The sequence below is a fragment of the Haliotis cracherodii genome, unplaced genomic scaffold (genome assembly GCF_022045235.1).
Source record: "Haliotis cracherodii isolate W230 unplaced genomic scaffold, xgHalCrac1.p SCAF_12, whole genome shotgun sequence".
Lineage (NCBI taxonomy): Eukaryota > Metazoa > Mollusca > Gastropoda > Lepetellida > Haliotidae > Haliotis > Haliotis cracherodii.
Window position 1 is genome coordinate 17,274,676 of NW_027266267.1, and position 72,089 is coordinate 17,346,764.

The 72,089-nt window shown below is 40.3% G+C and overlaps 3 protein-coding genes and 1 pseudogene across 3 annotated transcripts in view; 3 read left to right on the forward strand and 1 right to left on the reverse strand.

Moving 5' to 3' along the window:
* The window catches only part of LOC139458210 (protein turtle homolog B-like), a 9,130-nt gene extending 7,048 nt beyond the window's left edge, over nt 1–2,082 (forward strand). Inside the window, exons 7-13 of the mRNA XM_071239555.1 lie at nt 1–264; nt 747–902; nt 1,178–1,196; nt 1,361–1,413; nt 1,521–1,610; nt 1,745–1,855; nt 2,060–2,082. The exon at nt 1–264 is cut by the window's left edge and continues 33 nt beyond it. Coding sequence (XP_071095656.1) covers nt 1–264; nt 747–902; nt 1,178–1,196; nt 1,361–1,413; nt 1,521–1,610; nt 1,745–1,855; nt 2,060–2,082 — 716 coding nt within the window. The remainder of the gene's footprint in view (nt 265–746; nt 903–1,177; nt 1,197–1,360; nt 1,414–1,520; nt 1,611–1,744; nt 1,856–2,059) is intronic.
* Nucleotides 2,083–20,168: 18,086 nt separating this feature from the next.
* Nucleotides 20,169–21,798, forward strand: LOC139457112 (integrase/recombinase xerD homolog; annotated as a pseudogene).
* Nucleotides 21,799–39,243: 17,445 nt separating this feature from the next.
* LOC139457113 (uncharacterized) lies at nt 39,244–55,716 on the reverse strand. Its single transcript, XM_071238546.1, has 5 exons — nt 55,708–55,716; nt 54,340–54,424; nt 53,669–53,914; nt 41,091–41,365; nt 39,244–40,908 (listed from the first exon to the last, which is right to left on the reverse strand). The coding sequence occupies exons 1-5, from the start codon at nt 55,714–55,716 to the stop codon at nt 39,244–39,246; spliced, it is 2,280 nt and encodes a 759-aa protein (XP_071094647.1).
* Nucleotides 55,717–69,500: 13,784 nt separating this feature from the next.
* The window catches only part of LOC139457114 (arp2/3 complex-activating protein rickA-like), a 5,639-nt gene continuing 3,050 nt past the window's right edge, over nt 69,501–72,089 (forward strand). Inside the window, exons 1-3 of the mRNA XM_071238547.1 lie at nt 69,501–69,679; nt 69,928–70,143; nt 70,260–70,439. Coding sequence (XP_071094648.1) covers nt 69,501–69,679; nt 69,928–70,143; nt 70,260–70,439 — 575 coding nt within the window. The remainder of the gene's footprint in view (nt 69,680–69,927; nt 70,144–70,259; nt 70,440–72,089) is intronic.

Below are 72,089 nucleotides of genomic sequence, written 5' to 3' on the forward strand. Positions count from 1 at the left end.
TGGGTCATGAAACAAAGTCGTCGGTATGGTTATCGTGGCTGCCTGGATTCAATGGTGGAAACCCTCAGACGTTTCTGCTTGAGTATCGTCAGTTTGCTTCAAGACTTTGGACTGTCTACAAGACCTATGCAGACACCGGCAAGATGATGGTGGTGGAAGTGACTGGGCTGACACAAGGAGATATTCACATATTCCGACTACATGCTAGAAATGACTATGTGGATTCTAACAGATATGTATTCGTAGAAACCAGGACTGCTGGAGGTATGTGTCACTCAAGTAGAATCACAATTAAATTAATCTGATTATCAGTTAAATGTAATTCACAACTCATCACCATAAACAACTTAATCGATCAGTATATGTTGTATTTGGAAGTTTCATTTTTTCCTCGTTTATGTTATCAAATATAACTCATCTTTTTTTATTTCTTATTTTGAAGTACTTGAAGTTATGTTCCTTATATGAAGTTTCCAAGGGTTCTGTTCATTCGGCATGAAAATGTGTATCTGTGTTCGAGCCAATGAGTTGTGATCTACATATCGTTTAGCAGTGTCAGTATCAATGATACCAGCCATCACATTTACACATATGTTCAGATTCGAACCTATGTAGTCTGTGTCATCAGCCACCAATCACCAATTAGTTTAACAGTAGGACACTGGACACGAATATCCTTTCACCCGACCCTTAACACTGACTTACGATTAGCACTCGTCTGTTATGATCTTTTGCTTATGTTGCAGATCCACCAAATCAGCATAAACTCGAAACTCCATGTTCGTGTACCAGGGTTACAGCAGGAACCACAGTAGGGGGCATTCTACTTACGTTGCTCATCGGGGGAATTGTTCTGATGGTACTGTACAGAAAGGGATACAAGTTCGGACATATTCCGAAAGGTATACAGTTACATTTCCGTTGTAAAATGATTGTCAATAGGAATAATTCCATAATTTGATGAATGGGTTTGAAATGTGCATGTATTCGACATTAATATTGATATAAAAGACACATTTGTCTCATAAAATGTATGTAGTTATTACTATATATATGGAGTCATTTACAGGTGACTTGATCCTTGTCGATGTAGGTTTCATTTATGAATGACTAGTTTTGTTGCCATGTGTAATGAGTGTTTTACATTATGTACCATGTGGCTATTTTTGTTTTCCAGAAACTGCATCAGGAAAAAGGTATTATGAATGTCAAAGTTAAATATAACAACGTACGGAACATGTGAAAATAGTAAATAAGGTAAAGAGGCATAACAAGACAACTAAACACGTATATTGCAGACTAAAGTTTATCGCTCCATTTCATTATGTTTTTTTAGAAACCGACCTTGTTAATGTTGCAGCACCAGGAATCCTGAAACTGTAGAAATGGACAACCGAGGGTATTCATCATTAGGTACGTACTGGCTATTGGTTGTTACCCTTTCACCGAATTTACTGATATATATATGGAACTGTTTAGCACTGAAATCATTACAATATGTCCACATTGTTTTGTTTCAGATCAGATAAATGGTCCAGCCCAGTATTCAAGTTTGGAGGAATCAGAAAAACAACAATACTCACAGTTGAAGATTTATGAAAATACAAAAGGTAGATAAAGGTTTTGTCATTTTGCTCAGTACTGATTTAAATTTCAGTATTCCAGTGAAGGTAATATTGAAGTGCTATTAAGAAGAGTTATGATGTGGCTTCCTTGTTAAATACTTAATGAATTACATCTTCAGCGGATGCTGCAGCAGATACAAGTACCTATGAGGGCACGGTAGATACTCCCCCTGTGACCTACGAGTCGGTCAGAGTATCACCATACCAGAACGCTGGGGCACATTCTCAAGGTAACCAAAACATGAAACACCCTGCTGAATAAAACTGTATGTCATTGCCATGGGCCAACTGTGTGCATGTACAGAAGCATTAAATAGAGGCATATGCCTTCTTTTCTATCCTAATTGTAATAGGTTTAGTTTTCCATGCTACTGTGAGTGATACGTACTTTGTCATATCCTATGTTTAATCACATGTAGTTCTATACTTTTCAGGTCCTGACCACGGCAATAAGTAACGAGGAAGGTAGACATCATCATATCAGATCAAGTAACAGGCCAAAGAACATGGGCAGCATATTAGAATCCTTTCCTTTGAGTCAAAACATCGTTAGACCCGTGAAGAACCGGGTTAGAATAGGTCTTCAGCAATCCATGATCGCTGTAAAAGGCGACGTTGCTTGTGGTAAGAGGCGGCTAACGGGATCGTTTGGTCAGGCATGAGGCATGTCATGCGTAGATCGATGTTCATTATGTCAATCTCTCGATTGTCTGGTCAAGACTCGATTATTAACAGACCGCCGTTATATATCTTGAAATTGGTGAGTGAGGCGTTAAACAACAATCCAACAACAAAATATGTTTATTACTTACTTCAATTTTTCATAACATTATTTTATGTTTGCTGATAAAAGCACACTTACAGAAACTGTACTAAGTTAAAGGAGATCAGACAAATGTTGGTTGTGCTCATGTCTATTTATGTATCGCCTTTATACTTGTAACTGAATATTTCACACAGCAAATAAATATATGTTCACAATAAATAAACAAAATGCTTTGATGATCACATAAACATAATGGAAACATCGCAGTTGAAATAATGTTATCAGCTTACGATTTCTGGGACTGTAACCTGTTTCAATTATTTGGTGCGAAGAAAATCTGATCAGTCAGTTTTGGTAAACAAACATATCGTATAAAGTAATGTATTGTCATCACTTAACATGCTTAACAAGATGCCAGGACTGCAATATTATGATAAATGTTTGTTCACAGATATGTTTCAATTGAGGAGTGTGTGCGCGTGTGTGTGTGTGTGTGTGATTGTGTATGTAAAAACTTGTTTGTATTGGTAATAATTGCAGTCCGGCATTGACAACCCACTGAGATACAATGCCTCATTTTAACATGGATACCCCACTCAGAAACAGTATTCTGACTCTGAGCCACCGACAGGTACTTGTTTTATCTTTAAATGCCGGGCACCACGCAGGGTAACAACAAATACCATTTTTTCGAACCACTGACCACCTACTCTTGGGCAGACATTCTAACCATTAGATCACAGAGGCGGTCGTCTTAACTGAACACAAAAACACAAGCATATCGCACAAGTGACAATGCATACCACAACTCTCTCTATAACGTCCACATGGATACAACGTTAACATGCCTCTTCACCAGTCAATATATATACAAGACACATTGCAAATACTGTGGAGTGTCTTTGGAAACATCAATTTCTTCGTCAATGTTATAACGTTAAATTCTGTATGTGGGATATAACATTTGGATAGATTTGTTCCGAAGTCAGACGAATGACATATTAACAGTCACATGCACAGTAGGGTCATTTGCTGGGTAAATGTAAGCAATTTGGAGGAACCTGAGTGAGACTTTATAAAGGTTTGTCCACTGCCAAATAACCATGGCTGTAGTTTTATGTTTGTGTTGACAGACATGTTGAAGAGGGGTAAAGCGAAGACAACGTCACAGATGTAAGAACTAAGATAATTATGATACAACAAACTGCTTTCATGCTGTTTCTAGATTAAGAATACTGAATAACTAATTTGTATTACGCTTACATGTGAACAATATTCCATCTATAGATACTTGCCGCATAGCCAGGCGATAATTCACGTCACGTCAGCTTAATCTGATTTGTGACTTGTTTCAAAATACGTTTCATTTCTTTTTCAAACAACGTTATTTGGTATCGAGACAGAAAATAATCCATTGAGTTTAAGAGGCAAAACATTGGTGAAATCAGTGAGCTACATATTTTTGAGCTACAATTGAACATTATCTTGACTGTACACATGAATACATGAAAACAGGGTCAACGTTTCCTTTATGTCGAGCATATGGTCCAGCTGCTCCATCTTTTGGTTTCTACATTTCACAACTTTTAAGGTACAATGAAGCATGCGCTTTCCACGAAGAGTAGCACATGTTCGCGAACACAGCAAAGTAATTCCTGAGTAGTTGATGGACCTTCATGCAATGGGCTTAACATTAAACCAAAGACTGGACTCCAATCAACGTTTACTCATCATTATTGTCGCTTGCAACAAGGACTGAACATAACAATAGGACCAAAACTTTAGCAGAGTTTAGATATCTCAAATGTAGCTATTGAGTACTTAATACTAGCCACGGTAAGCTATTTACCATCAGCTGCTTCATGCTTTACTGATGCTTTAGTACTGATGAGCGGCGTCAGGCAACAAGCAAATGCTTTGCCGTTATATGCGCTGTGTGAATGACAGGTGCTACCGGTAAGGCAGGACATGCTTGCAGTTTCCTCGAGCACCTGGTGTGATTACTGAATTGCAATGATCTATTGGTAGTCGACAACGACTGATATACTCACAGATGCAGTATACTTGAGGGCATCAACTGATATGTTTCCAGATGTAGTAGGTGGTGGACGACTGATACTAGTATGTTCATAGATGCAGTAGGTAGGGGATGACTGATATGTTCATAGATGCAGTAGGTAGGGGATGACTGATATGTTCCCAGATGCAGTAGGTGGGGGATGACTGATATGTTCATAGATGCAGTAGGTGGGGGATGAGTGATATGTTCCCCGATGCAGTAGGTGGGGGATGACTGATATGTTCATAGATGCAGTAGGTAGGCCGCGACTGATATGTTCATAGATGCAGTAGGTGGGGGATGACTGATATGTTCATAGATGCAGTAGGTGGTGGATGACTGATATGTTCATAGATGTAGTGGGTGGGGAATGACTGATATGTTCATAGATGCAGTAGGTGGGGAATGACTGATATGTTCATAGATGCAGTAGGTGGGGGGTGAGTGATATGTTCCCCGATGCAGTAGGTGGGGGATGACTGATATGTTCATAGATGCAGTAGGTAGGCTGCGACTGATATGTTCATAGATGCAGTAGGTGGGGGATGACTGATATGTTCATAGATGCAGTAGGTGGTGGATGACTGATATGTTCATAGATGTAGTAGGTGGGGAATGACTGATATGTTCATAGATGCAGTAGGTGGGGAATGACTGACATGTTCCCAGATGTAGTAGGTAGGCCGCGACTGATATGTTCATAGATGCAGTAGGTGGGGGATGAATGATATGTTCATAGATGCAGTAGGTGGTGGATGACTGATATGTTCATAGATGTAGTAGGTGGGGGATGACTGATATGTTCATAGATGCAGTAGGTGGGCGATGACTGATATGTTCATAGATGCAGTAGATGGGGTATCACTGATATGTTCCCAGATGTAGTAGGTGGGGGATGACTTATATGGTCTTAGATGCAGTAGGTTGGCCACGACTGATTTGTTCCCAGATATAGTAGGTGGGGAATGACTGATATGTTCATAGATGTAGTAGGTGGGCCACGACTGATATGTTCATAGATGCAATAGGTGGGGAATGACTGATATGTTCATAGATGCAGTTGGTGGGGGATGACGGATAGGCTCATAGATGTAGTAGGTGGGGAATGACTGATATTTTGATAGATGCAGTAGGTGTGGAATCACTGATATGTTCCGAGATGTAGTAGGTAGGCCACGACTGATATGTTCATAGATGCAGTAGGTGGGGGATGACTGATATGTTCATAGATGTAGTAGGTGGGGGGCGACTGATATGTTAATAGATGTAGTAGGTGGGGGCGACTGATATGTTCATAGATGAAGTAGGTCGGGGATGACTGACATGTTCATAGATGCAGTAGGTGGTGGATGACTGATCTGTTCATAGATGCAGTACGTGGGGAATAACTGATATGTTCATAGATGCAGTAGGTGGGGAATAACTGATATGTTCCCAAATGCAGTAGGTAGGCCACAAGTGATATGTTCATAGATGCAGTAGATGGGGGATGACTTATATGTTCATGGATGGAGTAGGTGGGCCACGACTGATATGTTCCCACATATAGTCGGTGGGGAATGACTGATATGTTCATAGATGCAATAGGTGGGGGATTACTGATATGTTCCCAGAGGTTGTAGGTGGGGGATGACTGATATGTTCATAGATACAGTAGGTGGGCCACGACTGATATGTTCCCAGATGTGGTAGGTGGGGGATGACTGATATGTTCATAGATGTAGTAGGTGGGGGATGACTGATATGTTCATAGATGCAGTAGGTGTGGGATGACTGATAGGTTCATAGATGCAGTAGGTGGGGGATGACTGATATTTACATAGATGCAGTAGGTGGGGGATGACTGATATGTTCATAGATGCAGTAGGTGGGGGATGACTGATATGTTCATAGATGGAGTAGGTGGGGGATAGCTGATATGTTCCCAGATGTAGTAGGTGGGGGATGACTTATATGTTCATAGATGCAGTAGGTGGTGGATGACTGATATGTTCATAGATGGAGTAGGTGGTGGATGACTGATATGTTCTCAGATGTTGTAGGTGGGGGATGACTTATATGTTCATAGATGCAGTAGGTGGGCCACGACTGATATGTTCCCAGATATAGTAGGTGGGGAATGACTGATATGTTCATAGATGCAGTAGGTGGGGTATGACTGATATTTTCATAGATATAGTAGGTAGGGGGCGACTGATATGTTCATAGATGTAGTAGGTTGGGGGCGACTGATATGTTCATAGATGTAGTAGGTGGGGGCGACTGATATGTTCATAGATGAAGTAGGTCGGGGATGACTGACATGTTCATTGATGCAGTAGGTGGGCGATGACTGATATGTTCATAGATGCAGTACGTGGGGGATGACTGATATGTTCGTAGATGCAGTAGTTTGGGGATGTCTGATATGTTCATAGATGCAGTAGGTAGTGGATGACTGATATGTTCATCAATGTAGTAGGTGGGGGATGAATGATATGTTCCCAGATATAGTAGGCGGGGGATGACTGATATGTTCATAGATGTAGCAGTTGGGGTATGACTGATATGTTCAAAGATGCAGTAGGTGGGGTATGACTGATATGTTAATAGATGGAGTAGGTGGGGGATAGCTGATATGTTCCCAGATGTAGTAGGTGGGGGATGACTGATTTCTTCATAGATGCAGTAGGTGGGGGATGACCGATATGTTCCCAGATGTAGTAGGTGGGGTATGACTGATATGTTCAAAGATGCAGTAGGTGGGGGATGACTGATATGTTCATAGATGCAGAAGGTGGGGGATGACTAATATGTTCATAGATGTAGTAGGTGGGGGGGCGACTGATATGTTCATAGATGCAGTAGGTGGGGAATAACTGATATGTTCCCAGATGTAGTAGGTGGGCCACGTTGATATGTTTATAGATGCAGTAGTTGGGGGATGACTGATATGTTCATAGATGCAGTAGGCGGGGGATGACTGATATGTTCATAGATGCAGTAGGTGGGGGAGGACTGATATGTTTATAGATGCATTAGGTGGGCCACGACTGATATGTTCATAGATGCATTAGGTGGGGGATGACTGATGTGTTCATAGATGTAGTAGGTGGGGGGTGACTGATATGTTCCCAGATGTAGTAGGTGGGGGATGACTTATATGTTCATAGATGCAGTAGATGGGGAATGACGGATATGTTCATAGATGCAGGAGATGGGGAATGACTGATATGTTCATAGATGCAGTAGGTGGGGGGCGACTGATATGTTCAGAAATGCAGTAGAAGGGGGATGACTGATATGTTCCCAGATGTAGTATGTGGGGGGCGACTGACATGTTCATAGATGCAGTAGGTGGGAATGACTGATATGTTCATAGATGCAGTTGGTGGGGGGCGACTGATATGTCGCAGATGTAGTAGGTGGGGGATGACTGATATGTTCATATATGTAATTGACGATGGTGGATATGAACTTATAGACTTAAAAACACAGAAACTTCAGTGTTGTCTTCTGTCTGAAAACAACCTATTTAAGTCCAGCTGTAGTATAGTACAGTTACCTATAGCTGCAGCTTTGTCTGGCTGTGTCACATCGGCCCGTTCTGTTTGATCCCCCGGCCGCGTCAGACTTCTCTCTGCATTCGTGACCAACTCGTGTTATTCCGGGACAAGCCGAGTAGCGACACGTGCCCCTCTCAAGGCCATGTTTGCGACAGGGCTCCTTCTAAGCGCAAACGGGCATAGGTAAAAGAATTGTCAACCCACTGCGTAATGATTCACGAATATGTTCTCCATATATCAAATATATTCCAAATGTAGTTGAACATCACATCGGGACTGACGGTCGTATACATTATGATGGAACAGATTTAGCTATATCTTTGGTATATTTTTGCAATACATATGTAGAATCAAATTATTTCTGAGGGATTCTTTGACCGAAGTTCTTGATGTCACATACGCATTCTGGTTGGTTTGTCGTATTTTCGCAGATAACATTTGGTTTTTCTGGTGCCATATAGACATGTTGGATAAGTTAAATCCAATTTTCATTTTTTTTCTGAGAAGCTACATATATATATATACAAAACATAAATCAAATGTTTTTTTTTAATTGTCTGCAGGTCCTACAACACCAAATCAGAATGAGTCGTTCAACAAGCAGATTTCATTGAGAGCCTTTTTGAATCGTCTGTCAGCTGTGATTGGATGATTGTGTGTAGGATTTCAAGGTTCTTTTGTAATGTACTTCCATCCAGCAATTACAACTGACAATGTTTTCTATATTCAGTGCTGTCCTTTTTAACATGATGACTTATGCTGAATGTAACCACAGATATTTTCAAGCAAGTGACATTTGGTGCGGAACTGTGGGTAGTGTGTTCAGCTTCCTGTACTCGGAAAAGGAGCTGGCTGAGATAGTCAATTCGTTTTGTTTATATTGCTTCTTTAAGGCCAAACTGTGCACACATGTGCATTTATTAAATGGCTTCTGAATGCTTAGTTATTTGAAAAAATATATAAGGTTACTCTAGAAACTTGCAAACCCCCTTCATTTTCTAACACTACACCTATCTGTTCTGATATAATGTTTACTGCATTTTCACACTTTGGCGTTGGTGTTTTCACAAAAATATATTTGCGAAGACTACCTTTTGGAATACTGAGGGAGTCTAATAGATGAGGAAAAGGCTAAGGAGTTGCTAGAGCAAAGGAAGGGTGCTACGTGTTCTATTTTACATTTTTTAAAAAGAAAACATGGTATTTGCACATTTTTGACATTTTTATTTGTCTCAAAGGGGAGGGGTAGGTGTCGTTTAGGGAGCACAACTTGAAAATTGTTAAAGACTTTTCATCCAAACCAGGTACATGTATTTGCCAAGGGCTGAAGTGGTGCCTTTTGTTTTTTAGGATTCTTTTTTTATTTGATTTTTTCCCTGTTTCCATGGAAACAAGTTAGACTTAGCTGAAACACTGGTAGGTGTCGTTTGGGAGCAGAACTGAAGGGTTGGGAGTGGGGGGTTGTCATCTTCTTCTTAATGCAGCAAGAGGCATGGGACTTTGTTCTTCACCTGCAGAGTATGTTCCTGACATGGGTACAATGTGTCCATTTCTTGTGTCCCCTGTCTGGTATTGCTGGTATATTGCTAAAATCACTCACCCAATGATAATATTATTTGAAAATGTTGCTTGAAAACAAACTACAACAGATGTTCCTGTAAAGCAAGTTGAGCATACATGTCACCTCTGTTTTTGGGGACATTCATAGTTTGGCCCCCACTCTATCAAGGTTCATACTCCAATGAACTCACACAACGTTAAAATCATTTCTTCATCATGTTTGTGGGTATTGTATGTATGTAGGTATACATGTATGATTTTATAGTAGAACCATAAAGAGTCTCAGCTGGGCTCCAGTTTATGCCTTGTATTATTAGGTCACCGGGTCCGAAGAAATAAGGTGAGTTTATGTCATACCGTGGCGTCCGTTGTCCGCCCGTCGTCCGTACGTCAACAATTTATTCAAACGACTTCTTCTTCTGAACCACTAATTGGAAATTAACGAAATTTGACTGGCAGCATCCCTAGGTGGTGGGGATTACAAAATGAGCAAATGGTGGGGCTGACCCGCCAAGGGGCAGAGGGGCGAGTCCAAATAGGGGTAATTTAACTTTATTGCTTTAAAAACCTTCTTCTCAGGAATTAAGAGACAGATATCAACCATATTTGGTTGGAAGCTTCCCTAGGTGGTGGAGATTCAAAATTGTACAAATGGTGGGGTTGACCCCCAAGAGGCTGAGGGGCGGGGCCGAATAGGGGTAACATGTAATAGGGGTACCCAGATTAACTTCTCTGGGCAAATCGCCAGACCTTGGAATAAACTCATCCCCCACGAAAAGGAAAATGGAAAAGTAAGATTCCGGAGAGAATATGGGAATGAGGACCAGAGCAGGGACAATTATCATGCGAGTTACGTGCCAGTTTACTTTCACCACCGGTGTCTGTGAATTATCTCGTTCTTTTGAGTTGCATGTAGCTGCTATTCAGAAGGGTTTCGGAGCAGTTTTGACCAAACCTGATGTGGAGAGAAGCGAGTCATCAGTTTTGCAAGTCGCGTACTGAACATCAAAACTGACTGTAACACTGTGACCAGCGTAGACTATATACTTACACTGAACATCAATACCGGCTGTAACACTGACACCAGTGTAGACTATATACTTACACTAAAGGTCAACACTGACTGTAACACTGTCACCAGTATATACTATATACTTACACTGAACATCAACACTGAATGTAGCACTGTCACTTGTGTAGACTATATACTTACACTGAACATCAACACTGTCTGTAACACTGTCACCAGTGTAGACTATATACTTACACTGAACATCAACACTGAATGTAGCACTGTCACTAGTGTAGACTATATACTTACACTGAATGTAGCACTGTCACTAGTGTAGACTATATACTTACACTGAACATCAACACTGACTGTAACACTGTCACCAGTGTAGACTATATACTTAGACTGAACATCAACACTGACTGTAACACTGTCACCAGTGTAGACTATATACTTACACTGAACATCAACACTGAATGTAGCACTGTCACTAGTGTAGACTATATACTTACACTGAACATCAATACCGACTTTAACACTGTCACCAGTGTAGACTATATACTTACACTGAACTTCAACACTGACAGTAACACTGTCACCAGTGTAGACTTTATACTTACACTGAACATCAACACTGAGTGTAACACTGTCACCAGTGTAGACTATATAGTTACACTGAACATCAACACTGACTGTAACACTGTCACCAGTGTAGACTATATACTTACACTGAACATCAACACTGACTGTAACACTATCACCAGTGTAGACTATATACTTACACTGAACATCAACACTGACTGTAACACTGTCACTAGTGTAGACTACATACTTACACTGAACATCAACACTGACTGTAACACTGTCACTAGTGTAGACTATATAGTTACGCTGAACATCAACACTGACTGTATCACTGTCACAAGTTAGATTATATACTTACACTGAACATCAACACTGACTGTAACACTGTCACCAGTGTAGACTATATACTTACACTGAACATCAACACTGACTGTAACACTGTCACTAGTGTAGACTATATACTTACACTGAACATCAACACTGACTGTATCACTGTCACAAGTTAGATTATATACTTCAACTGTAATCTGTGGGCTCTTTCTATGCTCACTGGTTTATCGAATTCGAAGTGAAGTACGCATAAAATCTCAAACACAACTTTCACTGTCAGCCCATGTTTCGCCACGCCTGACGGGAAGACCATGGAAAATAAGACACATGGAACTGGGTCGCCTGCCACGAGCAGAGAAACATCCAATTCCTGTCCTCCACAGTTGTAAATCAATGGTCATGATGATACATACGAAAGATTGAGCCCTTAGCAGCAGGTTATCGATCTTCTGCTGTTAGGCCTTAAACAGGAAAATCAACAGAGAGCAAAATCAAAACAGCCGTCATTGTGATCCATGTAACTTCAGTCTCACATTTAATTAACAAAGGAGACTAAACACCCACAGCAATTGAATTATGAAGTTGGAAAAGCGGTCATCCCAGGGAATGTTTAGCAATAAACTGGTTCACAGATACCTTCATTTCGTAGTTAATTCCAAGACAGTTTATTATATTTATATTTTCTTCATCAGTGTTCCCCAATCACTGAATCAATTCTTTCATCGTGCTCGTCCGGCTTCATGAGTAGAAAAGTCGTCGCCGGTGTAATTGACATGCTACAGGACCCGAATGGGCACTGCTACAACGATAAAACAGGCAGTTTAAGGTATCGCACTTTCGACTGACATCTCAATTCAAACCATACAAAATGCAGTCCATCCTGATCGACTGCAGCCCATATCCCAATCACATACTTGATAAGGGTGGTGTACGTGTGTAGTACTTGGAGTGCAGAAATCAAACAGGCGTACTCCTGCTTGAAGTATGACATTTATATGGTGACTGTTCAATCGTATATGTAACATTTGAAGCTTAAGTTTGTTTAACTAACATCTGCATTTATGCAGTAAATTGGATTTACATATATAGCCAGAAAGGGAATAAAAAATATTGATTTATGAGAACATTTACCAACTTAGGATTATCATGTCTTCAAACCATGTCTTGACTTTAACCAATTGGACTGATTCATGCTTTGAGTCAAGATGCGAGTACTACTTAAGACGTGGCGACTTATATGTTGCACACCACCCAGTGATTACTCGTGTCACATGCGTGAATCCTGAGTGTAACATGCGTTATCAACGTACAAAGTACACACTGTAGGAGCTGACCTGAACACTACGATCATACAATACAATCTATGTTTTTGTATGCAACCCTGCTTGAGAAAATTAAACCGCGAGCTCCCACAAGGGTAAATCAATCAACTGAACCAGAGGAGAATACATGTTTTCGTCAGACCAGTGAAGGGTGCGGATACTCACTATACAGACATGGAGCCTTTGCGTCCGGTGGATATAGCAGCTTGGATATTCTTCGCTGTGCTGTTGAAGGATTGTCAAGGTGAGTTACGTCTGTGTATAAACCTTAACTCAGCCGATTTATACTTAGACAGTGAGACACAACGATTTATACCATAATTAGGGGTAGACATGCAACACCCGCCTAATGTTATATTGACGGCCATCCAGACAAGGTAGTCTGTCACAACAGCAGAGTAACACCACCGGGTCTACGAGGACCTAGCCTAGCTGCAATCCAACTTACATTTAGTATAGCCAAACACCTTTTAAACGTCAAAATATATAAAACATTAAGTATGCTTCAACAGGACAACATGATCATCTCATTGACATTCAACAGTACATAACACACAAAACATCTTCTTATATATTCTACAATACATGACCCAGTCCTATTTATCATATCGTTGCACTACTGTTTAACACTAGCTGTTCACATTTACACCAGACTAGAGGCTGCTGTTGGCCTGCATGAATTATTAGGACTGTACTGGAATTAAAACGAGCTTTGGCTCAGGCTTCAACCCTGCTGTCTGACATTGTCCAAAGAGTCTCATCAGCTGGCGTGAGTGGCTTGGCTGGCCACAGCGGAAATATATCTCAAACCAACGACCATACACATTTCTGTACACTAATTTGGTAGCATATGCTATTTCTACATGTATTTAGTTAACTTTTTCAGCATCAAACACACAAAAGGTGTTGTGAACTTATAAGCACCTTTAACATGATAGTTGTATGGAAACATATCCCGACAATGAAATTGTTTTCGGATTTCGGATTGTGTTGATGATACAGACTAAGGTCTACTTCGATACATAATCAGTACTTTTTAGATTTTTAGAATTAATCCTTCTCTTTCACTGGTATTTTTTTCATTGGACGAAAAATGGTGTAAGGCAACCATGAACGTCAATGTATATTTACATTTCAGTTCCTCCGATGCGAAAACTGACATAATTCTTATTTCTCTGGCTTTGCAAAACTCACTCATGTCACACTCTTGTTGCTATGAACGCTCCTACACCTGTGTCTGTCGTCATTCGCTTGATTTTAAAACAGGTGTAAACAGTGGTAGCTAGCACGAGTCAGTCTCTTGAAGTACCCGACATATCATGTCATAAGTTTTATTTTTCCCCGAATTCTGCTGTGTTAATTCGGATTGCCGTATCTGGGATATATGGCAACCCACTCTTTCCCTCTTTTTAAAAAAAAAATATGTATGACAAATACATGATGTTTAAAAAGTGTTCAAAATTTTAACCGGCAATCTGTGTATTTTCAAAATAGTTCTCCCTTTAATTGACCAAGTTTATATATGTATCTTGCTGCAGATTATTTCGATATTGTAAGTTTTATTGTATATTATTAGATAGATTCCCCTGAAAATGACACTATTTGCGTATTTTCTCTTCATATGTTAGGGTAGTGAATAATACATTTTAGTTTCCATTTGGCAAGTCTTTTCATTGACATTTAGCAAACGCATTTTGGTTTACATTACCGCAGTTTGAAAACAACTAGCGATTAGGTGAAATCCTTAATTAGTCCAAATAGTCGCAATAGAACTTTCTACAATCGAAGACTGCTACGCAAATGGCTGATACAAAATCAGTCAACAGTACCGATGTGATCAAGTGAAAAGTCGACATGTAGTAAATATCAAAGAAAGAAAATGGTAATATTCGATCAGGTAATGATTGTTACAACATTTAAACCTCTTGGTTTCACGGGACCATGGTGCTTCACTTTTCACACCCTCTTAGTGCCACCGAGCTATATATGGTGCTTCACTTTTCACACCCTCTTAGTGCCACCGGGCTATATATGGTGCTTCACTTTTTCACACCCTCTTAGTGTCACGGGACCATATATAATCCCTCACTTTTCACACCCTCTTAGTGCCACGGGACAATATATGGTCCCTCACTTTTCACACCCTCTTGGTGCCACGGGACAATATATGGTCCCTCACTTTTCACACGCTCTTAGTGCCTACGGACCATATATGGTGCTTTACTTTTCACACCCTCTTAGTGCCACGGGACAATATAAGGATGATGTGATGTTGGACAGGAAATGTTTACACCTTTGTTACTAAGGTAGCATGTGGCACCAGGCATTCTGTTCAAACATGGCTTGCATTAGACATGAGTTTTGCCAAACCGGAAGTGATTTTGGTAAAGTGGAAGTGCTTATAACTTTGTTATTGATGTTTTAAGTGACTACGACCTTTGATTGAAAGTTGTGCCGGATTTGAACTCATTTTCCCCATTTTTAAGTAGTCATTATTCTTTGAAGTGCTTATAACTTTTGTGTTATTCTGAATAAAGGAACATTCATCATTAGGGATATAGGGATGAATCTGCGTTTGTCTGTAGTAGAAACTTTGTTCAAGTTCCAAAGCGTTGTTGTGAAAATTAGACGTATAAATATTAATATCATAGTGCGTTTGATTCAACGAATATGTTTTAGTTAAAGATGACATCACCACTGATTTTAATGTCATCAAAATTACTCATTGATATTTTCTTATTTTCAATGTTTCAGGGTACAGCTGGAGTGTTTCTGTACCACTCAACATCAGTGTATGCAGCAACAGCCTGAGTAACCCACTGACGCTGAACTGGACTTATACACCCACAAGTACAGAGCCACTCTATATAGAATGGTCAAAACAAGAAACAGGTTCAAATTTTACTACTATTGCAACATATAATGATGGTAGTTTAACACCAAGTGCTGCCTACGCAGGAAGAGTCAATAGAACGGGAAGCACAGCAGAGATTGCAATACTGGGTCCACTGACAGCAGCTGATGGAGGGGTGTACCAAGTAGCTGTAACTGACAGTCTTGGAAACACTTTATCCGGTTTTGCAAATGTCATCTTTCCAGGTAAGTAATTGAAGAACACTGTTGTTATTGCTTTGGTCATTAGCTGATTTGAATTAAAGTGACTTGAGCCTCTGTCGTTCCACATTGTCTGTCGTCCAACCGTCAGTTTTAAACGTCTATGTACAACTGACATGAACTCCAGCGAGTTAAAGTCGTGACACATTGTCCATCATTCGGTTGTCCGTCCGTCGTTAACTGTTACAAGTTCAACATTAACTGTTACAACTTCAAGGGCCATGAGGCTGATATAATGATTCCAGTAGTTGTGACTCAAAAGACCAGTCGAAATTGACAAGAAAAAACAACCTGGACAGTAAAACAACCAAGTTTCTTTAAAAATCAATTAGCTAGGTGCAATGAAGCCAGGGAAAAAAAACCCACCGTCAACCTTGGGGAAATGTGTTTTGGGGGGCAACATTTTGTCGAATGCTGCATTCAGCATAAGATCATGTGAGTAATTTGTCCAAATAGTTGTATATCCTGTCTTAGCAACATCCGAGTTGTAGGATGTTGTGTCAACAACAGAGGTTTTGCTGGCGGCAGTTATGAAGTACATGGTCAGTTCCTATTCACGCTTAATTTCTTATGAAACAGGTAGGACTATAGTTGATGAAATGTTACCAACTTAGAGCAAAAATCAAAGCTCTTTCAGTCAATCATCAGTCACTTTTTTAAGGGCTAACAAGCAGTGTGATCTGGCGTATATATTGCCTGAACTGATTCATTTTCTCTCAACTGTTCATAGTTAATACTATGCTCTTCAAAAAAAAAGAAACGCAAAACGGATATTTCTTGCCATAAAAGCAAAATTAACGGACCAAGAGGTGCAAAATGAAGAGGTTAAAAGTGTTATAGTGTCAGTGACAAATTTCCCGGAACAAAATGATCAAGGGGCATGCAAACCATTAGTCTTGAAACACGTACGATTCGGAAAAGACGCACACTGTGCATTAACTAAATGGTCATGAGCTGCACGTACTGCACGTGCAGCAGCACTATGAGCGGCATTAAAGTGAAGGATCTGCGTTAATCGAATAATGACAGTTCAACAACATGCCAATAATTAACAGCAGTGCAACGAAACAGCGTCATAGGCCGCTGCAGGCTTGGGGATCAGCTGTAGCCAGGATTTTTATTGTAGCACCCAGCCCCATCCCAAGGCTATGGGATTGGTTTCAATTGCATTGTCAACACGTGATCGGTCAAGGTCGGGTCGAGAAACCACCCCCGCCATACCCGACTGCGCCACTTTCGTGAAAGGACGACGACAGCCACCAGGCCGTACGAAACCGTTTAAGATCCGCACGTCTACGAGCAAGACGTCCTGTTCGACGTTTCATATTGAGTCAACAACAACGACTACAACAGGGTATGACTTCAACTGCGATGGAGAGATATCTAGTTCAGCGACGAATTAAGATTTTTCCTCCGTCCAAGGGATGGAAGAGCACGGGTCTACAGACGTCGGGGAGAACGTGACACAGGGCAGGTTTGGTCCATATCCAGGACAAAGCTCGCATACTGCATGGATCTCAAGAGCCTGTCTACACAACAACAACATTGATGTTCTCCCCCTGACCGGGCTTGATTTGAACCTCTGGGATGAATTGCATAGATGGCTACGCCGACGTCAGCCACAATCCACGTTGCAGCAGTTGCAGTGGGCTGAGTGTGCTACCATTCCCCAGGATGTGATTCGCATACTCGTCTCTTCCATGGGCAGGAGATGTCAGGCTGCCATCCAACAGGGGACATACGCGTTATTGATTAAAGCTGACCTTCACCTTGGACCTTTCCTATCTACCGATAGCTGAGATGACAACAATCACCAAGTGTTCTCATCACAACATTTTGGCTCAATACTTTGTACGGTCCCCCGTATAAATGTATTTTCCTACACCACACAAATCTGGCTTTGCGTTTCATTTTTTAAGAGTATATTTCCACAAAATGTGGAGTCAACGTGTCAAACTTTACCAACTAAAAAAACAATTACTACACAAATTGGCAGCCTTCATTTCCATCCAGTTCTGGTGAGATACTACTTTTTTGAAAACTAATTAGATTTCATATTATGTTCATGTCTGGCGATTAATGAAATTTCATTTGGTTGAACAGAGTGAATTAGACTGAAATTGATTTCTCTTGAAGGTAAAGCCAGATATAAAGGGAGGTTATTCCCGGTAGAGGGCGCAACCGTGAGGGGTATATATCGGAATTGTTAAGCCCGGGTAGTTCAATCTCACCTGTGGTGTCGCCATTACAGTGCGGTCTGTTTATATCGTTATTAACTTTGCCACGTGTTCTATCGCCATTTTGTTATGGAGTTATCTGAAGATATTAACAAGAAACTTGATAATATTCTACAGCAGTTATCTACATGTCGAGAAGAAGTTGACAGGTCTGTTGAAGACAAACTTGTTAATTTACAAGATAACGTGGCTCGAACAGCGGCTGATATTCAGAAACTCAAAACTGAAAAAGATTTCGTATGGAAACGGGAAGGGCACCGCATTCAGTATAATTTCCATTCAGAGACCCTTGAAAATCTGACTTACTCAAAATTGGACTATTTGCAAGATCTACTTTGCGCGGAGGTTTCGCGCATTGAGCGTAGGAATAAGCTGATTAAGCTTGCCGACTCATCAGATGGAGGTTGGGAGACTGTTCGCCAATATGACTGTAATGATCTTGCTGATGATTCTGGCGATGATCGGCGTATTTCCAGAGCGGAATCCAGAGCTATCAAGAAAATTGACAAAAAGAAATCAAAATCGTCAAGATATGCCCCATTTAAATTTTCTAGACCGACAGCGACTGTCACGCAGGCTACAGTTGGGGGCGGGGCTTATCCAGTGGGACCATCTCAAGGTCGTTCATTTCGCCCGAGACTTAGAAACGGCACGTGTTTTGCGTGCGGAGAACTCAGCCACTGGAGACGAGACAGTCCGTATGTCAACTCTAACACAGTCACGCCGAGTCGACCGGGAAGCAAGACCTCAGTCTCAGAGTAAACAAGGTAAAGTTTAACTTACAAACGATTATTATGAATATGAGCGTGGAAATGCTGAAATCTTAGTGAGGGGTCGTCTAAGACGCTGCATACAGTTTTGGCGTGACATTGGTTCTACTCAATTTGTGATTGATGTAATTGTAAGTGGATACAAGATACCATTTTATTCTACTCCGACACCTATGGAATTAAAAAACAACATGTCGGCGTTGCGGCATTCTGATTTTGTTTGTGAAGCTATTACAGATCTTGTGCGGAAAAATTTAGTGGAGGAATGTGAGGAGAGGCCTCGTGATTTTAATCCGTTGTCTGTGTCTATTGCTTCTTCTGGAAAGAAAAGATTAATTCTTGATTTATCTGTGGTGAACAAGCATGTGTTTAAACTTTCAGTCAAATATGAAGACTGGAAAACGGCTCTTATGTATATCAATGCTGGTGATTGGTTAAAATACGATATACATTCCGCATACCATCATATTGAAATGCATACTCCTCATACAACTTTTCTCGGCTTTTCATGGATTTGGCCATGGGGCAGGAGGTATTACAAGTTTGTGGTTTTACCATTTGGTTTGTCATCTGCGCCCTATGTCTGTACAAAGGTAACTCGACAATTGGTAAAATGGTGGCGTGATCTCGGTTACAAGAACGTTATGTTTCTTGATGATGGAATTATTGTTGAAAATTCTATGTCAACTTGTGCTGTTGTATCAGATAGGGTTAAGGATGACCTCATCAGTTCTGGATTTGTGCCTAAAGTTGAAAAGTCTTTATGGACGCCTTCACAAAGTTTGGAATGGCTAGGATTTCATGTGAACACTTTACATTTTACTTTAGCTATACCGGAAAGGAAGTTGGAGAAGCTTTTCATTTGCATCACATCTCTCTTAGTCCCTAACACTAGGTCTGTGTATGTTCGTGATGTATCTTCACTAGTTGGTCAAATTATTGCTATGTCACCAGTTGTTGGTTCACTTAGTCAACTTATGACGAGGTCACTCAGTATAGATTGTCTGACGGCTAACTCATGGAATGACTGGATTGTTTTATCAGGTCAAAGTAAGGATCAGTTAGTGTTCTGGCGGGACAATATTCAACATTTCAAGTCACGATCGTTGTGTTCAGACAGTTCCCCTACCATGGTTGTTTATAGCGATGCGAGTGGTGTAGGTTACGGTGGCTATTGTGTTCAGTTTGGTGGAAGGTTTGCACATGGTCAGTGGTCGGAAAGCGAAATGAATCAAAGTTCAACATGGCGGGAGTTGAAGGCTGTATCTATGGTACTGACAAGTTTTCTGTCTTTTCTTGGTTCTCACTCAGTCAAGTGGTTTACGGATAATACCAATGTATGTGCTATTATTAAAAAGGGTAGCATGAAGACACATTTACAAAATCTTGCATTGGTTATCTGGCAGTTGTGTTTGAGATCCTGTATACGTTTGGAAGTAGACTGGGTTCCCCGAGAACAAAATGATCAAGCCGATTTTCTGAGCAAGTTCACTGATAGAGATGACTGGGCAGTTGCAGACTATGTTTTTCATGTACTCGATGAAACATGGGGACCACATTCAATAGATCGTTTTGATTCTTACTACAACAAGAAGATAAACCGTTTCGATTCTAGGTACTGGAATCCTAATTCTGAGAATGTGGATACTTTTACTTCAGATTGGAGTAATGAGGTGAACTGGATAGTACCACCAGTGTATCTGGTCTCGCGTGTGTTGTGCCATATGCGCAAATACAGAGCAAAGGGTACGTTGGTTGTACCTCAGTGGTACTCGGCAAGTTTCTGGCCTTTGCTATGCAAACAAGGTACATTTTTCAAAGAAGTAAGAGACTTTGTTTATTTGCCGTTTTGCAAAGAAGCTTATGTTCCCAGTCGTATTGGGGGAGGTTTATTTGGTGAAACAGATTTAAACTTTTCAATGTTAGCGTTGAAAATCGATTTCGGTTATTGAAATGCTTTCTTCTGTTTCAGATGTGTTAGACAGTGTATATCATGATGTTATATCTACCCTCCCAGAAAGTTTAAAACCGAACGTACAAGGTTTGAGCATATTATTAAATGAGGCTAGATCTGCCTCTACAGTGAGATCATACAACTTGGGATTCAAGAGATTTTCTGATTGGGCAGATTCTCATGGTTTGCCGACTTTATTGCCAATTGCTCCTATGCACTGCGCACTTTATTTGTTATCTTTAATACAAAGTTGTGAAAGTATTTCCGCTGTCAATACAGCTTTTTACAGCATTCGATATGCTCATGTTCTTGTTGGGTTATGCAGTCCCACAGATAATACACTGGTACGAAATGTATTGGAGGCTGGTAAGCCGAGATTGGCTAAACCAGTACACAAAAAGGAACCGATAACAATATCGCAACTTAGTTGTATGGTATCGTCTCTCGAATGTGAGAAAGGTTTAAAAGACAGCAGAGTTGCTGCAATGATTTTAGTTGCTTTTGCAGGTTTTCTTCGATCAGTTGAATTATTGCACATTACACGTTCAGATATCATGTTTTTTTAACATTATATGTCTATATTTATTGAACAGTCCAAGACGGACGTGTACCGAGATGGTGCATGGGTAGTCATAGGTGTATCCGATATGTGCTGAGGAAAGATAACAAGCCACTGACTTATACAAGACTCCGTGAAATATTTCGTGTAACTTTGTCCCCTTTTGTCAGTGATGTGTCAAGATATGGCCTCCACATGTACAGTTTGAGGTCGGGTGGTGCTACAGCGGCAGCAAACAATGGTGTACCTGACCGTCTTTTTAAGAGACACGGGCGCTGGAAGAGCGAGAATGCCAAAGATGGGTATATCAAAGACAGTGTTAAAGCCAGATTAAGTGTGTCCAAATCATTGGGTTTGTAATATAAGATGTTTTCCTGTATTCCCTTTCTTTGTTTCTCATGCAGAGTAAATGCCTCGGCGTGTGCCACAGGGGAAGCTACGTTGTGTGTTTGTTGTTTATATCTGGCTTGACGAGGTTTTGGAAGAGAAATGAAATTTCATTCGGTTGAACAGAGTGAATTAGACTGAAATTGATTTCTCTTGAAGGTAAAGCCAGATATAAAGGGAGGTTATTCCCGGTAGAGGGCGCAACCGTGAGGGGTATATATAGGAATTGTAAAGCCCGGGTAGTTCAATCTCTCCTGTGGTGTCGCCGTTACAGTGCGGTCTGTTTATTTTATGTTTGTCCTGTGCGTTATGGTTATGAACATTTTCTGTTGTCAGGTGTTGGTGGTCTTGCTGCAAGACAAATGTCGTCACAGTGACGTGTATGGTTCTGAACCGCAAAGCATGGATGGTACCTGGTACATGCATGTATCTTACAGTAAGATGTTACAGTGTCGGTGACTGGCGTGGTTCTGAGATCATATGGATCAAGGCTAGTGACGCCACTGGTGTTTATAAAAGGAAATTTCATGCAGAGTAAATGCCTCGGCGTGTGCCACAGGGGGAGCCACATTGTGTGTTTGTTGTTTATATCTGGCTTGACGAGGTTTTGGAAGAGAATAAACATGCTATTAACCTATATAGTATTTGTTTCATTGCTGGTTACTTAATAATCTGTATTTGATTATTGATTTCATTTAGACATAAGGATGAGGTATGAACATTTTATATGAATTTTGAAAATTATATTTCGTATACCATTAATTTATTTATCAGTACATGTAGATATGTGTAATGAATTATATAGATATAATACATTAATTATTAATGTCATGTAAGTTTAATTCAATATAATTCATTAAATAAATGTCGAAATGTATTGATACATAATGAATGACATATTTATAACTTATTCAATATAACTAATTAAATATGTTTTACACAGAATGACAATCATTACTTACTCTTTTATTCAAAAGAGGAAATATATGTCCTTGCAATATAACTTACACAGCCAAAACGAATGTTGTGCAAAAGTGATCAATAGTGTATCACAGTATCACGTGTGCTTGGAAGAGTTGATTTAAACTTTTATTATGAGACGTGTTGTATCATGTGTGGCAAAACTATTGAACTATAGGCAGTTCAGAGACACCCAGACGTAGTAAGCCCAGACAAAAAAAGTTTATCTGTTCGAATATCTGCAATGGGCAGACTGATGAAGTTGCAACGAACGTTAGTTCCCGTATTTTATATGTAATTGATATCAGAGCTGTCGAAGCATGATACATAACCTGTACAAAGTGAACAATACGATTTTTGACAGTCCATGCACATGATTATCAGGAAATGGTGCAGTTCACTCTTCAGAGAACTGGGGCGGTCGGGTAGCCCAGTGGTTAAAGCGTTCGCTCGTCACGCAGAAGACCCGGGTTCGATTCCCGACATGGGTACAATGTGTAAAGCCCATTTCTGGTGTCCCCTGCCGTGATATTGCTGGAATATTGCTAAAAGTGGCGTAAAACCATACTCACTCACTCACTTCAGAGAACTTCTTACTTACCATCAGACCATTCTTTGCAACATCTCAAAAGACGCCAAATTGATACAAGCGTTTAAATTTGCAGAAATTTGCACGTTTCAATCAAAAGCATATACAATACTCAATGATTCCTATTGGCAACATGATAACGATGATGATAATGAGGAAATCAAACAAGTCAAGAAAGTTTGATCTCTTTTAAAAGATGCCACCAACAATTCCTACCAATGGCTATCCCTCGCCTAATGAAGTCAACACAGCTAAACGAGAAGAGCAAATACCACCTCTCCTATTCATCATGATATACAGAGTATTCTTGGCATGACCCAGAGTGAATAATCTCTTGCAAAACAGAGACTTCTGATTGTATCCCTGTAATCCTTCAAGCATCATTCTTATTCTTAGCATTGGTCTCTTCATTCCCCAGACACCTCGCTCACAGATCCCTCTGAATGTTCTTTCAGCATTTGGCCTCAGCATATATCGTTATCAAGTCTGAGATTTTGAAAAGGCTGGTGCTGTTAGTCAGACAGTCAATGATGTACCCTAGCCACAAAGTGATGGATTTTGACAATGGATTGTGGAAAACTTTGATCACAATGAAGATACAGTTTACTACGTTTTACAAACACGCCTTCAACAAACTATTTCATGGTCCTGTCCATTTACTGTATATATGCCTTACATATGGTTATAACATACTGGGGTTATAACGAATTATAATTAGTGGCCCTTTGAGTTCATTCACTATTCTCTCTGTGGTATGGGGATTATTGAATGCAAGACTCCTAAAGAAGAGCACAGTATATCCATTAGCAGAAGGAAAGTCTGAACAACCGAAATCCTTGAAGCGGGAATATTTTGGGACATCATCAAGCCTTACAAAAGAACTAGCTAGGAGTGTCTTCTGGGATGCCAAATATCTAGAGCTACAACCCATAGATCAGCACCATTCATAGTATGAAGGCATTGATATGCTTTGGCTTGTTTCTCGTCTATTCAACAACATCACTCCGAATTCGCAAGGTTTCAAGTCTGAAATAACAAAAGGAAGTATTGTGTGTTCCTCAGTGCTATACAACCCAATTATCCCACTCAGTCCACAGTCTAAAGAGCCTGATTACAACACTATGCTCTTTGTAGACAAACAGAGACAGAACATGGGGCAATGTTAATTGTGGTGTCCGATGCGACTATTGGTCTCTCAAGCATGCTCAATGCTTTCTTTGTTTGAAAAGAAAATAACGCTCACACAGTGTCTCATTTGTCATCACTCGGCCGTTCCATGGTGGAATTATCCTTCGTCATAATATACAATAATGCGCCACGACACTTCTGGTTAAATGCAAGGTATTTTCCCTAAGATAATTTCTGTGGGGCAGAAAAGTATTAACTGTCTATACGCATCATTAAACCAAATGTATGTATATACAAAATATATTTTTTTTATTGAGGTGATAAGAGGCATATAAAGTTCTGCCATATATGTGTTTCACAGGATGATGTGATGTTGGACAGGAAATGTTTACTACTTTGTTACTAAGGTAGCATGTGGCACCAGGCATTCTGTTCAAACATGGCTTGCATTAGACATGAGTTTTGCCAAACCGGAAGTGATTTTGGTAAAGTGGAAGTGCTTATAACTTTGTTATTGATGTTTTAAGTGACTAGGACCTTTGTTTGAAAGTTGTGCCGGATTTGAACTCATTTTCCCCATTTTTAAGTAATCTTTATTCTTTGAAGTGCTTATAACTTTTGTATTATTCTGAATAAAGGAACATTCATCATTAGGGATATAGGGATGCATCTGCGTTTGCCTGTAGTAGAAACATTGTTCAAGTTCCAAAGCGTTGTTGTGAAAATTAGACGTATAAATATTAATATCATAGTGCGTTTGATTCAACGAATATGTTTTAGTTAAAGATGACATCACCACTGATTTTAATGTCATCAACATTTCTCATTGATATTTTCTTATTTTCAATGTTTTAGGGTACAGCTGGAGTGTTTCTGTCCCACTCAACATCAGTGTATGCAGCAACAGCCTGAGTAACCCACTGACGCTGGACTGGACCTACACACTTGCAACTCCACCTCCACTCATTATAGAATGGTCAAAACAAGGAACAGGTTCAACTTTTACTACTATTGCAACATATGTTGCCGGCACATTCACACCAAATGTAAGAGTCAGTAGAACGGGAAGCACAGCAGAGATTGCAATACAAGGTCCACTGACAGCAGCTGATGGAGGGGTGTACCAAGTCGCTGTAACTGACAGTTGGGGAAACACTTTATCCGGTTTTGCAAATGTCATCTTTCCAGGTAAGTAATTGAAGAACACTGTTGTTATTGCTTTGGTCATTAGCTGATTTGAATAAAAGTGAATTGAGCCTCTGTCATTCCACAATGTCTGTCGTCCAACCGTCAGTTTTGAACGTTTATGTACAACTGACATGAACATGAACTCCAGCGAGTGATACATTGTCCATCATTCGGTTGTCCGTCCGTCGTTAACTTTTACAAGTTCAACATTTCTTATCTAACTGAGGCTATAATGATTCCAGTAGTTGTGGCTCCATAGACCAGTCGAAATTTACATGAAACATAATAAACCTGAACAGTAAAACAACAAAGTTTCTTTAACAAAAGATTAGCTAGGTGCAATGAAGCCAGGGAAAACAAACAACCAAAATCAACCTTGGGGAAATGTGTTTTGGGGGGCATTGAGAATTTTGTCAAATGCTGCATTCAGCATAAGATCATGTGATTAATTTGTCCAAATAGTTGTATATCTTGTCTTAGGAACATCCGAGTTGTAGGATGTTGTGTCAACAACAGAAGTTTTGCTGGAGGTAGTTATGAAGTACATGGTCAGTTCCTATTTACGCTTAATTTCTTATGAAACACGTAGGACTATAGTTAATAAAAAATGTTACCAACTTCGAGAAAAAATCAAAGCACTTTCGGTCAATCATCAGTCACTTTTTTAAGGGCTAACAAGCAGTGTGATCTGGCGTATATAGTGCCTGAACTGATTCATTTTCTCTCAACTGTTCATAGTTAATACTATGCTTTTAAAAAAGAAAGAAACGCAAAACGGATATTTCTTGCCATAAAATCAAAGTTAGCGGACCAAGAGGTGCAAAATGAAGAGGTTTAAAGTGTTAAAGAGTCAGTGACAAATTTCCCGGAACAAAATGATCAAGGGGCATGCAAACCATTAGTCTTGAAACACGTACGATTCGGAAAAGACGCACCCTGTGTATTAACTAAATGGTCATGAGCTGCACGCACTGCACGTGCAGCAGCACTATGAGCGGTATTAAAGTGAAGGATACGTTAATCGAATAATGACAGTTCAACAACATGCCAATAATTAACAACAGTGCAACGAAATAACGTCATAGGCCGCTGCAGGCTTGGGGATCAGCTGTAGCCAGGATTTTTATTGTAGCGGCCAGCCCCATCCCAAGGCTATGGGATTGGTTTCAATTGCATGGCCAACACGTGATCCGTCAAGGTCGGGTCGAGAAACCACCCCCGCCATACACGACTGCGCCACCTTCGTGAGATGACGACGACAGCCACCAGGCCGTACGAAACCGTTTAAGATCCGCAGGTCTACGAGCAAGACGTCCTGTTCGACGTTTCATATTGAGTCAACAACAACGACTACAACAGGGTATGACTTCAACTGCGATGGAGAGATATCTAGTTCAGCGACGAATTAAGATTTCTCCTCCGTCCAAGGGATGGAAGAGCACGGGTCTACAGTCGTCGGGGAGAACGTGACACAGGGCAGGTTTGGTCCATATCCAGGACAAAGCTCAGATACTGCACTGATCTCAAGAGCCTGTCTACACAACAACAACATTGATGTTCTCCCCTGACCGGGTTTGATTTGAACCTCTGGGATGAATTGGATAGATGGCTACACCGACGTCAACCACAACCCACATTGCAGCAGTTGCAGTGGGCTGAGTGTGCTACCATTCCCCAGGATGTGATTCTCATACTCGTCTCTACCATAGTTAATAATTTGCTCTTAAAAAAAGAAACGCAAAACGGATATTTCTTGCCATAAAAGCAAAATTAACGAACCAAGAGGTGCAAAATGAAGAGGTTAAAAGTGTTAAAGAGTCAGTGACTAATTTCCCGGAACAAAATGATCAAGGGGCATGCAAACCATTAGTCTTGAAACACGTACGATTTGGAAAAAACGCACCCTGTGCATTAACTAAAGGGTCATGAGCTGCACGCACTGCACGTGCAGCAGCACTATGAGCGGTATTAAAGTGAAGGATCTGCGTTAATCGAATAATGACAGTTCAACAACATGCCAATAATTAACAGCAGTGCAACGAAACAACGTCATAGGCCGTTGCAGGCTTGGGGATCAGCAGTAGCCAGGATTTTTATTGTAGCGCCCAGCCCCATCCCAAGGCTATGGGATTGGTTTCAACTGCATGGTCAACACATGATCGGCCAAGGTCGGGTCGAGAAACCATCCCCGTGAAAGGACGACGACAGCCACCAGGCCGTACGAAACCGTTTAAGAGCCGCAGGTCTACGTCATTTTGAGTCAACAACAACGACTACAACAGGGCATGACTTCAACTGCGATGGAGAGATATCAGGTTCAGCGACGAATTAAGATTTCTCCCCCGTCCAAGGGATGGAAGAGCTCGGGTCTACAGACGTCGGGGAGAACGTGACACAGGACAGGTTTGGTCCATATCCAGGACAAAGCTCACATACTGCACGGATCTCAAGAGCCTGTCTACACAACAACAACATTGATGTTCTCCCCTGACCAGGTTTGATTTGAACCTCTGGGATGAATTGGATAGATGGCTACGCCGACGTCAACGACAATCCATGTTGCAGCAGTTGCAGTGGGCCGAGTGGGCTACCATTCCCCAGGATGAGATTCGCATACTCGTCTCTTCCTAGGCAGGAGATGTCAGGCTGCCATCTAACAGGGGACATACGCGTTACTGATTATAGCTAACCTTCACCTTTGACTTTTCCTATCTACCGATAACTGAGATGACCAGTCACCAAGTGTTCTCTCCACAACATTTTGGCTCAATACTTGGTACTGTCCCCCGTATAAATGTATTTTCCTACCTCACACAAATCGGGCTTTGCGTTTCTTTTTTTGAAGAGTATATTTCCACAAAATGTGGACGCAACCTGTCAAACTTTACCAACTAAAAATGAATTACCACACAAATTGGCACCCTTCATTTCCATCCAATTCTGGTGAGATACTACTTTTGTGAAAACTAATTAGATTTCATATTATGTTCATGGCCGTCTAGTGATTATAAACATGCTATTAACGTATATAGTATTTGTTTCATTGCTGGTTACTTACTAATCTGTATTTGATATACAGGATGTGGTATGAAAATTTAATATGAATTTTGAAAATTATATTACATATGCCATTAATTTATTTATCAGTACATGTAGATATGTGTATTGAATTATATAGATATAATACATTAATTATTAATGTGTGTTTAATTCAATATAATTCATTAAATAAATCTCTAAATGTATTGATACATAATGAATGACATATGTATACCTTATTCAATATAACTAATTAAATGTGTTTTTCACAGAATGACAATCTTCACTTACTCTTCAATTCAAAAGAGAAAATATATGTCCTTGCAATGTAAATTAAACAGCCAAAACAAATGTTGTGCAAAAGTGTTGACTAGTGAATCACAGTATCACGTGTGCTTGGACGAATTGATTTAAACTTTTATTATGAGACGTGTTGTATCATGTGTGGCAAAACTATTGAACTATAGGCAGTTCAGAGACACCCAGACATAATGGCCCAGACAAGAAAAGTTTACCTGTTCAAATATCTGCAATGGGCAGACTGATGAAGTTGCAACGAACGTTAGTTCCCGTATTTTATATGTAATTGATATCAGAGCTGTCGAAGCATGATACCATCGACTCACACATCGAATACACATTACTTGGACGAAGAGAACAATAAGATTTTTGACACCTATTGACAAAGGTTAAAATTTGCAGAAATTTGCACGTTTCAATCAAAAGCATATACAACACTCAATGATTCCTATTGGCAACATGATAACGATGATGATAATGAGGAAATCAAACCAGACAAGTTTTGAAAGATGCCACCAACAATTTGTTACCGATGACAATACCTCGCCTAATGAAGTCAACACAGCTAAACGAGAAGAGCAAATACCACCTTTCCTCTTCCTCATGATACAGAGTATTCTTGGGATGCCCCAGAGTGAATAATCTCTTGCAAAACAGAGACTTCTGATTGTATCCCTGTAATCCTTCAAGCATCATTCTTATTCTTAGCATTGGTCTCTTCATTCCCCAGACAACTCGCTCACAGATCCCTCTGAATGTTCTTCCAGCATTTGGCCTCAACATATATTGTGATCAAGTCTGAGACTTTGAAAAGGCTGCTCCTGTTAGTCAGACAGTCAGTGATGCACCCTAGACACAAAGTGATGGATTTGGTCAATGGATTGCGGAAAACTTTGATAACAATGAAGATACAGTTTACTACGCTTTACAAACATTCCTTTAACAAACTATTTCTTGGTCCTGTCCATTTGCTGCATATATGCCTTACATATGGTTAAAACATACTGTGGTTATAACGAATTAAAATTAGTGGCCCTTCGAGTTTATTTACTATACTCTCTGTGGTCATGAAACAACACATGGTATGGGGATGATTAAAGAAGAGCACAGTATATCCATCAGCAGAAGGAAAGTCTGAACAACCGAAATCCTTGAAGCAGGAATATTTGGGGACATCATCAAGCCTTACAAACAACTAGCTACGAGTGTCTTCTGGGATGTCAAATGTCTAGAGCTACAACCCATAGATCGGCACCATTCATAGTATGAATGCCTTGATATGCTTTGGCTTGTGTCTCGTCTATTCAAGAAAATCACTCCGAATTCGCAAGGTTTCAAGTCTGAAATAACAGAAGGAAGTATTGTGTGTTCCTCAGTGCTATACAACCCAATTATCCCACTCAGTCCACAGTCGACTGAGACTGTATATAGCAATATGCTCTTTGTAGACAAACATACATGGGACAATGTTGTGGACACTTGAGGTTTGATCAACCTTTGTATGCCAAGGCTTATAACATCAAGGTTGACAATGGACATGTGTTTCGCCATTTGTTTGGGGGACTTGCATCAGCTTTCATCAGCTAATATCATTTCTTGCAGCTGTATGCAAATGCATGCAAGAAAGTGGACTTGAAGATGCATGGGGAACTGTGTATGCACGCAAATCTATTCCAACGATGAAAGGAAGCGCTACACAAAGACTTTGCGTGCCTGTCTCCTGACAGATACTGCTTTGTGTGTGATCTTGTTAAGGCCATGTGAGGAGTCATCAGTTGATACAGAAGTGGCCAGAATGCAAGGTCAACAGACACAAATGCTGCGGAAGATTGAAGACCTTCATCTGAGTTTGTTGAGCCATGACAAATCACCTTTCGAAGCTTGCAGTAACAGTACCCTTCAACATAATTGAAGAGAAGAAGGATGAAAAACTAGCAAACTGTGGACACAGTTCATAATTGTCCGTAACTATATTAGAGCAGAGAGAACATGGAATTGGAAAATCTTCATCTCAAAACAAGTCAACAGATGTTGCCTTTCTTTGTTGCTCCCGAGGAGCTACAGCAGTTGTCAGAATATTAATGTCCTGCAGCATTCACTGTAAATAATTTTCAGACTGCCAACATCCAACTCTGGATATCCTTGTTGACTCGAATGATGACATGTCATGTACACAGTCTCATTATTTACAGAATGACTCATCCATGTGATAAAATGAGAAAAGACAAATAAGATGTCTCCAAAAGTTACCCACAGAATTACGTTTCAATTTCTTCGTGTAAGTCAATTTCTCGAAGGGTGACATTTTCAAAATAGAAAAAAAAATTCGATAATCATTTTTATTATTCAATATGCCATCAATAATGAGATGTCTTCATCCCATGAGTTGTGATAAAACCATATACCATACCATAACATTTCCACCCCAACCTGACGACGTTGTGTTAGGTGAGGTAGGATGGTGTAGGTTGCGTACTGTTCTGCGACAAATTGGTTTTACATTAGGAATTGTCCAAGCTCTATGATACAGTGACTGAGAAACAGAAGGTACATCTTACAGACGATTATGTTTCCCTTCTTCATAAACCTGCCAGATCATTTCATGTCAGCTTCACCTCATGACTTCATGCCCCCTTATGCCCCCGTTTTATTTTACATATAATGCTGCCCCCCTTTTTGTTCTCATTGTATGCAATCATGGTTTCCTAAAGTGGTCTGTACTAAAGTGCCCCTGCCGTTCTGAAACAAGAATTGTCAGGAATCACTGCTTACGCATTCAAACACTATTAGGGGGCACGGGTGGCCCAGTCGTCTAAGGCGTCGCGATTTGCTGTGCAGAGTTGCGTCGCTTGGTCACGCCAGAAACCTATGATTGTGGGTTCGAATCCCGCTTCGCACCGATTATGTTTCTAGGTTTGTCAGCACCATACCCATGCTCGTGATTTTCACCGAAGTGGTAAACGTCTCAGACATTAAAGTTTTCCACTTATTCTGGAATTAGATCAATTTGGAAGTTGGCCACATTCCTTCAGCCTGTAAAACAAGCTAGCTTTACCTGCTTCTGACATTTAACCTATCCATACAATCACCAATCAGCTGCTCTGTTTGTTTCAACTGTTGAGAGTTCTCCCAGTCAGAAGTGAATGCCCCTGTATACGGAAGTGTCTCCAGGTCAGCATCAGATCTGGTAGCTCCACAGCAGCAGTGTCCCATGATGACAACTTCACAGTCATTTAAGTAATTGTTCATGTAAAAAAGATTTCCTTCGGGTTGCTTGGTTTAGTTTTACCTTTTGGTTAAGAGTTCAGCAGCGCTGTATGTTATTACTAGCGTGACATGTCAGCTGGAAAAGAAATGGCGCTTTGAAGGCCATGCGAGTGTCATTTTCCTGGATTGATAGTTTTGTTTAAGCATCCACAGAGGATGATTTTGTTATGGACTGCTATCAAGTAGAATACCTGAAGTTGGAATGTCTAGGCTTTCATATTGATTCTTTTGTCATGACTATGTATAATCCTGAAAGGAAGATAGTCAAGTTTGTAAATGGTATCCATCAGTGTGTTGGCCTTTAAGACACATTCTTGTTAGTGTGAAATAAGTGGTTTCCATAGTTGTTCAAATCATTTCAGTGAAACAAGTCTTTAACGCAACTTCTGATGCATTCTCTTTGTATGGACACTAAGCACATCCCACTGGAACAGTTGTATGAGCATATCAGATCAAAATATAGATCAGTTGGGGATTTGATAACAGAACATTAAAAATAGTTTACTGTAATGCTAGACACAGCGGTTTTGGAGAAAATTGTGTAGATACAAGCGGTGGCAAGCTACACGATCAGGGGTCTGAGGATGACATCTTTTTCTGCAGAGTTTCATTTCTATTTTTAGACTTCGAAAATCATTTGGTTCTCATATATTATGAACACTGAATCTATACTCAACGAATGCAGTATGAAATGTCATCTGCACTCTGCATTGTTCAGCCAGTACCAACGTGTCTCTGGTGAGGTGTAATGGGATGTATTGTGTTGGTCTGGAAGTGCTAACGGCACAATGACAGGTTATGACGTCTGTTTACATTCAATGCATATTCCATGAGATCATCCGTCATTTGAATAATCATTTTGTGCTCCCTGAGAAATTGTGTTCCCCAGAAAAGTGTTGGATCAATGTTGCACACTTACAACTTGCTGAATGTCATCATTGGCTTCAGTAACAGTATGGACATTGAAGGTACCTTTTTTTGTAAAAACACCCCGAGAACTACAAATTGATCTAATGTGAAGGATTCGGTGTATATTGACAGTAAAATTCTATTAAAGGTGAATAACTTAAATGAATTGCTTTCGTCGTGTTGTACTAATGAATTTGAACACTTTGTGAGAAGTTGACGCATGCATGTTTATGAAAGCTGATATGCAGCAAATATGTACCATGTGGAAAAACACATGATGCGTATTTTAAACCAAGCTACAAACTTTGGCCCTCATGTTCCCCCATTTTTCTAGTGTTGCTGCATTTTCGATTGAAAGTCAAGTGAGCTTGCATCGTAGCACATAGTCTGTTATCTGACTTTGGGTCCGTTGTTTATTTATACGTTTTCGCCATTTGCTCCTAAACTATAAGCTCTATGAAGCAAAATCTTTGCATGATTGATCAAAGCTTTGGTGTTTCTAAAATTAGAATTATAATTTTATTTTAAGCATGGCGGTCACATTGAACATTTTACGTGTATCCTTTGCGCAGCCATTTTGCATGTACCATTTAAAAATGTGATATGCGGAAAGGATGTGGTACCCAAAAAAACCCATATAATACAATGTTTGACTATTTAACCAGTTAGGACCTACACATACCCCTGTTGCTCTATTTTGCTGAATGTTAATGAAATATCACCCGTGTTTTATATGGATTATTTACATATTTGGAGGACGGTCATTTAGAAGATTTCACTTCATTATGGTGACATTGGCGTTATTTTGTAGATTACAGATAGCACTTCACTGATGTTGAGTTTGCTTGACTGATCGCTACTTCATCTTGGTAGCTTTATGACAAAATACCTGTTATATGTTTTAACAGGCATGTTTTTCCCCTAAACATGCCCTGAAGCATTTATATAAGTGGGGTTACAGATATAGTTGATATTCTGTTAACACTCTCTCTTAACATAGTATGCTTTGCTCTACCTGTAAAAAGCATTTGGAAAATTTATTTTATGTGCATGGTTGAAAACAAGAATTGACCACTGTAGTTTTGCATAAATAGGCTTTCCAAATGAGAAAATAACCAAGGTTTCAGACCAATTACATATGTTTAATTGTGGTGACTTGGTAGAATTTAATTACTCCATATATTTCCATCACAAATCACATTACATCGAGATGTCAGGATATATTTTTCCTAAAAGTGACTAATAGAGAGACGTTAGCAGAACAGAATGGAATGCTGCCCATACATGTTGACCGGTTTGTGGTTGGGGACATTATAAAATAGAAAACAGTGCAGCACTTAGCTGTAAATGGTGGTCAGTAAATGAGCTTCGTTATCCCAAAACTATATCTTGAGTCTTTTCTTCACTGCAGCTGTCAATGGACCAATCAATGCATCATGTGTGGAGACTGCTGCTAATGTCTACACTGTGACATGCTCAGTAGATGTGACACCACCTGTCACACTGCAGTTAAAGGTAAGTTTTACAGCCAAAATAACTAATCAATTTGTCCATGTTGATTTGTCTGAAATATCTTGTCTCATACAAATTCTGGATCAATTCGTTTAGAGATTGATACAGCAAGAAACATGCCCAGAGTAATTGAATATACAAAGGAAGAGCCACTCAAGGTTAAGCCTTGTGTAATATCCCCAACAATTCAGTCTAAACGCGGAAATGTTTAGAATGCTTATGTCTCTTTGTGGAGACAACAATAAATACATTTGTTACAACGTCAGTTTGCAAATATCAATGTTGCTGTCTCAGTGCACAAGAGACTCATTGTTCACTCTGGGATAGTCACTGAACGTACAGAAGAAAGGCTACATCTGTGAATTGCTTCACTGATAAACAGGGTGGTAGAATTATTCGAATACAATATGTATGTATTATGCAATATACCCAAACAATTATTCCAATCTCACAGTGGAGGTGTATGTGCCCAATGGACTCCAATGTTGTTGATGATAAAAGACGTGGTCTACACCAGACCAACCTGTTGAAACAACCAATGTTGACAGTGTCACACTTGAAAACATCTGCTTCACAGACCTGAGTCGGAAACAGTTGTAGATCAACTTACTGTTGACGTATATGTTAAAACCATCAAAAAGACAGTCAAACGCTCAAGCTTGTAGACAGCCACCCAGAACCACCCTCCTGTAGGCTATAACTGTAGAGGTTCATAACTCTATAGAACCACTGTTAATGGAGGTGACTCTATATTCAGAACACAAACAAGGTAGTATGTCCTGCTCACGTAGAACCACCGTGAGTTATAATCCTTATTAAATTCATTAAATTCATTGTAGAGACATGCAGTCCAGATGTCTAGCTGTCCGACTTACTTTGTAAATCACTTCCCTAGGCCTTGTATCACCATGGGTGATCTCAGTGGGCATAAACCACGATGGGGTACTGATACTAACAATAAAACTATTGACGATTTTATTTCTGATGAACCTAATTGCACATTCAATTATGGCTCAAGCACATATACTGAACCGCAAAAGAAACGTCACCATGGATAGATATATGAGAAACCTTTTTTGTCCAAACACTGTAAACATACTTTGAGCCATATTAAAAAAGATGAAACTTGGCAAAACTGATCAATGGATCAAACTATGGCATTTATGATACATGTATTGATATGATATATCTCTTACAACTAAGGTTCATTTCAAGTTGTGAATTGAAGTAATCTGATCATAGTTGCTGTAAATAACAATGAATGGGTACAAACTGCCAACTGATTTTGATGGAATTAATACACACCATGTTTAGTGAAGCTTTTACGTTACTTTGGCGGTAAAACTTCTGTTTTTTGTACATGAATGTTCCTTCTTTTGATGAAATCATATTTTGTTCAAACCCCTGTGATTGTTTTGTAAATAGTTAGGTCACCTTGGCATTGACTGTTTTAAGCCTTTTTTCAGTGTACCATTAGCAACTCTACATCGTTCGAGCTATACACTCCTAGTGTAGAAAAGAAAACTCATCATAATCACTGCAACAGAATACTTTAGTCAAAAGTATTTTCTTTAGAAACTATTGACCACATTGTTTTGAAAAATCAAATAATGTTGTTTTCACACTTGTTAAATTACTATACCTGTCGGAGTTTACATACTCAATTACCCCTTCCTGAGCGCATATTTATCATTGCTTTTTTATTGACTTTGAAGGTCAATGTCTATACTTTATAAGCACTATGTATTGCATAAAGCAACAACAATGGAAATGGCGGGCCTATACATTTCACTTTGGTGGTTAGGTAATCTCACTTGCAACTAGTATCTTTTTGGTGAAGTGGGTTTTGATCATGCAAAATTAATACAGATTTGTGATAAACGCGTGAATTATTTTTTTAATGAACTGGCATATTCTTCAACTTTTCAGAATGACACCTGAATTATAAGTTCTTATTTTTCAGCAACTAAATATGGCAGGGAATTGAGTACTACTTTTAGCAAGTCAAATATTCCATTGTCGGGGCAGATTTTCTGAGTAAGAGATCATCATCAGCCTATGACGCGCTCTCTGGTATTTATATTGATACTGTTCATTTACCAGAAGCTATGTTCCTGGTAAAACAATAATGTCACCACCATTTGAATAATTCCTCCAGGTAGCACACCCTGACACCTTCTGAGAGCCATTCATCATTTGCCTATCTACCTACCCACACCTGTATATATTTCGTAGCCTTTTGTAACTGTGAGAGAAGATGTAAGGCATTGGTTCAACATTATTGTGTGAGTTTGTGTCATCGCCCATGAAATGATATTCTTCCTCCTGCATCTTTCTCTCATCTGTTAGCAGTGTTATGATTACCTCAACTCCTTTACGTTACTGATTGTTTGTCCTATTTTTCAGAATGGCACTGTTGACCTTGACTCGGCTTCTTCAGCAAGTGGCTTAAGCAAGACACTAAGTGATGCCCACAATCAGACTTTCCAGTGTTCTGTGACTGGAGAGGGATCAGAGTGTGTAACACGGAACTCGACAGATGTAACCTGTATCTCAAGTAAGACAGTGTTTGTAGTGTGTGCCTCATTCTAAGAACTTGGTATTGCTTATCAATACTTCAAACATCATAGGCAATCATTTCGATTTTTTGTTATGTCACAGCAATATTATCATAATGTTTTCGAAAACTCTGAACGGAGAAACTGAGTATTCATGATGTTTATTTTACAGAATTTCTAATATAGAGAACTCACAGTTGTCCAATTCCCTGAAATCCGTAAAACATCTTGACGGAATGCGGATAAACATAGGCCTTTCTCACCGGAAAGCATGGTACTCGCTCCATACCCCAAGGGAGCTAAAAACAATACTCACCACTAATGAGAAGAAACAATAAAGCGCTATTAAAATATCTTATTACCATATCTGACTGACTACCGTTACACTCCCCCCGAAATTAGAATTAACCTAATTTACATTAAACAATGAGAAATGCTGATGTGGTATACATATAAACACAATGGTTTGGCTAACAATACAGTATTGCAAGTGCAGATAGGCAAGTGTCATACCCTGACAATGAACAAAGGTTAATGCTTTTTGGCAAAACACATAATCATACAAAATAATAAACATGAAAATACACATCATTGTGACAAAGTTTATAGTTCGGATCGGATTCGGAATCTTCACTCACAAAGTTTATAGTTCGGATCGGATTCGGAATCATCACTCACAAAGTTCAATGAACCCGAAAATGAATTTAGCACAGTTCGGAACACCATACTGCAAATGAATTTACACGCATTTGAACACAGTTAGTTCTCTTTTTCTAAGAGAAGCACAAGTTTGTGAACTGGTCTCACAAAGTTTGATTCACCACAGTCTACTTTCACAGTTCTGACTAGACCATCTTCACTAAGGTACACTTCTGAGATGCGTCCAAGTTTCCAATGAATCCTTGGAATATTGTCGTCCTTGATTATCACGATGTCGTTTACAGAAAGATTTCTACATGGGTCAGTCCATTTCTGCCGCAACTGAAGACTTTGCAGATACTCTTTCCTCCAACGACTCCAAAATTCATTAGCGATGTATTGAACTCTGCGCCATCGCTTCCTTGAATACATGTCCTCCTTAATGAATGTTCCAGGTGGCGGAAGAATTACCTTAGACTTCATGGTAAGAAGGTTATTTGGTGTCAGAGGTTCTGGAGAGGACGGATCGCACAGAGTGTCAACAGTTAAGGGTCTGCTGTTTACAATGGCAGCAGTTTCACACATCACAGTACGGAGGGATTCATCATCCAACTGTGATCCAAAGTCATGAAGTAAAGCAGATATGACATTTCTTGCAGTTCTAATCTGCCTCTCCTAGACACCACCCATATGGCTTGCACATGGTGGGTTAAACTTGAACTCAAAGAAATCACAGTCTCTCTGCAATAGGAATTGTCTCAATTTTCTTTGATCAAGATTTGTTAGAACACCATACAGTTCGTTCTTTGCCCCTACAAAGTTAGTACCTTGATCGCAACGTAGTTGACGGATCGGACCACGCACTGACATAAAGCGTCGTAGGACGTTGATAAATGAGTCTGTACTCATTGCCACAACAGTCTCTATGTGTATTGCTCGGCAACACAGGCATGTGAACAGAACACCGAATTGCTTTAACTCCTTTCTACCTTCCTTTATATGCAAGGGTCCGAAACAGTCTACTGCACAGAATGAAAATGGAGGAGCTTCTTCTGTCCTATCAATGGGAAGATTTGACATCTTCTGGACTTGAGCCTTGCTCCTGAGTTTCCTACACGAAACACATTTCAAAATGTAGTAGGACACACCTGAACTACAACCTATGATCCAGTATCCACTTGATCTGATCTGATTGAGTGTTAGACCTTTTCCCTGATGATGAACTTGTTCATGGCAATGGCGGATAACAAGTGTTGTTATGTGGTGCTTCTTTGGCAAGACAACAGGGTGCTTAAGGTTTTCACTAATCTGAGCACGTTTTAACCGTCCTCAAGCACGTAAGATCCCATTGCTGTCCTGGAATGGATCCAGACGATACAAGGCACTGACTGATTTCAGAAATTTGTTGCGTACAGTTGCCTTCTGGTTCTTGAATGTTCCTGTTTGATTCAAGGACTGAAGCACTTTCAGTTCTTCGCCGAATGCTTCTTCCTGAACTAACTTTAAGATTACAATCTCTTCTTGTTCAATTTCTTTGACTTGCACTGAACCAGCTACTGATTCACAATCTCTTTGTTTACTTTTCCGAAGCTTTCGTTTCAGATTCAGACAGTGAGCAACAGCACGCTTGGCACGGAACCAGTCGGAGAAATATTCCAAGCGCTGAAGTATTGAGTACGGAGGGCTGTTCTCATCTGTCTCACAGGCAAGTACTGCAGATTTCTTTCCTTTCATTTCAGGGTCATCAGCTGCCACGAAGTATTCGGAAGTAGAGTTTGGTGATGGAATCTCCTTTTCCCAAAGGAAGTCTGGGCCACTTAACCACTTGGATGTCAACAGTTTGTTGACGGTTAACCCTTTGGATGCACAATCAGCAGGGTTGTCAGATGAACTTACATGATGCCACTGTTTAGGTGACGTTTTGTCTCTGATCTGTTGGATACGATTGGCTACGTACACATGAAATCTGCAAAAGTCATTTGAGATGTAGCCCAACACTATTCGACTGTCAGTCCAGTAGAAGTTTTGCACTTCGCCGAGATCTAATTCATGAGTGAGGAATTGTCCAACTTTGACTGATGTAAGTGCAGCGGTTAGTTCCAATCTCGGAATGGTGACGGATTTGACTGGCGCAACCCGTGCCTTACCCATTATCAGAGAACAATGTACCTGTTCATGTTCATTCATTAATCGGAGGTAGGAGCACTGTCCATAACCGGTCATACTTGCGTCAGAGAAGTGATGCAATTCTGTTGCAACAACATTCCCAAAGTCATGTGGTTTCACACATCTTGGAATTCTCAAATCATGAAATGATTTCAAGTCTGTTTTCCAAGCATTCCATGCCTTGAAGATACCATCAGATACCAGAGTGTCCCAATCATACTGATCCTTACACAACTCCTGAAGAATCGCTTTACCTCGGAGAATAACTGGGGCTAGTAGTCCAATTGGATCAAAGATGGAACTAACCATTGACAGTATTGTGCGTCTTGTGACAACTTTGTCCTGGTGACTGTCAAGTTGTATCTGAAACATGAAACAGCCCGATTCTGCACACCACTGTACTCCTAAAGCTCTTTCTGTTGGCAAGGCGTCACAATCAATCTCAATGTCCTGAACACCACTTACATGATCCTCAGGCGGTATAGCTGACATGACCTCCTTAGAGTTGGAGATGAACTTATGCAAATAAGGGCTTTTCATTGCACATACACTTCTGCTTTCATTAATGAGTGACACTGCTTCACAGGGTGTAGGAACAGAACAAAATCCGTCGTCGACATAGAAGTCGTTCTTGATGAACTGTGCTGTGCTTATGTCTGTCACATGGTCTGTCACTGTTTGCTTTAGTGCAAAGTTGGCACAGCCTGGGCTTGACACAGCACCGAAAAGATGCATTTTCATTCGGAATTCGACAACTTGATCCTCAACGTTCCCATTTCTCCACCAAAGGAACCTTAGATAGTCCCTGTGTTCCTTGTTGACAAAGAACTGGTGAAACATTTGTTTCACATCACACATCAACGCAACAGGTTCAAGCCTAAATCTGCAGAGCACTTGCCATTATATCTGGCACTACAGTCGAAAACGACTCTGATTTTATTTGGCTTCTTAGGGTGATATACCCCATGGTGTGGAATATACCATCTGTTACATGCATGTAGTTCACCTACAGGAACTTCCTCTGCATGTCCACCTTTAATCATGGCATTTATATAGGCGGAGTAGTCACTGTGGAACTTTGGATTTCTACGGAAACGTGATTTTAGTCCATCAAGTCTTTGAAATGCCATCCTCTTGTTATCTGGAAGCTCTGGAGTTCCAACCTTGAACGTAAGCGGCATTTCATAATGTCCTTCTGCTACATGAATGCCTTCTTCCATCTGTTTCATGAATATCCTATCATCATGAGAGATGTTGGAAGCATTGTAGTCATTCTCATTAAAGTCTACAGAGAACATGCAGATCACATCATTTGGAACAAACTGCTCCTTCACAGATGTTCTTTGAGATAGATGAACTTCGGACGGCGGACGTAGCTTGAGCGGAATTTCCCGTGACATCACTCTGTGGCTGATGCCAATTGAATCGGAGTTCTCAATTTGTGATTGATAAATGATACCGACAACACCCCATCCCAGGTCGGTATGTTGTCCATATGGTTGACCTTCCTGAACTGGCGCGATAACCTCACGAGGTATGAGTGCTTGTGGGCAATTATAGCCTATCAATAGACCGATGTCAACATCGTATGTTGGCGTCAATACATCACACAGTTGTCGTAAGTGTGACCATGCTTGCACTTTGTCAGGGGTCGGAATATGGTCCTTATTGGCTGGTATCACATCCCTTGAATATGTTCCAGGGAGACCAATCCTGAACACATTGTCCATTGAAGACCTCTGACCTTCTCGCTTCTGACATGTGCATTTGCTGAAGTCATCGTAGAGAGCAACAGATTAACTGGTGTACTTGTGACGCCGAGTTTGTTGCACAAGTCTTTTAACACAAAAGTCGCATCAGATTGGGTATCCAGCAATGCATATGTCAACAGTTCATTTGACGGATTATCGGAATGAGATACCCACACGGGTAAAATCATGGAGCACTTATCCACAGAATTGCTTCCATTACTGAGATGGCTAATACCTTTCAGCTTTGTCTCCTCAGAAGGTTTAGGGAGATCACCATGTAACATAGTAGCATGAAGGCGTGAGCATGTCTTACATGTTAGCCTGTTCTGACAAAACTTTGAAAGATGTCCTGGCTTGAGACATCCAAAGCACACTTGACTGTCTATGAAGAACTGTTTTCTTTCAATCAAGGGTTTAGACAACAATGTCTCACAATCATCAAGCTTATGTTGACCTTTACAGAAAAGGCAAGTTTCAAATTTCATATTTGATTTCTTGTCTAATTTACCTGTGACAGTGCTTAGAGATGAATTTTTCAGATTTACGTCGAACACTGTACCATGTGGTCGTTTAGATGTCTGATGCTGTGACGATGCACGAGTGATCCGGGGCTTGTTCTCATGTTTCAATTCCAAGGGAAAAGAAGTGACAGGATCACACATTATTTCTGCTTCCTTATCAATGAAAGTCACAAATCTTGAGAATTTAGGAAACTCTGATGTCTGTTCCCTATATTCGGCGACTTTACGTCTCCAACAATTTAGGAGCCAATCAGGTAGCTTCTGAATAAGCTTACGATTTTCAGGTTCATCATTTAGGATGTCTAGTGATCTGACGCTTGACATTGCTGTTTCACACTGTCTGAGAAAGTCTGCAAACGTACGTAATGCATTACCATCCCTTGCTGGTAGTTTCGGCCATGAATCTAGACGGTCACGAAACGCATCTCCAACAATGAAATGGTTTCCAAAACTTTCATCAAGCAATTTGATCGCCTCACTGAATGCATTCTCTGACGATAAAAGAAAAAATCCCTCGACATCCTCTTTGGCTTGTCCGTCAAGATAGCGTTGCAAATAATAGATTTTTTCACCTTCAGGAATACCTCGCCTCCCTATGAGGACATTGAATGCACTTTTCCATTTTGGGTACATTAGAGTGTCCCCAGAGAAAGTTCCTGGCTCTGGTGGAGGTAAACGCCCAATGTTTATCTGATTTGCTAAGGCCTTGATTAAATCTTCATTCTGAGATTCTCTGAGCGGAACGGTTTGACTGAACGGAACATTTTGCGAGTCTTGAACGTTTTAATCGGAACAGATTCTATGTCTACATTCACAATGTCACTTTTGACACATTCGACAATTTTGATGACTAAGTCTTTACAGATTTACATGATTTGTTGTCAGCGAATTTCCGTTCACTCAAACCAAATTCAAGTTCACACAGTTTATCACTCACGGGTTTAATTAAATCAAAATGTTTTGATTCAATCTCGTCAAATTTTGCAAGCAAATGTTCATCAGAATAATTGAATTCAGTTAGTTTCCCATGTTCACTACACACAATTGCCATACGGTCTTCTAAACAATCACGAATTGAACACAGTGCAGATATGTCCACACTGTCAGATACTAACTTCATGACACTACTCGCCTGCCGACGCCATGCAGATAGTGCAGATTTGAAACGTTTCACACATAGTTCAATCTTATAATCAGTGTATTCTTGTGTAGGTTTAGCCGCACGGCTACTTAAATCATCATCACAATTGTTCATATTGTTAATATTCAAATCCATGCTGACTATTGAAATTCAACTTACTCCCGGTACACGTTCTTTCCACTCAATTGATGTTTTACTATAATGTTTTCGAAAAACTCTGAACGGAGAAACTGAGTATTCATGATGTTTATTTTACAGAATTTCTAATATAGAGAACTCACAGTTGTCCAATTCCCTGAAATCCGTAAAACATCTTGACGGAATGCGGATAAACACAGGCCTTTCTCACCGGAAAGCATGGTACTCGCTCCATACCCCAAGGGAGCTAAAAACAATATTCCCCACTAATGAGAAGAAACAATAAAGCGCTATTAAAATATCTTATTACCATATCTGACTGACTACCGTTACAATTATCATCAAACTATTTTTAGCTCACACATAATGAATGAATGATCATAAAACTTTAGGATTTAAACCGAACAGGACTATTTTAAAAGAATATAATCATTCATGGCATTAGAATCAAATAAAAAATTTTAATCAAATAATATAAATCTTTAAAAAATCAGTCACAATGTCTTGGATCTGAAACACAAATACCAGTTGTACACAACCATGTCCTCCCAGTGCTCCAGATAAACTGAATTTCTTCCATATGCAATATGCATAAAATAACCTTTAACCCAAATAATCCTGAGTAAACTGCTAACAGATAAACATAAATTACTTTAAAAACCCAGTAGTTTAACAACATATCCATAATAACAATCTTGCGTTTGCAGTTTGCGTACCTGTATGTTTTTAATTATCTTTCCTGACTAAATGAAGCCTTCATTTCTCAGTTCTGGCTTGATAATAGAAGACTTGATTGATAAATGCTATCAGTTGATTAAAGTGTAATGCTCAGAGGGCGGTGTTGCCCAAAATACTTTAAAAATCAACCTGTACATGAACCATATACAGTCTACACTGGTGACAGTGTTACAGTCAGTGTTGATGTTCAGTGTAAGTGTATAGTCTACACTGGTGACAGTGTTACAGTCAATGTTGATGTACAGTGTAAGTATGTAGTCTACACTGGTGACAGTGTTACAGTCAGTGTTGATGTTCAGTGTAAGTATATAATCTACACTGATGACAGTGTTACAGTCAGTGTTGACCTTCATTTTAAGTATATAGTCTACACTGGTGACAGTGTTACATTCAGTGTTGATGTTCAGTGTAAGTATATAGTCTACACTGGTGACAGTGTTACAGTCAGTGTTGATGTTCAGTGTAAGTATATAATCTAGACTGGTGACAGTGTTACACTCAGTGTTGATGTTCAGTGTAAGTATATAGTCTACATTGGTGACAGTGTTACAGTCATTGTTGATGTTCAGTGTAAGTATATAGTCTACACTGGTGACAGTGTTACACTCAGTGTTGATGTTCAGTGTAAGTATATAGTCTACACTGGTGACAGTGTTACAGTCAGTGTTGATGTTCAGTGTAAGTATATAGTCTACACTGGTGACAGTGTTACACTCAGTGTTGATGTTCAGTGTAAGTATATAGTCTACATTGGTGACAGTGTTACAGTCAGTGTTGATGTTCAGTGTAAGTATATAGTCTACACTGGTGACAGTGTTACACTCAGTGTTGATGTTCAGTGTAAGTATGTAGTCTACAACAATGATAGTGTGCAGTCAGTGTTGATGTTCAGTGTAAGTATATAGTCTACACTGGTGACAGTGTTACAGTCAGTGTTGATATTCATTGTAAGTATATAGTCTACACTGGTAATTTTATTAACACCATCGCTAAAAGACAGTTGCTTTGACGTAGACATGATTCAAATGAATGAAAGTGAAACAGTTTTCTGGCTATCTACAAAAAAACATTTTATTACCAAATATATGGTTTCGCAGATTTGTCTATAAATTTTATGATGAGTAACACATGTATTATTATGATGAAATACATGTTATAAATACACGTTACAGTTTATGTTAAACAAACAAACGTTCTAAATGTAACATTTTTACAACTCTAGGTTTCAGTTCATTGATCCATTGTGTTGTCTTGAAACTAGCATCACGATAGTCCTTACATTGGTATTGACATAAAGTAAATGTTGAAACATCTTTGACACACGGATCGTCATGAATAAGCTGAATCCAGTTTTCAATCACGTGATCATCGTTCAACTCACGCAAAGAAATATTGGTTGACTTTCTCTTCTTCTGGCATATCCCGACATATATGAACATGTTCGCCTTCATTTCCAAACATACACCCAAAACAAAATTCTGTAGAAAGTCGTTTCATAACTTTAGTAAGTTCTAGTGTATAACTCAAAGTCCATAATGATTCGATATTTTGAATATAATGTTCAGTTTGTACTTCGTCGACAAGAACCCGAAGAGGACGTATTTTCTTGATAATAACACGTTTTGCCGTCTTCGTTTCGTCTTGATATCTCGTCTTCGCGTCTTGTAAACACTGCTGTCGATCTTGAAACCATTCCGTTGACTGTAAAATCACAGTTTCGTTGAGTAGGTCTTCAGTGCGGTGAACATATTTCCATGTGTAGTAATATGTTGTTTTACTCATGTCGCTATCAATAAAATAAAATAAAAGTTCATTTCATAAGAATGTCTCTTGTTACTCCAAGTATATAACCTAGTAGGTTTCTTCCTTTCCCCTCACTTCGGTATACAATGTTTGGATTATTAATGGACATACGTATACCCATCACGAATCATAGGGTGAACTCTCCGCAAGAATACTAGGATTTTTGCTCAACAGAGCTTCCTTCAAGTATGTAGAATGACTATACTTGGCTAGTGATACTTTTCTCACTATGTCACAACTCACACTATCCCACTGTTGTTGATTAAAATGACTACAGCGTTTACCAAATCTTTTCTATTCTACTGGTGAAGAACAGTTTAAAATGTGTTGTGCAACATGCGTATCGCCAAATGTCATGGCCTTCATATACATGTAATATTGTTCAGCACAGTTAAATGTCATTCCGTCAATGTCAATACGAGTAAGATAATGGTGGCTAAATAGCGATAACTTGGAATAGAAAAATACGAACCGATCTGTCATACGAGTAGCCATGATTGCGAGGTACTGCGCTCAGTGTTAAACACACAGCTTGCAAACGAATATTAAAGTCTTGTAAAGTACAAAATAACAAGTAAAATAAAAAAAATATATGTATCATGAATATTAAAGAAGATTAGTTTTGAATACAGTATGTTAACATGATTTATGTTGTTTGTCATTTTTATACTACATATATTAGATATTCGTCGAAGAATATAAGACATTACCAACTTTGAAATGTTGTCATAGACTTCTTACAAACAAGGAAATATTGGTGTGCTTGAGTGATGACTATTGAAGGTGGCTACAACATTGCAAATGAAGGGTTTTCAATTCAAAGAACACATTGTTTTCATGGAAATATGTTGCAACTCTTAAAACGTCTTTGGCTTGCCATCAATTCACAGATTCGTGATTCAGAACCAACACGTATGGTTACGATGGACCGTCATGTCACACCCTGCATTGAATGATTAGATTCAAATTCCAAAATACTACATTAATAATAGTGTCAAGTTAACTTCATTATGATTAATTATCAATGAAATACTATATAAAGGGTTCGATTATTTTTTTACGCTTAGTTTTGAAGGAAAATTGATGTAGAACAATATATATATATATATATATATATATATATATATATATATATATATATATATATATATATATATATATATATATATATATATATAAACTAGTGTCCAAAAGAAACGATACCAACTTATTTTCAAAATTGTTTTTTACTAAGTGAATTGTCAAGTATGAAAACATGCCAATTCGTATTGCACATCCCAAACACAGCATAGTCGATAAAAAATACTGGGAACACGTGATCACTTCCGGGAAATTTCGTGAAAGTGACATTTCCCTCTCTAGCATGTTCTGCACGTGCAGAAAAACTGTATAAAACGGCTGATCAGACACGTTGATATCACAGCAACAAAAAGAACACAAGATATGCCACGTTTGACAGCCATCGAGAGAGAGAGAGCCGTTGGAATGGTCCAACAAGGAGCGTCACACGTCGACGTCGCCAGAAGGTTGGGTTGCGCACGCATCACTATCACCAGGTTGATGCAGCGGTTACGTCAGACAGGTCAGACGTCAGACAGGCCCAGGAGTGGAAGACCACGAGTAACCACGCCCCGTGAAGATCGTTACATCCGTGTATTACACCTGAGGAACCGCACCGTAACAGCGACGTCCACGGCGGCTACAGCACTGGGACACAGGATCAGTCGACAGACCGTCTACAGGAGACTACGGCAGTATGGTATCCGGCCACGTCATCCCTACCGCGGACCGCTCCTGACGCCTCGACATCGGAACAACAGACTGATCTGGGCCAGGCGAGTTCGACGTTGGCAACGGCGGGACTGGGCACGTGTTATGTTCTCTGATGAGAGCAGATTCCTCATCTTCAGAAACGATGGACGGCAGCTTGTATACCGACGATTTGGTGAACGTTTGGCGCCTAACTGTATCCAACAGGTCCGGCCGTTTGGAGGTGGAGGGTTAATGGTTTGGGGTGGCATATGTGGTGACGTCAAAACGATGCTTGTCGTAATTCGTGGAAACCTGAATGCACACGGCCTGTTGTGGTGCCCTTTATTCAGCAACAGCCTCGTGGACTCCTTTTCCAACGTGGCAATGCAAGGCCACACACAGCAAGATAGACACAGAACTTCCTTGCCAACGCCAACGCACAGGTTTTGCCATGGCCCGCATGTTCACCGGACATGAATCCCATCGAGCACTTATGGGACCACCTCGATCGGCAAATCCGACGTCGCCGTGTGCCTCCAGTCAACGTCCAGGACTTGGAACGATGTCTCCTCTAGGAATGGCAACGCATCACTCCCAACGTCATCAGACGTTTGACGTCATCAGTCCGTAGGCGTGTTCTGGCATGTATTGATGCTCACGATGGACATACCCGCTACTGACTTGACTTTGAGACGTGTGGTGTGACATTTCCCGTTGTTTCTGTGATCAGTGCTCTAACGAAATGTTCATTTTTCGACCCCACCCATCTTTTGTCATATTGGTTGTACAGATTTTATTGAAATGAAATTTTGGTACAGATGTTGTGAAAGGATTTCTCAAAAGCATAACACCAATCCTAAACTTCTGCATTGTTTAGTTTTTCTTTTATGTCGTTGCAAACAGGTGGTATCGTTTCTTTTGGACACTAGTTTATATATATATATAAATACATGACTGTATTTTTTCAATTTTTGTATTTTTCATCCAAAAATGTTTACACGTGAAATGATGTGGTGTAAAATTTCTTGAAACTACGTTATTTCACTCTATTTTTTCTCTTGAAAATTATTCTTGGTATTTGTTAAACGAGTATTTTTTTCACCTGAAATAATACAACCTTCTAATATTTTGAAGCTAAATGATATTTTGTTTTTGTTTTTAGTGATACGTGTTTTCTAAGTCACGAAACTTCTAGTCCATCATATACATAGTTAGAATTGTAAGGATGATTGTTCGAGCAGTACATCATTCAAATGTCATGTGGTCTGTAGGTATATGTTTTCAATAGATGAAATCGTGACGACTCTTCGGTTTCTGTCCGTCTGACAATTGCCTATTGAAAAGACTTGATCCGGTACGTAGGTCAGGCACGATATTCAAACCATGGTCACGTGACGCCCAGTCAAGAAACTTCTAGTATGATATACATTGATTACATGCCTCTGAAAAACAGCAGTCTGTGACGATACAATTCTATCCCGTAAATGAATTATATATATCTACATAATAAAAAGAGACATTATATTGAAACCTAAAACATACATATGTAGTTTGTTTGGATAATATTTTAAACAAAATAATATTTCACTCTCACAAGGCTGTAACCTACATATCTCCGACGATGGTTCAGTAAGTGGTCACTGAGTGTGACAGAAGACATTGATGATTGAAATGGGTTGAGTGAACAAAGTGTTTTCACGGTACAATAAACATGAAATACCGTTTACGTACGTGAAGCGAACAGTTCGCGTAAGCCCAGGTCAAGGACGGGTTATTAAGTACGAGGTCATGTGCACGTCATGGTAGTAATAACTCGGATCGGCTGAGCTCAAGGTCAGGTTATTAAGTACAAGGTTAAGGTCGAGTGTCTGTCACGCTTATGATGCCTATTATCCTTTGTTCACTAATTGCATTCCTTAGGTGACACGTTCATTGTTCCATTTTTACAAAATTGAATACCTCATTGTCCATGCAGGCGTTCACGCTATGCTTCCTTTGTCCATGGAAGCGTTCACGGTATGATTCCATTGTCCATGGAGGCGTTCACGGTATGATTCCATTGTCCATGGAGGCGTTCACACTATGATTCCATTGTCCATGGAGGCGTTCACACAATGATTCCTTTGTCCATGGAGGCGTTCACGGTATGATTCCATTGTCCATGGAGGCGTTCACGGTATGATTCCATTGTCCATGGAGGCCTTCACGATATGATTCCATTGTCCATGGAGGCGTTCACGCTATGCTTACATTGTCCATGGAGGCGTTCACGGTATGATTCCATTGTCCATGGAGGCGTTCACGGTATGATTCCATTGTCCATGGAGGCGTTCACACTATGATTCCATTGTCCATGGAGGCGTTCACGGTATGATTCCATTGTCCATGGAGGCCTCCACGCTATGCTTCCATTGTCCATGGAGGCGTTCACACTATGATTCCATTGTCGATGGAGGCGTTCACGGATTGATTCCATTGTCCATGGAGGCGTTCACGCTATGATTTCATTGTCCATGGAGGTGTTCACACTATGATTCCATTGTCCATGGAGGCGTTCACGGTATAATTCCATTGTCCATGGAGGCGTTCACACTATGATTCCATTGTCCATGGAGGCGTTCACGGTATAATTCCATTGTCCATGGAGGCGTTCATGCTATGATTCCATTGCCCATGGAGGCGTTCACGCTATGACTCCATTGTCCATGGAGGCGTTCACGGTATGATTCCTTTGTCCATGGAGGCGTTCACGCTATGACTCCATTGTCCATGGAGGCGTTCACGGTATGATTCTATTGTCCATGGAGGCGTTCACACTTTGATTCCATTGTCCAAGGAGGCGTTCACACTATGATTCCATTGTCCATGGAGGCGTTCACGGTATGATTTCATTGTCCTAGGGGCGTTCACGGTGTGCTTCCATTGTCCATGGAGGCGTTCACACTTTGATTCCATTGTCCATGGAGGCGTTCACGGTATGATTCCATTGTCCATGGAGGCGTTCACGCTATTATTCCATTGTCCATGGAGACGTTCACACTATGATTCCATTGTCCATGGAGGCGTTCACGCTATGACTCCATTGTCCATGGAGGCGTTCACACTATGATTCCATTGTCCATGGAGGCGTTCACGGTATGATTCCATTGTCCATGGAGGCGTTCACGCTATGCTTCCATTGTCCATGGAGGCGTTCACACTATGATTCCATTGTCGATGGAGGCGTTCACGGATTGATTCCATTGTCCATGGAGGCGTTCACACTATGATTTCATTGTCCATGGAGGTGTTCACACTATGATTCCATTGTCCATGGAGGCGTTCACGGTATAATTCCATTGTCCATGGAGGCGTTCACACTATGATTCCATTGTCCATGGAGGCGTTCACGGTATAATTCCATTGTCCATGGAGGCGTTCATGCTATGATTCCATTGCCCATGGAGGCGTTCACGCTATGACTCCATTGTCCATGGAGGCGTTCACGGTATGATTCCTTTGTCCATGGAGGCGTTCACGCTATGACTCCATTGTCCATGGAGGCGTTCACGGTATGATTCTATTGTCCATGGAGGCGTTCACACTTTGATTCCATTGTCCATGGAGGCGTTCACACTATGATTCCATTGTCCATGGAGGCGTTCACGGTATGATTTCATTGTCCTAGGGGCGTTCACGGTGTGCTTCCATTGTCCATGGAGGCGTTCACACTTTGATTCCATTGTCCATGGAGGCGTTCACGGTATGATTCCATTGTCCATGGAGGCCTTCACGCTATTATTCCATTGTCCATGGAGACGTTCACACTATGATTCCATTGTCCATGGAGGCGTTCACGCTATGACTCCATTGTCCATGGAGGCGTTCACACTATGATTCCATTGTCCATGGAGGCGTTCACGGTATGATTCCATTGTCCATGGAGGCGTTCACGCTATGACTCCATTGTCCATGGAGGCGTTCACGGTATGAGTTCATTGTCCATGGAGGCGTTCACGGTATGATTCCATTGTCCATGGAGGCGTTCACGCTATGACTTCATTGTCCATGGAGGCGTTCACGGTATGAGTTCATTGTCCATGGAGGCGTTCACGGTATGATTCCATTGTTCCTCTATTGTCTACACGACGCGGCAAAAAAATATCTACTAACTTACTTTCAGGCATAATTGTTCCATGAGTAAAAGGAAATCAACCTAGTCAGCTAAGGCATAATATGTTTCTGTGCAGAGTTGCATCTCTTACCTGTGCTAGGATTCCAATCCCAGACCTGTTCCTTGGTCTGTCATAATAAACTATCACTTTACCAGTGCTTGTTTCACCAAAAGCGGTAAACATCAATGACAACCTGACACACTGTGGTATAACTGAAATACTGGTCAACTCACCCACTCTCTAACAGGTAACCGTATGTCTTCATGGAATTAGTTGAGAGACAGTATTAGTTATCTTTGGAATTTTGTTAATCTTTGATGGACAGCCAAATATCTTAAAAATGTTATTTGGTGTAGTACATGTATTATTCCACCTTGACATCACATCACCAAATCTACAAAATGATATTAATGTTCACAAATAACCTGTGTACATGTGCGGCGGGTGCTGTGGCAGTTTAACAAGGTAAGTTTATCAATAAGAGGCAGGCTGGGTGTGATTATTACAGATGTCATGGAGTTTCAGCATTCTTTAGTCAAAATGTTTATGATAGCTTCTTCAGTTTCATTTTATGTATTAAGAAGAGGATTCATCATGAATGTTTCTTTGGATCAACCGAGTCTTCATAATTCTAAATTCTCTGAACCTTTGGATAATTTGAGGTTGAATGTTGCCTCCTTGTGTTTCAGGGAGTGCTTCCTGAAATTATTTCGGATACTTCTTTGTGCTGATCAGGAATTATGCGACAGTAATTGTCCACACAATAGTTTCTCTTGTAACCAGTTATCTGTGTGTTTTGATGTGGTGGAACATTGTTGTCATTCAACTTATGGACATTGCGTGCTTATGCACAGTGATTTGGAAGCCAGGCTGCTCACACATTTTTCATGACAGTAGATGGTTTGACTTTCTCAGCACAATTTCCTTGATAGCTAGATCTGCTGATGTAAACTGCTCATCTTCATTCGTCAAGAAATTGATCATGTTCATGATATTTACAGACTGTATCAGTCACAATCAACTTCAACTTCAACACCATCTATCTGTAACCATCTGGGAACCTTTAATAGCTATTTGGCAACACTGTTAATACTGTATCTCTGCCCTTTTATCTATTGATAGTCCAGGAGCTGTGGGTTTGAAACTTGTTTTATTGGATAAAGTTTTTTTTCTCTGCTGTTTCTTGTAGCCTTGTAGTCCTGAAAGCTGCTGCTTGACTGACAGGTCGTTTGGAGAATGATAAAAAACAAACTCTAGTATGCATGATGGCTAGTTCATGCAGGAAGCATGCACAAAACATGGTACAAGGTAATCCCTTATCCTTACAACTTCATCTTTTCGAATTACAAGGGGGGGGGGGGGGGGGGGGGGGGGGGGGGGGGTCGGGGGGGGGGGGGGGGGGGGTCGGGGGGGGGGGGGGTCACTTTTGCAGCCACATCTTATCTTTTCCAAAATGTAGTCTGGGGCAGGCAGGAGATTTCTCCATAGAAGGCAAGTAATACAAGTCATGTCTTGCATAGTTTACATGACCAGCAACAAAGTAGTAGGGAACCATCTTTCGAAAGGTAGCAAGGTGAAGAAGCCAGTCACCTTCGCGTTCAGCCCTGATATATGTCATCATCACTAAGGCTGGCTTCATGAGGGCCTCAACCCACAGTTTTACTGTCCTGCTCTCACTTGCAAGCTGATCCAAGGCTTTCATCAGGTCATCCCCTTTCTGAAAATGATGATCCATGAACAGGCTACGGACCACCTCCTCTGCCATCATACGAAGGACACGTACATTCTGTGGGAACTTCTTATCACTCAGCAGCTTTGAAACCCCTCCAAACACTTCTGAAAGGACATCAGATAGCCCGATTTCAGTCATCAAAGAACCTAATGCCCCAACAAAACTCATAAGTGCGTACATACCTCCAAGTCGCAATTACATGTCTTTGAATCTTTCTGGCTGATCGCATGACACCTGCACTGCAACTCGGTAGAGCTGTTTGTCGCAAGTCAAGAGGCTGAATGTCTGTCCGGTTTGAAATGTAAGCTCTTGAACTTTAACCATGGCTGTCAATATTGTATCAGGATCAGATGGCTTCATGTCTATCAGGGGTAAGTAGATGGCTTTCGTCTTAGGTTGTGCCTGTAGGAAACTTTGATTGACCTCAGAAGCTCTAACTGCAATCGCTTGGTGGGCAAGTGACTTCAAGGTAGGGAAAGCCTTGGGAGCTTGGGATTGTGACATTTGAGGCTGTTTCAGTTCCTGGTACCTGTGGATTCCTCTGAGGAATCATTAGGAACCCTGTTGATCTTTAATTTGTCTTCTTGCTCTACCTCCTCGAGGTTCTGGGAGTACTGTGTGAGAAGAATGGCTAATGAGTGTGTGGACTGCCTACCATTTTGAGATAATATGTCATCCACAAATTATCCACAACCCCCTGAAATAGACCATCTGCAGCATTTGATATACCAGAAAACTTTAAATCTGCAACTGCACCTTTAGTAGCAGATTTCTTGAAACGCCTGTACTCAGTATATGAACTACATACGCCATATGAATGCATACTATTCATACGCTTCTTTGATTCGCCTATTGTTTCAGCTAGGCCAATTTGAAAACTAGTTGCCTGTGACTTCACAACACTTGTGACAATGGAACTAATAAGCAATGCAGGAAGGGTATTATCACGTTTTGATGAAACCTTAGCCAACAACATCAACAGAAATTCACTTACTGACTCTTTGATATGGTCGTTTTTTATGCTAATGTTGTTGTGTTCCTTATCAATGTCAATGTTCTTTAAATCTTTAAGGATTCGTTTACTAGCCTTTGATATAACAGTTTCTGTATCACCCTCTTCATTATTCACAAGTCTGAGAGTCTGAGAGAGTCTGAAGATAGTACCAACAATTCATTGCCGAATATCTCCTGGAGTTTAAACACTAGTGTCCTGTGAGTTAGTTCAATTGCGCCACAGCCACACATAAGTTTCAAAAATGGTTTGGGGACACTCTACAACATGGTTAATAATTATTCAGAATTATATTTAAGCCTTTGGTAAACATATTGCATGGAGAAATAGAGACAATTTAAAGTTTGTCAGGATTTGTAGGTATCCGATAGAAAGGGGTTAATTGCTAGATTTGTCCAAGGGATATCACTTGATTCTGATTCTTATTAAACAACCACCGAGCTACAAGAAATAACAGAGAGAAAAAACTTTATCCGACAAAACCAGGTTCATTAAAAATTAGGGCCTTGGCTCCTGGACTATAAAACGTTGTCTCCAACATCAACATGATCAAAATAATCCATGTTGTTCTGTTGTTTGTATTAAAACCAGTTCACGTTTCTGGTTATCAAAGTTGCAAACTTATATTGTCAGGGTATGACACATATTTTTATGTCATGTACTTATGATAAATGCTTTTGTTAAATGGAGGTTATTTTCTATCCAAAATATATGTAGTATAATTTTGTTAAGTCTTATCAGAATTTGACTCTTATTCAAATAGAACTTTCGACTTCACAAGATTTCTGAAAAAAATATTAAATACTATACTTGCTATTCAAGGCCTGGATGATGACATGTTCTAGCTCCCATGAAGAACTGACACAACATAAAGAGCTGACATACTGATAGCATTGTTAGCATTAAATCCCTCCTTAGTCTTTTGTGTATGAAAGAAAAGAGTTGACTTTTACTTTGTGTGCTAATTTCTTGCATAGAGTTTGCTCATTGATGATTAACTTATTCCATACACAAGGACTTGAAGTTGAATGCCTCATCTTGAAAAGGCTTTGAGCGTAACAAAACATTGATATGGTCTTAAATTAAAAGACTTGACTTTGCATTTGTGAATTATTTTGGGTCGTATCAAATGCAAATACAGCAACTTAAACATTAAGAAATTTTGCAAACTGAAGAACTTCTGATGTTATGTTTTCATTGCAAACACATTGTTCTTGATAAAGAAAATCACTGATCTTGAAATGGAGTCCTTTACTAATATACCCAACGTGTATTTGAAGTTGATATTCTGTCCATTATCTATCCATTCATTCATCAATCAACGAATTGATTTTTGGTATTGAAGAGTTACTTTTATGTTTTTGCTATGACTGGTCATTGACCAGTAGAATTCATCTCATGAAGCATTGATCTTTGTCTAATTGTAAACTTGTTACCAAATAGATACACCATAGGCATTGTTTATGTGCAGGGCTATGTATGTATGTACATTTGAGAACTTTGCTATTTGCCGATTGTTACAATAATTTTCATGATTCTGTAATTGGATGTATCATAAAAAACAAACTTTTCATTCCAGTATTAAGTCTTTTGTTTCATTAGTTCCCTATTCAACTGTTGATGTTGCCCACTTGATTGCAATAGATCCCAGGGTTAGAACAGTCCCCCATTGGGAAGTAATCATTGATCCAGCAGTAACTGGGGGACTTCCCTGGTTTCCCACATGGAATTTACCCAAGGACCTTCAGGACTACGAAGGCTAACCCATAAAGGGAGAGACATGCATCATCATTGTTTCATTCATAGTTCCAGTGTTTTGAAAGTCATTTTCTTGATGTTGCAAAGTTATTTGTTATTAGTTTCCCAGGTTAGAATTGGCCAAGTGCTGATTAATGTGATCGGGTAGTCAGACTCACTGATGCAGGTCATCGTATCTCAATTGCTTAGACTTATGCTTATGATGTCAATCACTGGATTGTTTGTTTCTGACTTTATTAATTACCGACAGCCTTCATATAGCTGAAACGTTGCTTGGTGAGGCATGAAACAAAAAGGAAAACACAAAAAATGCCACTATTTATTGTGATTAATGTATCATTGTGTCGGCTGTTTCTGGTTGCAGGAGGCTCTGGGAATGTACCTGTTCCACTTTGGTCACTGGAGATTGCTCTCATAGTAATCGCATGGCTCTATTAATCATGGTCTGTCGTTTACATATAATATGCATGCATCATTTAACAGTGGCGTCTACATGTTTGGTGGAGTCCCATCACTTCCATGTTGCATGCATATGTGTAGTCAAGTATGTTGCATGTACTGCAGTGAACTGTAGCATGTTGGTACAAACTGTCAGCACATTGGTCTCAAACCACCTTTCTGCTGATAGGAAAGAGGTAATGTCTTATCAAGATTGTTTCATTATTGTCTCTTCCCATCCTGCTTTAACTTGTGACATTTTTTAACTGCAAGTTTTCATGATGACACCCCTGGTTTTTCTTTATTGGTCCACTTAATAGGTTTCTGTGGAAACCGTATCCAAGAAGGCCATTATTCCACCATTTATGCTGAATATGTGATGATGTGGGTGATTTGATTGATCCAACTGTTGATGGCTGCATGCTCAATGTGCACGTGTATGTCCCAGGTTACTGTGTACATTCATATTGCAGTCTCAGCTCCCTGGTGACTATACAATCAATCTGCATGTTTGTTGCCCGAAAGTTGTGCATTCACAATTGCATCTCATCCTACCAGGTATCCAGTCACTGCATGATGAACAGAGGCACTTCTTAATAACACAAATGTCTATAGGAGATGCAACAGCTTATATAATGTCTGACTCAATCAGGTGCAAGGTCAGAGCCCTTGAACTCCAAGTTAGCCTGTTCCTTTATTCACCTACTCTGACTCTTTGATATTTGTCTTTGAAGTACAGTGTAGTACAAAGTATGTTTGGGAAATTGAAAGCATGTACAGAGGCAGCATGTGTTTCTAGCATCTTCCTTCTGCACTATGTAAATTTTAGCCAAGTGCACCATAACGCCTCAGGCTTTCTCTTCAATATGAAAATGTTTTAGGTCATCTGGTTTCATTGGCAGATATTAGTGTTTCCTCCTGGGTAGGAACAGCTGTAACGTTAAGAAACCACATGTGTCAATCATGATGAACATATCATAATAAAAGTATGTACTTCTACAAAAGTAGATATTAAGAATGTTTTATTGATGCACATGAATATTTCATTTGGAGGTGGTGTTTTTGTACACTTTCTCACTTGGATAGTGTGCAGTCCCCAAATCAATTTTTCCACATTCTGTAATTTAGTTAGAACATGATATGGATTATTAACATTTCATCTGCTACAAAATTTTTATTAACATATGAATTACCGGGTACATTTTTTATTGTTAGACTTCTAGATGATCTGCACACAATTCAGGACAGTTTCACTAAAGTCCTAGTGTTAACCAATATTAGAATCCTGAATCTCAGATACTAACACTAGCTAGCTGTGAGTGTGTCAAGTACCTTTCACTGCATGTAGCATCATGCCAGGATGTTTAATTGATTTGATGTACCTTGTGTGTGACAAGTGCAGGCACACAGGCATCACTTTCGGTCACAGGTGAGTAGGATTATACACATTTGCGAAAAACAGAAAACATGTTAAGAAATTACAATGTGTCAGTTTATAACAGAAGTCAGTAACTTAATGTGTAGTCCTTCGGATGTTATGATACTCATTATTATACATATTAAATGCTTAATTAAAATACACAACACAAGCAGGCAAGTTTAATCAAAAGTTGGCTAAATAAAAGTTTTTTTAAGAGCTACAATTGCAAAAGCATCTGAACCTGCATGGTATGCAGATGGGAATTCAATAAAGAGTGACAATTTACAAATAAGAAAAAACGATGCTGGGTAAGCTTAGGAAATACAGTTTGACTCTTGGATGTGCGCAACCGTATATTTTAATACATGATGATTTTTTTAAGAGCCACCCAACTGCAACACTACCCCATCATAATATTCTTATGTATTTCACATAACCATTTTCAAAGAGGCAATGTCCTTGACAGAATCAGATTTTAAAATCCCAAATGCCATTTCGTTGGGATGGATAGCTCCAGTATAATTACTCCTGTTCTGGGAGTGCCACCTTGTCTAGTGTAGTTGTACTCCAAAATCAAATACAATTTAGATAGAGAATAAAATACCCTGTCACTTTGATCTTGCACCTGTAATAGTGGTGAAGTAATATTGCCCTAGATCCAAGTGAACCATACATACATACGTATATATATATATATATATATATATATATATATATATATATATATATATATATATATATATATATATATATATGATAGAGTGTCAGATGGCAATTCATGTCAAAAAAGATATGGAGTCGTTTTTTCAAATAAAATAAATTATCTTGAAATAGCCAGGTTGAGGTTTCTATGACTGGACAGATATTTGTATATGCTTGTAAAAGGTATGCATGGAATGTTAGGGTTTACCTTTGGACATATTACTGTCATAGCGACTGATTTATGATATACCCAGAAGAACATTTAATTGCAAAGGCTCATTACCCTGGAGCCATGACATCTATATGCCTTGAAAATCTTAATTGCTGTTATTTATAAGATGCTAATCCTAATTGTTAATCCCCATTTTTGTGTACATCGACCATCTGCCATCCTGCTGATGAATTACTGTTTACATTTATATTTATTACTTACTAAATGTCAGGTGACCTTGGCTATATAAGCCTTGGTCCAGAGAGATTGGCCTCAGCACTACACAATCAGCAATCTAAAAAACACCAAAAAATCCTCATCCTAACCGACTCCCTCAGTGGACTACAAGCCCTCAAAAATAAAAACACTAAAAACCACCCCAAACTAATAAATCCAAAACTCAATAGCTCAAACAACTTAACTAAGGCAGGTTAACAAATAGAGTTCATTTGGATCCCCGCCCACGTAGGAATCTTTGGAAATGAAAAGGCAGATAAAGCAGCAAAATGATCCCTTAAACTCCCAGAAATAAGCTTAAACTCAAAATCAGAAATCAAAAGTGTCACTAAACAAAAAATCAACAAAAAATGGCAAAATATATACCAAAATTCAAATAGCCAAATCAGTAAAGTACTAAAAACACACTAAATAAACCAAAAATACTACACCCATCCAAAAACATCGACAGAATAATTACTAAACTACAAACAGGCCACACCAAACTAAATAATCACCGTAAAATAGCTAATCTACACACAACAGGAAACTGCCCACATTGCAAACAACAAGAAACACCAAAACACGTACTCATTCACTGCACACACTACCAAACACACCGAACAACACTACAGACCACCCTAAATCTTAAAACCGGACTTACACTAGAATCAATCCTAAATCCACAAAATAAATTAGAAAAATTCAAAGCCTAAGGCATATACCTAATTAAAACAGGACTAATTGGTCGCATTTAAACCCCAAATAAAATATTAAAACCAAAACTACCTTATCTAACAACCACCCAACACACACAGCTCCCTTAGTTCGTCCCCCACCCACTCTTGGCATTCTTTCCAAATCTCAAAATTTCAAAATTAATATATAAGCAACCCCTAAAGCCCCCCTCCTGGCTTGCACAAACTCACTTTTCCCCTTTTTGGAAAAACATTAAATGGCCTGGCCGGGCCCGTGTGCGACATACGCTTGCAGTCGGAAAGTGCACGTTAAATCTCCAATATAAGTAAGTAAGTAAGTAAGTAAGAGATTGAAAGAAAGAAAAAAGAAGGTCTTACCCTTAGCCTAGCTAGGGTAAGGCTGGACTACCACTATGTGCTGACCTGGGACATAGTGTCTTTTGTATGTATATATCTACATGTATAAAGTAAAACTGTATATACTGCCATACATCAGACCCACGCGTTGTTATTACCATCATTTGGCCTGATGTGGTTTGTGGTTATAGTAATGCATGTTCTGGTGATATATACAGGAGAGTGAGTGTGTCTGTATAGCAATTATGTTGTTTCAGTAAAAGTCACAAGATGTACATATTTACAAAAAGGCATGTTAGTTTGTCAATTGTGTTAGCTTGTTCTGAGGAACATGTTCAACTGCACTGGTTAGTGATTCAGTAAAGCCTGGTATTGGGGAAGTCATGTTGTGTTGTTTACAGGTGTTGTTTCAGCTATCTCCCAAACTTCACCACATGTCATGCTTCTACATTTCTGTCACAGAAATAGCAATGGGCCATGCAGTTTGTTGTTGTCAGCAATCATGTACAAGTTTTAGCATGTGGAAGTTAGTTTTGGGAGGATGCAGTACTGTTGTTTCTCTAAATACTTACTTGCTTTTATTACCTCCTGTTTCCTTGCCATAAGTTATTCCATTGCAATGGTTTCCAAAAACCTTAAGATGCTTCATTCCTAAAATATTAGTTTGTGTCTTTTCCAATTGGTGAATTTGTTCATGTCTGAATACAAATTGGTCATACCCAACTTGAGGGTATTTTGTCCAGAGCTGAAACAATACACTGAAGTATGCACAACATGAAAGTGTGGCGATACTTTGTTCACAATATGATACATGCCATTATGCACTACTTCACAGTACAATTGTGAACAATTGATATAAGAGAGGAAAATATAACTATATATATTTCTCCAAAAACTTATGTTGAATGTTCAGCACAAATTACAGGGTCAAAAGTATTATAGACTGCACGTGAATACAGAATGCAGGATATATTGTATCATGTTGTTGAATTTAGCATTGTTGTGCATAGTTGAGAATCCTTCTGCCTCCATGATTTCTCTCTAGAAGTTGTTTTTTTTCTGTCTGTTTAGATAATCCAACTTCAACTTCAACACAAGGAAGACCCACAACACCCACATCTGTTGGAATATGTAAAGATATTAACTGTAATTTGTTCCTCCTCCTCCTCCTCTTTATACCAATCATTGTCGTGATTATTTGCTGTTGTAGAAAAAAGAAGAAGCCAAAGTCAAATTCAAATGTAATGAACGCATTTGAAGCAAATAATGAGTCTGTGTCTGATGAAGTTCATGTTAATAATGACAAGTCAGATTAGTTGCGCTTATAAATGTACCCATGTATGTCTGCTACCCCTGTAGTCTCCTTTGTTAACACATTTTCCTGTTTCACATCAGCCTCTGAATGTTGTGTCAGATCAGTACCAGAGGATAACAGGTCTTCCTGTTACAAGCCAAACGTGTGTCTGAGGGGGTCTAAGCCAAAGACACAAATACTTGCAATGGTTTTAAGGCAATCAGCTTGCTATGTTACAGATCATGCATGAATATTGATGTAAATACATTTCAATGATCTTCGAATAAACTAAATGTATGAAGTCATGAGACTGATGATACCAGTTCAATTTGGTTTTCTGAACAAATTAATATCTATCAATCACAGACTATACAATCAATATTGACCAGTCTCGTATTTCAAACTTTGGAAATGAAAATTCAAAGGAATTATTAACAACATACACAAGCCATATGTATGTGCCAAGCCAAATTACCAAAAAAACAGAAAACATAAGTTGTTTGAAAGCTTGACCATTTGGACTGTTCTTTAATTGTCTAAACTTTAGATCTTTGTAAGGTTCATGTAATACCAGGGTTATTCTTACTAATTCTATTGTCATGCATGTTTTGTGAATCATACAGGTGTATACTTACTGTTGTGGATATATTCATTCGTAGTTAGTATGGTACTTTATACTGTACTCAATCCAAAAGGTGCTTTGGTGATAATGTAAATTACAAGACGAGGACATCTGTTGAATGGTTGAATGTACCAATATTCTTTTGCCAAAAAGATGCTTTTGTCTTTGCATTAGACTGCATTAGTTGTGTTGATCACAGATGTCATGGATTAATGGGACTGGGAGAAAATTGTTGATAGTATAGGTGATTATCAGTCAAAATGTTAATGATAGCTATTTTTGTTTTTATTTTATGTATTTTAATGTCATGTAATGAACTGTAGCATGTTGGTACAAACTGTCAGCACATTGGTCTCAAACCACCTTTCTGCTGATAGGAAAGAGGTAATGTCTGATCAAGATTGTTTCATTATTGTCTCCTCCCATCCTCCTTTAACTTGTGATATTTTCTAGCGTTTGGCTCAGGACAAAGAAGAAGGTCTCTCTTTATTTTTCCACCTTAGGTTTCTGTGGCAACCATATCCAAGAAGGCCATTACTCCACCATTTATGCTGAATATTTGATAATGTGGGTGATTTGATTGATCCAACTGTTGATGGCTGCATGCTCAATGTGCACTTGTATGTCCCAGGTCACTGTGTGCATTCATATTGCAGTCTCGGCTCCCTGGTGACTTTACAATCAAGCTGCATGTTTGTTGCCTGAAAGTTTTGCATTCACAATTGCATCTCATCCTACCAGGATCCAGTCACTGTATGGTGAACAGAGGCACTTCTTAATAACACAAATGTCTATAGGAGACGCAACAGGTTATATAATGACTGACTCATTCCTTTATTCACCTACTCTGACTCCTCAATATTTGTTGAAATACAATGTAGCCACAAATGCATCACTTTCGGTCACGGGGGAGGAGGATTTGCCAATAACAGAAAACATGTTAATAAATTACAATGTGACGTCAGTGCGCCATGGTTATGACTTATCATTTAAATTTATATATTATTATTTAAGTCATAGCCCTGGCGCACTGACGTCACACAATAAAAGTACTATTATAAAATTAGACGATGTCCATCATTTGTCATTGAGGATTGTTGATTGACGCCCCAAGTGACATGCCACCTGTCATGTATGTCAAGTCTCAGCATCATTATATATTAGATATACTTGATTGACATTTATGCATAAGTCCATTCAAAAGAAACTGTAAAATATATTTATTGCGTACATTGTCCAATCAGAATGTTTACTACTGTAAATGCATTCACTACCATGTATTACACTGACTGTATACGCATATGTCGGATAGCACACGTTAAAACCCACACTAAGTAAGTTAAGCCAGTACTGGTATGGGGAGAGACACAGCCGGGGTGGCGGTCGACTCACGGGACTAGGGACCTATGGTCCTGGTATCCCCCGGTCACACTCATGGTCGAGTCCTACCAGTGTCTGTGTGATAAAGGCTCTACATACAATAAGACTTAGGTCTTATGTTCGATCCCATATGTCAGTCTGTGACCTTGATACGCCATTACTTCAACTATACTTGTGACACGTACGACGATGTAATATTATAACTCACCCCCCTCACTAGGTCACGTACGTATCCCAAGTAACAATAGAAATATTTTTTGAACAATTTTTTCTGTAATTACCATTATGTCCGCTTTGTTGGATAAAAAAAACAACCTCATGGCCTATTAAATATTTTGTACCTTGTTACCATGGTTACTTGTACTCATTTTTGTTTGTTTTTATTTTGCTGTGTGTTCTATTTACTTGTACCAAACTGAGAAAGACATGTTTTACTGACTGACTGCACTGTATTATCAAACTCCCGGACATCTGATGAAACCTCCTGGACGTTTCAGGACGCCCCCGGACGTTAAATAGTAGGACCCCTGTTTTGCGGTATGGAGGAAAGGAATTTGGTGTATTGAGCTTTACATTTGTTTTTAAACATGAAAACCACTCTCCACTGCAGTCAGAGACCCCACTGAGGAAACTGACGCCGTTTTGAACATTTCAGTTATATCACGCGGTATCAACTTCATGTGGGAGGAAAGCCTGAAGTGATGCAGGTCCGCACATTCATCACTGGTGAAGCCAGTCAGCATGGCCGTAGTTCTTGACAAGTTGACAACATGATATAAGCTTATTACAATAAAACTTTATTCAAAACACATTTACAAACGTTATGAGGGATAGAAAGCACCAAGTAATCAATTAAACAATAATTTGTTCTTAAGTGCTCCGATGATCAGGGGTGTCATTAAACAAGGAAAAGTAATAATGAAAATGTGGTAACAGCTTCACAGGTTTACTACCAACAACTAATTGTACCAATAGACGACAATAAACATGATGAAATGAGCCAAATCTGCGCTAACAAAGATCTGATTAATTAAATCAGAGCAAACACACATGCGCTGAGCCAAGCAACTGTATTACAGTAATAACATGAGGGTAGCTAAAACAACACTTTGACAACACAACAACAACAAACTTATCATATCCTGGGGGATAAAGACACAAGATCTTGAAAAAAAAGTAGATGTTTATACAGGGCGCAGACCTGAGAGAGGTAAGTCTCTCCTTGACTGCCGGGGAATACACTAGTCTGAGGCACTTAACCAACGTGTGTTTCTTAATACCGGAAAACACGACTAACAAACTACCATGTCCATACTAATGATGTAAGTCTCTCCTTGACTGCCTCGGAATACAATAGTCTGAGGCACTTAACCAACGTGTGTTTCTTAATACCGGAAAACACGACTAACAAACTACCATGTCCATACTAATGATGTAAGTCTCTCCTTGACTGCCTTGGAATACAATAGTCTGAGGCACTTAACCAACGTGTGTTTCTTAACACCCGGAAAACACAACTAACAAACTACCATGTCCATACTAATGATGTAAGTCTCTCCTTGACTGCCTCGGAATACAATAGTCTGAGGCACTTAACCAACGTGTGTTTCTGAACACCCGGAAAACACAACTAACAAACTACCATGTCCATACTAATGATGTAAGTCTCTCCTTGACTGCCGGGGAATACAATAGTCTGAGGCACTTAACCAACGTGTGTTTCTTAACACCGGGGAAACACGAATAACAAACTACCATGTCCATACTAATGATGTAAGTATCAAAATAAAGCACTGAACCTGGGCTATCCATTGGTATCTTTAAAGATTACAACAAGCTGTGTACAATTATTGGGGAGGCAACAAGGATAAAAAATACATGAGAAATATCAGAGTGTACATATTAATTCCCCTAATGTTTGAAAATCATTGTTACAAAAACATTTTCAAAATAGGAATAAGGTAGTAAACATACAGGAGATAAACAAACAAACTAATGACACACTCATGTATTGACTTGATGTTTGTTGTTGAACACTGCACTCTGCAATATTTCTGCTGTACGATTGTCTGAAAACAAAGAGTCTGGACCCGAAAATCCAGTGATTGACATCATGATCATCGATCCACGCAATTGGGATACGATGTCAGGCATCAACCAAGTCAGTGAGCCTGATCACCTAATTCTGTTAGTTGCCTCTTACAACAAGCAGTCACCTTTTACGGCAAGCATAGGTTGCCGTAGACCGATTCTACCCCAGCGAGTATGCCATTAGATCACAGGAGAATGAAATAGTTGGGTCACTAATTCTCTAACACAGAATACAATGACACTGAACGACGACAACTGTGACAAATGATAGTATACCATCACTCGGACAATGAAGGCAATATTTGACACATGACAAGAACTATTAAAATATGTATCATGTGCTTGTGGATTTTGACTGCTGTTAGCACTATTCAAGAATATCAGGTCAGTTGAAGACCTATTCTACGCCGGATCTTCACAGGTCTTTGTACTCACCTGGACGAATGCCGATTTTATAGTGCTTACCCACTTGAGATACCATGTCCCAGTTTAAAATGAAAACCAGTCCTTGTTTTAGACCCTTAATGCTGAGCACCAGGCAACAAGTGTTATCTTTTAACGTCATTTGGTATGACGCGACCAGGGAATCAAACCCCGACCACCCGCTCTCCGGATAGACACTCTATCCACTAGACCACAAAGGCAGTGACGTGGACGAATGGAACCCAACCCAGATATGTTGAACGATTGAAACACTGTGACTTGACTGTACTCATGCCTTTCAGAATGCCAGGCTTGTTTAGAAGGTATGAAATGAATACATCCAGAGCAGCATGGCTCAACTACATCTGTATATATCCATTTTCGTGACAGGCCGAAATAGATGTTCAAAATTAATATGACAACCTGGAGAGTGTGCCATTAGATCACAAGAGAATGAAATAGTTGGGTCACTAATTCTCTACCACAGAATGCAATGACACTGAACGACGACCGCTGGACTTTTCTGAGTGGTGTCGGAAATATAGCCGGGGAGCAGTGCAGTCACTAGACCTTTACAAGGGTAGATTTTATGACCCGGTGACAAATGATAGTATACCATCACTCAGACAATGAAGGCACTATTTGACACATGACAACTATTAAAATATATATCATGGGCTTGTGGATTTTGACTGCTGACCTGATATTCTTGAATAGTGCTGAAAGCAGACATTGTGACATGTGAGAGGGTGAGGTGGAATGGGGTACAATGTCGTTCAAGCTTATTGCCGAGCTCCAGGCACGGTAACAACAAGTATTATCTTTTAACATAATTTGGTATGACGCGACCAGGAATCGAACTCCGACCATCCGCTCCCCGGATAGACTCTATCCACTAGACCAGGAAGGCAGTGACATGTGACGAATGGAACCCAACCCAGCAAACACTTTAGCCACATTGCTAGGCTGTTACCTCAAGTTAAAACTGTTATACTTATTAAATACTTGCGGCGGTCGGGTAGCCTGGTGATTAAAATGTTCTCTCGTCACGCCGAAGACCCGATTCGATTTCCGACATGGGTACAATGTGTGAAGCCCATTTCTGGTGTCCCCCACCGTGATATTGATGGAATATTGCTAAAAGCGGCGTAAAACCATACTCACTCACTCACTATTAAACACTTTATACAAATGTATTACATATCCATAGCAATACATTCACACATACATTGTCATTAAAGTCACTGGAATTTGCAATGACAGAGGCAAAATGTGACCCAGATATGTTGAACGATTAAAACTCGGTGTAAGTGTCTATACTCATACTTTGAAGAATGCTAGGCTTGTTCAGAAGGTATCAAATGAATACATCCAGACCGGCATGGCTCAACCACATCTGTATATATCCATTCTTGTGACAGGCCGAAATAGAGTTTCAAAATTAATATGACAAATGCAGACTGAATTTGAAACATGGCAGAAACCTATGTGTACCCTCACAGCTATAAACACTAAACTTTTATCAGTGTGGCTTTGAATTCCCAAACTATACACTAAAATTCCAAAACATTAACGTCGCCATTAACTATGCCTGTATGTATCAATCCTGAGAGAGGCTGTCATAAATTTCATATGCTGGTTTAGAAGTAGTAAGTGAGTGGTATTTTACGCCACTTTTTAGCAATTTTCAGCAATATGCAGGGGACACCAGAAATAGGCTTCACATATTGTGCCCATTTGGGGAATGGAACCCTCGTCTTCAGCGTGGCAAGAGAACACTTTAACCACTAAGCTACCCCACCCGCCCCTCGGTTTTGGAGTAGACCGTAACACAACCTGGAAGTCTCATTTAACACACTCCTATACTAACCCTAGTGATACAGTTAAGTACAACGTGCTGACTATAATTATACTGATTGTCGTGTTGGAGTCTTCAGTGTGACAATCATACACTGATTGTCGTGTTGGAGTCTTCAGTGTGACAATCATACACTGATTGTCATGTTGGAGTCTTCAGTGTGACAATCACACACTGATTGTCGTGTTGGAGTCTTCAGTGTGACAATCATACACTGATTGTCGTGTTGGAGTCTGCAGTGTGACAATCATACACTGATTGTCGTGTTGGAGTCTTCAGTGTGACAATCATACACTGATTGTCGTGTTGGAGTCTTCAGTGTGACAATCACACAGAGTTGGGAGCAGCATGGCTATTAGACACACTCCAGTCTATCGTGGATGAAAGAAGCAGTCCAAAACAAGTCCATTGATATTCGGAGGAAATGCCTGTTGGAGAGAAAGATACATTTATTCTATATAATTCCAGAGATGGGACAGTTAAACGTGCATGTATATAGTCATGTCTTAATTATCTTCGCCAAAACATTTTACAGATTATTGGAACAGGACTGAATACACATTTTTCAATATTTTCTGTGAAAAATGACAAATAGCACATAGGAGAATCTACGTGTCATAAACAATGGATGACGTCATTAATTATATGCAAACAATGCGTTGATATGACATGGCATTGCTATGGGACGCTTTGCAAATAATAAAAACAATGGGGTAATGGAATTACAAAACAGTATAATTCCTTAGTGACTGGCTCAGTGAGAATTAATGAAAATGTTTGTACCAATATCCTTGCCCCAATGGATAATTTGCTATATTACTATGTTGATATAAATACTTGCCTACTGATATATGTTGGTGCAGTGCACCATAGCAGCATCCTCAAGGTCTGTAATCTTCATCTTGTATGCTATTGCAGTGACTGAGCGTGCAGACACCTCCCCCCTGGAGAGAGTGGAGACAGGTACAGTGTGCAGACACCTCCCCCCGGCAAGATAGGAGACAGGTACAGTGTACAGACACCTCCCCCCTGGCAAGATGGGAGACAGGTACAGTGTGCAGACACCTCCCCCCTGGTAAGAATGGAGACAGGTACAGTGTGCAGACACCTCCCCCCTGGTAAGAATGGAGACAGGTACAGTGTGCAGACACCTCCCCCCTGGCAAGATGGGAGACAGGTACAGTGTGCAGACACCTCCCCCCTGGTAAGAATGGAGACAGGTACAGTGTGCAGACACCTCCCCCCTGGCAAGAGTGGAGACAGGTGCAGTGTGCAGACACCTCCCCCTGGCAAGATAGGAGACAGGTACAGTGTGCAGACACCTCCCCCCGGCAAGATAGGAGACAGGTACAGTGTGCAGACACCTCCCCCCGGCAAGATAGGAGACAGGTACAGTGTGCAGACACCTCCCCCCTGACAAGAGCGGAGACAGGTACAGTGTGCAGACACCTCCCCCTGGAGAGAGCAGAGACAGGTACAGTGTGCAGACACCTCCCCCCTCACAAGAGTGGAGACAGGTACAGCGTGCAGACACCACCCCCTGGCAAGAGCAGAGACAGGTACAGTGTGCAGACACCTCCCCCTGGCAAGAGTGGAGACAGGTACAGTCTGCAGACACCTCCCCCTGGCAAGAGCAGAGACAGGTACAGTGTGCAGATACCTCCCCCTGGCAAGAGCGGAGACAGGTACAGTGTGCAGACACCTCCCCCTGACAAGAGTGGAGACAGGTACAGTGTGCAGACACCTCCCCCTGGCAAGAGCGGAGACAGGTACAGTGTGCAGACACCTCCCCCTGGCAAGAGCGGAGACAGGTGCAGTGTGGAGACACCTCCCCCTGGCAAGAGCAGAGACAGGTACAGTGTGCAGACACCTCCCCCTGGCAAGAGCAGAGACAGGTACAGTGTGCAGACACCTCCCCCCTGGCAAGAGTGGAGACAGGTACAGTGTGCAGACACCTCCCCCTGGCAAGAGCGGAGACAGGTGCAGTGTGGAGACACCTCCCCCCTGGCAAGAGTGGAGACAGGTACAGTGTGCAGACACCTCCCCCTGGCAAGAGTGGAGACAGGTACAGTGTGCAGACACCTCCCCCTGGCAAGAGCGGAGATAGGTGCAGTGTGCAGACACCTCCCCCTGGCAAGATCGGAGACAGGTACAGTGTGCAGCCGCGTCAAAGGTACCTGTAAACATACAGATTTATTGTTCCTGTGTGCATGCAATGCGATCCGATCAATTAGGTGAGGTGAAATGTGGTTAATGTTGCGTGCAAGACTTTTGCACTTATGTAGCGACGTGAATGCACATGTATGTGCCCGAGTGTGTGCCCGGTTGTGTGCCCGAGTGTGTGCCTGATTGTGTGCCCGAGTGTGGGGCCGGTTTGTGGGCCCGTTTGTGTGCCTGTGTGTGTGCCCGTGTGTGTGCCCGGTGGTGGGCCGTGTGTGTGCCTGAGTGTGTGCCCGTGTGTGTGCCCGAGTGTATGCCTGGTTGTGTGCCCGGTTGTGTCCCCGAGTGTGTGCCCGGTTGTTGGCCCATGTGTGTGCCCGAGTGTGTGCCCGTGTGTGTGCCCGAGTGTATGCCTGGTTGTGTGCCCGGTTGTGTCCCCGAGTGTGTGCCCGGTTGTTGGCCCATGTGTGTGCCCGAGTGTGTGCCCGTGTGTGTGCCCGAGTGTATGCCTGGTTGTGTGCCCGGTTGTGTCCCCGAGTGTGTGCCCGGTTGTTGGCCCATGTGTGTGCCCGAGTGTGTCCCCGAGTGTGTGCCCGAGTGTATGCCTGGTTGTGTGCCCGGTTGTTGGCCCATGTGTGTGCCCGAGTGTGTGCCCGTGTGTGTGCCCGAGTGTATGCCTGGTTGTGTGCCCGGTTGTGTCCCCGAGTGTGTGCCCGGTTGTTGGCCCATGTGTGTGCCCGAGTGTGTCCCCGAGTGTGTGCCCGTGTGTGTGCCTGGTTGTGTGCACGGTTGTGTGCCCGAGTGTGTGCCAGTGTGTGTGCGTCTGTGTCTGCCTGCTTGTACAAATCCGGACTAATGCTGATTTTTAAAGTGCTAGCCCACTGAGCTACCATGCCGCAGTTGAACATGAATACCCCACTCTCAGACACAGCATACTGACTCCGAGCCAACCAGTCCTTATTTTAGTCCCTTAATGATGAGTGACAGGCAGGGTACCATCTTTTAACTTCTTTTGGTATGACACAGCTGGGGTTCGAATTCCCGATCATCCGCTCTCCAGGCAGACGCTCTATCCACTAGACCAAGGAGGTTGTTGAACAAATAAGTAGAATAGAATTGAAGAAAGGAGTGTTCTGCAAAGAAAAAGACAGGTAGGAGGTCTTGGAGTGTTCTGCAAAGAAAAAGACAGGTAGCATGTCTTGGAGTGTTCTGCAAAGAAAAAGATAGGTAGGAGGTCTTGTAGTTCTTAAGCCAGTTGTTAGGAAGAGTCTGTCTGCAACTGAGTCTCATACCTTTTAATCTTCAAAGACGTGAGAATTTCCTGTTTCAAAAGTATTCAATCAATCCCTGACAAAAGATGTTCTCCAAACACAAGAGTGAGTGAGTGAGTATGGTTTTACGCCGCTTTTAGCAATATTCCAGCAATATCACGGCGGGGGACACCACAAATGGGCTTCACACATTGTACCCACGTCGGGAATCGAACCCGGGTCTTCGGCGAGACGAGCGAACGCTTCAACCACTAGGCTACCCGACCGACCCTCCAAACACAAGAAGCAAGAACAACAGTCTAAACGTGGCACACTCAGTTATCAAAGTAGTCCAAATTCATCAAGCCAACACAAGTCTCAGTAACCAG

What these genes read in the sequence shown, in the direction of transcription:
- LOC139457113 (XM_071238546.1), bottom strand. An exon ending in TATCAGGGCTGAACGCGAAG is followed by an intron (nt 41,366 to 53,668) that starts GTGACTGGCTTC and finishes TGTTCTCTGTAG; the next exon opens with ACTTTAATGAGAATGACTAC. An exon ending in GACATGCAGAGGAAGTTCCT is followed by an intron (nt 40,909 to 41,090) that starts GTAGGTGAACTA and finishes ATGTTTCACCAG; the next exon opens with TTCTTTGTCAACAAGGAACA.